Here is a 72,089-nt window from a genome sequence, read left to right as displayed (position 1 = left end):
TATGATGAACCATTCACAACATCTTACATTTCCATCATAGAATAGAGGAGAAAAAAGAGAGTAAGTCCATAAGCGTATCATTTAACCTTGTTCCCAAGGTAACATTTCCTTTGCATATGGGTCAGCTCCACAGAAATCAAAACACAAACTGTATTTTGAGGGATTAGCTGAGTTGCATGGAGTGGAGTCCTGGGGACAGTGGAGAGACAGGTTGATGGAAATATTTATGGCCTGCCTCTCAGAGTGTTTCATGGTGACACATAATCAGTGCTTTCTATAAAATGCAGTAAACAGCAGCGATCTACAACCTGACTGGCACCTGGTACATGATGAGGTACAGCACCTGTGATTAGAGAGCTGTGGAGAGAGGACCAGAAGGGACGGGGTGCCCCTTCAAGGTGCAGCATTCCTGCTAACTGCAAGGAAGGTAATGAACATGTCCTCTCTCAACCCCAGAGGGTTCTCTTCGGGAACTTGTGATTTTACTCATTGCCAGGTTTAGTGAAATAGGACTTCAGGCAGTGAAATGCTTTCAACTGCAAGTAGCAAAATCTAGCTAAAGTGGGAGCATCGATGATTTTCACTGAGTGCAAGTCATTGAAATGTCTTAGCATCATAAACTACTCTTGACTGCTTTTTTTTTTTTCCCACCTCACAAATGAGCCGCTGCCAAGTAAAGGACAGACAGCATCAGGGAAACCCATCTCAGCTGCTTTCCTCTTCAATTTGCAGTTACATCTCCTACCATTTTCTCCCTTAAAAGCTGATCTAGCTCTTCACAAAACTATTTATTGTCATTGCTATGTGGGTTGTTTATCCATGTGATGAAGGACAGACCTGGCAGCTTCTCCTCGCAGTCCTTCCAGGCCCCATCTCTCCCTGCATCCCCCCATGCCTTTTCCCCCAGCTTGGCTCGGCCTTGTTCAGTGAAGCAACACTCCCTCCTAGGCCAATCTCTCCTTCACAGCCCATGCCTTCTCAACCACCTCTTCTCCAAGGAAGTGGAACCATACTTTGTGACTCTTGAATTTTTCTGTCACATTATGGGCATTCACTGCAAAAGTAACAAAGCTCAAGCACAAATGAAGCTGCAGCATCTGTGCTGGAGGCCTTAGAGTAAAAAAGTGTTTCACAAGTCACAGCCCCCAGAGCTGCCAGGTCTGTTTCACTTCAGCTATGGAGCATGAGCGGGACTTGGGAAACATGGAAACTAAGAGTGGATAGTCTCATCCAGGTGTGAAGAAAAGCAGTTGACTGCAGTATCTTGAAAACCCGCTGACGGGTAGAGAGGGGCAAGCGAGACCTTCTGCAAGAGAATTGCACAGGGAGGGTGCCACTCTGATAGAGATTAAGCCAAAAGCAGACCAGTGCATTTTGGATATAGGACAGAAGTCAGTGCCAACATCAACACCTCCAATTAACAGCACTCAGAATACTTGCACAGACCCACTCACACTGTTCTCCATGACAACACAGGTTGGTGCAGCAGAAAGTGGGACAAGGCAGATGGACAAGTAGCAGCTAGACTGCTTTGTAGGACTGACAGTTACAGCTGTTCCAGCTTCAGCAGTAGTGTAACACATGAAGGGCCCTTACAGGAATTTTCCTGAAGGAGCCAAGCAGATCTTATATTCCCATTTGCTTTGCAGTCACTGGAAGTCTCAGCCAATCGCCCAGATGCAGAGGATGTTTGGTGCCTCTAACAGGTTTAGTGTCCAACCATGGCACAATAGGGGGCAGCAGTAATCATAGCTCAGGCACAAGCACAGCAGGAGGCAGAGGCCAAATCAAGGAGAGGGAAGCCACACAAACATCTCAAGAAAGGTATTTGCAACTAGAGTTGCAACCACTGTACTTCCTCAGGCCCAGAGCTGATGTGCAGTTGGTATTCCTCCCACTGTCCCAGCCCTGACTGTCAGAAACCTAAGCTAAGAAGTTATATTCAACTATGTAATACTGTGATGCAATGAAAAGGGCAGCAATGACAGCATAGTAGAAAAGCTCTAGGCTGCAACAAATGGGAATATGCTCAAACGCAGCAGCCATAGACACAGAAACAAAGGAAAGAATCTGCTCACCCATGCAAGGGCTCAGATATGCAGAAATATACAGCAAGATACCCTTGCCTCCACTGCCAATCTTTAAATGAGGTCTGGGATGGGGTGGATCCTGGCTCCACCTCTCTGGTCACTGAGGTGCACTGCATGCACCTGAGCTCCCCTGGGTTGGCCCTGGCTTCCCACCAGGTGCTCAATCACTGGTTCAGGCCATGACTTAGCATTTCTGCTACAGTGTGCATTCACAGCCAAGCACTACAGAATACATTCACTCCTCATGACTGTCACCATCAGTCCTCTTTGCACTTACCATTTGGTAATCATCATTCACATGCTTCCAAGAATTAAGCCTTCCCCTCAAAATACACATAATGCCTCAACAATGAATTTCAAATCATTTGAGGGTATGTTTTACAAAACGCACAACCTATCAGAGATCACATGTGGCAGAGCATTGGACTTATAGTGCAGGAATCTAAAGGACAGAATATAACTCAGAAAAAAAGACCAAAGTCTATATGTAATTCCAATCCATTGAGTGTGGCAGAAAGAATTGAGGACCCCCAGTCTTCCATACTATGTAGAAAGTAGAGAAAACATTTCCATCTTTACAACCAGTCTGTTTTATTTTTCATTTTCAACCTTTTCTTTCTTTTTCTTTTTCTCTTTCTTCTTCTTTCTCCTCCTTTCTCTCTCCTTCCTCTATTTTTTGATCTTTTTTTTGTGCTTATCCTTTTCAGCATGTCCCAGCACACCTGCCCCTTCCAAACCTTCTGATAAAACACTCAGCAATAAAACAAGTAGCACTGACATTGAGTGAAGCCAAGGAGTGTGAAGTTGGCACTTCACTGAGATGAATGGGGTGGAAAGGTTCATGCTATTCTGTTAAGGCTGTCTGCAGGCTCAGACAGACAACATTACATTAATTAGACTGTGAGAAGGTTTTCTTGGCAAACAAAATGGTTAGAAATGCACTTGTTTTAACAGAAGCTTAGATTTGGTGCTCCATGACTCTGTCACAACAGCCTTGTTAACACATCAGATAGCCTGATACCTGGACACGAGGAAGTTATTTTACATTCAGTTACAGAGAAGAACTGCAGCCTCTCTCTAAGTAAAGGAACTTTTCTGGACAGATCTGATCCATGCTCTTGTTTTTACAGTTTAGTACTCTTTTAGAGTAGTTCTAGTCTGAGAATTATCAAGGTAAGACAGCAGTTTTTAAGACATTAATTTAGCTTCCCGCTGTACCTCTTGTGGGAAGTCACTCAAAGTAGTGGTTGCTAAGCTATGAGAGAAAAGGTAAAACTCAGATAACTATGTCCTAACAGTCCAGCTTCATTTCACCCCCTCCAGTTACTGACACACAGAGTCACAGCTCTTGGGAAAGATGGAAGTGCCCAGCAGTGGCTGGGATGTCCCCCGCCCAAGTGAGAGGTGCTGGTCTCTCTTTCTTCAGGCAGAAGACCACAGTCATCATATGGTTTTGATCAGTTCTGCTCCCAACTGGTATTTTGAGGAAGGGGGAGATGGCTTTCCCTGCCTGAACTTTGAATGGAAAAGATCACGCACACCTTATTTTGTGAAAATAGTCCTCCTGATTCCAATTTGATTTTCACTTTCAGAGGACTTGATCAGAGAAATGTTAGACTTGGGCAGACACCTAGCCCCAACGAAGGCACTTGTGGGTGTTTCCTGAGATTTAGGCATCAGTGAATGCCACAGTCAGAACTGACTATCGTTCTAATACCTCTAGAGTGTAAGCAGGAAAGGAGCTGGCAATTTCCAGGCTTTTCAACTTAGCTTTCTCCACTTAGTCTATATTTTAGAACCTGTTTTTTGGAACTTACACCTAAATTCAGGGAAAGACCTGTTGAATCCATGATATTATCCTACCAATTGGCTACTGCTTTAATTAACTCTTACAAGGACAGAAAACTGACAGCCTGACATCATCTCTGATGTTGATGCAGGTGACAATAACATCACCGCTCCACCCCATAGTGAGACTGATATTCTGATTCAGTGCCTAGTAAATGTCAGAGAAGAGACAAGAATATGAGGGTGGAAAATCAAAATGTTATTGGGAGAAGCAATCACGGAGTATTATAAACAACTTTTGGATACAAGGAGCATCACTTTAGTTTGCAACCAGAAGGTCTAGTTAGGTGCCCAGCCCACACCTGATGCAATAGCTGGCATGGGGTCTTTCAACTCTAGCTGGTCAGGAGCTTTCAGAATTGCTGTCCATTCCATTTATTACTTCCTGATTGTTCTGTTTATAATGCCTTCTACCCAGGGAGCCCATTGGATCACCCCAGAGAGCAGAATCACCAAATGCAGCTGTTGTACTGTGGAAGCTCCTACTGAAAGTACGTGCCCTGGCCACTCAAGGATCTCAAGGCAAGCTATTAGTTTTCACCTGTAATTATCAAAATGGTTTGGAGTCTGTCAAAGAGACACTTCTCTCCTCAAGTGATCAGATCGTCATGGTGGCACTCAGCAAATGCGCTCATGCTGTCACCTGGCCAATTTAAGAAAGACCTGCCTGCAGTGGTTTTGTTAAAGAGGGCTCCTAGCTTTGAGATACGTTTTTTAGCTTTAACAGGAAAATAAAATCCCTTGAACTTCTTAACTTTTGCAAGTACCACATAAAATCCAATAAAAATTTTGTAGTGATGATGGCTGTGGTAAAGAGGGGGGGTACAATCAGTATCTGTGAGTCAGATCATTATTTGTCATTTTGCTTCCCAATACTTACTTTGTAAATTAAAAGTTTGCTATAGGAGTATGCATCCAAATAGGGAAAAAGGAGGGAATGTATCTTTCTGGAGAACTTTAAGGAGAGTGGGGGATGAAGGGAATATCAGTTTTTGGCAGAAATGAATAGCAACAAAGACTTGCACTGGCAAAGCAATTTCACATTTCAGAGTGGGACAAGGGAGAGCTCCATGTTTTCACTAATAAAAGAATCCCTGACCTACTATTTTCAAAATATCCACTACAGTGCAGAACTATCAACCCTGTGACAACAACAAAAAAGCCTGAACTTAATTTGTTTCATTTTTCCTTTGGAAAACATGACACACCACCTTAGCTCAAGATTCCTTTTTCCTACAACTCTCTACCTGATTTACATTCACATGCCAATATACCTGCTATCAAATTTGCTCACACCATCTCCTTATAGACCCCAAGAGCTAGCAAAGCAAGTTAATGTTGGTTGTTTAATGCCATGAGAGGAAGAATTAAAAGCTGTTCTCCTGGCATCAAATTAACCTCTAGCTTGTTTGAATATAAAGTATGTAGCAAGGGATGCATCCCTTGATCCTTATCAGCAGAGTGAAATGTGCTCACGTGTACACAGATTGAGATAAGCATGAATTTACATACAAAATTGTGAAAAATACAATCCTGTGTGGAAGAACAGTCTGTATAGGGAATAAAAGCACATATACTATCCACAGGCAATTACTTGTTCTGTAGGAATGGTCACGTTTGTTCTATATGATGGATGAACATCAGATTAACTGACTGTGTTTCAACAATAATTTCAGAACAGATCCTTGAAAACAAGTCAAGTCTAAGACAGTGAGATCAAAGAAACAGAAGATATGACCTTACTGATAACAATTTTCTCCATTTTTACCCCATCCACTAAGCCACATCTTTGGTGCATATTCTACTTCAGAAGTTCAAGATAACAAGGTACCATGTGTGACTCTCCAGAAGCAATCACACAGAATCACAGAATCACAGAATGGGCAGGGTTGGAAGGGACCTCAAGGACCATGCATCTCCAACCCCCCTGCCACATGTAGGGCCAATCCTAACCCAAGAGACTTCCATCACCCTCATAGCAGGGCAAAGTGCCCTAGTCTTTGAACTTTGGACTTTGACACCTAAAACACAAAGAAAATTCTTCTGATCTTTGTCCACAGTGGAAGGATTTTCACAGGACTTCTTCGCTGAGTAGTAGGAGCTGTCAGACTCTGGCTTTGAAGTTGCAGAGATGGAGTGTGTACCTCACTATGAGATCTGATAGAAATAAACTTACAAACTACACAGTCCTCAAACTGCTGGCTTCTTTTGCAAAACTGCATTCCTCCAAACTGCATAAGGAGGACAAAACGTATTTTTTTCTGTTTTGCTTCACACCATTTGTGGGAGATCAGAAAAGATCCCACTCTGTCAGGAACAGAGCTTACTGACTAATGATCAGTGATAGATATCTTAAGTAAAAGCATGGAAAATGCTTCAAAGAAGAAAACAGTAGACACAGTGCTGTGGATCCTAACTCAAAAATCAGATGAAATTTACATTATGTTACATTGGTTTAGAAAGAGATGGTGAAGCTTCTCGTGGCACCATTATAAGAATGTATGAGCATGCCCCAGTCTTGGTGTCACCAAATGGCTGAGACTGGAGATTGCCCAATCCCAGCCCACAACAGCACCTACTCAACGGGGATCAGTGAGTGCCAGGAGGTTCACAAGGGAAGACAGGGAAGGGAAGAGCTTGTGTCACCCTGCACTTCTGCACCTTCCGCACTCCCTCCGCAATTCCGCACTCCTTCCCCCCTGCCTCAGCAGAGCAGGAACTAGCATCACTCCTTTGCTCAGGTATGGCTGAGTTTGACAGTTCATGACTTTTTTGTGATACCAAATTACAGCACTGCCTCCTCACACTCCTGCACACCCTTCAGTCTGAAGTCTCATTTGGGCAAATGTTTTCCCAGCCTTGCCCCTGGAACTCTCTCCAGGTTACCCCTCTGTGGAGATGGGAACACAAATGGCTCGTCGTTGCTAGGTTCCCTGGGTTAACAACCCCCTTTTTATATAATAGCTTTAATTTTTTTCAGGATTATAAAAACAATGCCTGTCTCCTTATCTACTGAAGTTCCAATCCAGCCCCTCATCACCATATTTTCTGTGCTGTAATTATAACATTATTAATGGCTATCCGTCCGCTGTGAAGTAAAGCGATCTTGACTACACCAGTTAATCAATACTTGGACAAATGAACTGAGCTTTTCCCTGGGCTAGGACAAGTAATTGTAATTATGAGATGTGATCAGCTGGTGAACTACAGTTACTAATACCTCCATCTGGCAGAGAAGTGAAGTTTTAAATATCTATCAAAGAGTGTTGTTTCACAGAGACAGTATTTCTTCAAGTCTAGTTAAGCACTTGTCTGAAACCATTAGCTTTAGCTAATCAGTTGTCGTCCATCTAAAGAATGACAAGAAAGAGTCTAATGGGCTGAACACTGCAGCCTCTTGCTGGCACCGCTGCCCATCTGTCCACAAAGCACTGAGCAGAAGGCTCTGCATCCACAACAAGGTCACAGTGCATCAGAGGGAAAATGTCAGAAGTCGGGGTGGATGCAGACCTAAGAAAACAGAAATTTCCTACAAGTCTTGGACACTTTGAGGCATCTGGTAGGCAATATGGGTTAGTTATGTAATGTTTGCTCTGCTTTCTGCGCGAGAACCACATGTGCAGCTTCGCAGAACCCTGGGCAGCAGTCACAATGTAGGAGAACATGGAGAAAACTGCCCTGAAAATAATCTCCTGTTAATTTACATGTACGTACGTACACACACTGAAAAATAAAAGTTCAGTTCTATCGTCTGAGGAGCCAGACAGAGGATTAATTAGGGGAAATGGCTATTTAAACACAGAAGGGAAGAAGGACAATAGAATAAATATCAGTTTGATTGTTTGCTTTAATCTTCTAAAAAAAATAGATGTTAGGGCTTGGGGCATTACAGATCCCTGTGCTGGGAAATGTCCAACAGTGAAGGATGTGTGCAAGCTGCTTGCGCTTTGGCAAACGTGTGAAAGTAGGTGTACTGTCTGTCATCTCATCACAAAACATTTTTCAGAAATCTGCAAGCAATAAAGATCCTTTCTGCAGTAACAAAGATGAAGTCATATTCTGAAAGAGAAACATGAGTCACCTTTCACCATGCCATTGTGCCCCAGGCAACTGAAAATAAGACTGCTAGAAGGCACCACAAGGAATGAAAGCTGTCTGAGACAACTTCTGGGACTGAGAATCCAGGGAGGCTGAATGAGGAGCAGTTATAGAATCACAGCACCATAGAATGGCTTGGGTTGGAAGGGAACTCCAAGATCATCTAGTTCCAACTCCTTGCCATAGGCAGTATTGCCAACCACTAGATCAGACTGCCCAGGAACCCAACAAGCCTGGCCTTGAATGCCTCCAGGGATGGGGCATCCACAGCTTCTCTGGGCAGCCTGTGCCAGTGCCTCACCATTCTCCGAGTGAAGAATTTCTTCCTAACATCTAACCTAAACCTCCTCTCAATCACTCTCCCAAACTTGGTGGTGCTGGAAACAAGAGGCTTTTCTTAGCACCACTTGCCTACCAATAGAGGGATTTTTTTTTTTTCCCCCCCCATCTCCAGTTTGTGGTTTCTTTTCCTTTTTCTATGCCCAGGAATGAAAGGTAAACCAGAGAAATCTACTGTAAGCTCCCCAGTGGCAGAAATGGCTTTGTGTAAATTCAGCCCACGCTGACTTTAAGGCTGCCATGGCTCCATCATTATCTCTTCTTCTTAGCTCAAAAAGTTACCTAACTGGCTGCAAAGGGTCATCACAGCACAGAAGCTCTTTGGGAAATTCTTCCTTCTTTTCAAGACATATGATTTATTCCAGCGCTTAATAAAATGGCAGGACTCAGTTTCAAGCCAATGCCCAGATCTGCCTGGAATCTGCTGCAGTCAGAAGGATGTGGTGTGAGATTCATCAGATCGAATGGAGTCACCTAACAATGCAGGTTGCTACATACACACTAACTACCCAAGGTTAACTTTAGCAAGGAAAGCTCTCACAGATTATATTCCAAGAGTTCCCCCTCGGGTCAGCAGGAACAATGTGCAGATCGGCTGCGATGAAATTCAAGCTGTGGTTGTGATGGGTGCCATCCCCAGATAGATGGGCACCTCTGATGCCCACCACAGAGAGAATCCCCTATTTCAGCACCTACACTGATTGCTGCCACCAATTTAAACGTCTCTCAGGCTAGAAGCATTTTTGAGCAACAACTTCATCCTCAGTGTTTATGGTGGGCACTAGGGGTAAACTCAGATACTCCCACAAACTATCAGTCTCATCCCTACGGGGCTGCAACAGGTAATTGCCACCACTCACTTCTACCTTTTGCGTATTTTATCTATGTAATTCGAAATAAGACTCCTAAACCCTCAGCTATGCAGACCATTGCCCTTATTAATAGCTTTCATCGCTATCTTTATAGCCATCTCCTTCTTCTATTCAACCCACTGAATTTTAAAATCTCTACTGAATTTATACAGTATATGCTTGGGGAAAGGCACTTTACAATATATTTTTCCAGAATCTCTTGGGAAATAGTCCTGATGAGCTCTAATGCATCATAAATTGTCAATATTAACAAGTGACTAATTACATTCTTCTGGGAAGATGCTCCAAGATTTTCCTTCATTCAAACACTGATCACACCAGCAAGAGATATATGCAGCCAGGGCAGGCTCGCAAACATTTCTAGATTTAAAACTGGAACTCCTTATAGAGTAAGTGATTTCTGTTCAAAATAAAACTGGGGTTAAAGGCAGAAAAATGTCATCCCGTCTTGTAAAGCAGTTTAGCACATTCACCAAATGCCTCTGGGAGAGACATCCCGTTTTTACCAGAGCTTTATGTGGCCAATTCAGCTGTAACAGTTCTGGCCACTTTACTATTGACAATTTGATGAGGAAACTCAAACAGGAAATGTTTTGTGATTTCCTTTCACAAACCTGAATGGAGAAAACATTAAATAGAAATTGAAAACTGAGTTCCATTGGCAGTTTTTCCTTTGCACCTATTTTCCCAGGAAATTTAACTTCATTTCTAGACAAGAGTTCCAATAAACCATTGGAAAGATAACACTTGCTTCATTTCCCCTCCCTCCAGCCTTAAACAGACAGGATTTATACCATTATTTTTATTCCTTCCAGATACTGCAGCCTTGCCTGCTTGTAAGATGCAAGAGGTAGACAGATAATTGTACTATTTCACTAGTAAACAGGGAACTGAATATGAAACCGAGCTCAGAATTGGAAACGCTGTCAGAGTGTTGGTGAATCACCGTATGAAACAAATTGTTCACTTTCTGTTCAGTCCATTAGCTACAAGGATGGAAAGAATTGCTCTCACAACGCACAATGCTGCAATTTCCTACATTCACTTAGCACTTCCCCTTTCCCTTCTGCAAATCAGAAGCATTACATTGGAGGCTTAATTCCCTCCCTCTGACCAGGTTTTCATTCCCAACTCAGGCAAACCAAGCTATTGCTCCGTGAACAGCTTTTACATCGCCTTCATGAACACAGTCCTCTTCCTCCCCTTTGGAAATAAGGTAATGGCAAGAAAACACAGAGAATTACACAGGACTCTGTGCCTATTCAGCTGCGAAGAGTCCTAGTTTTGCTCCTCTGGAGCTATTTGAGAAACAGTGTATCAAAACTGAATTCATAGGAATGCCATGTCCTCAGTATGCCTGACTGTGTGCTCAGATTGTGGTGAGAAAATCAATACTTGCTGACAGTTACTACATGCTTGCTCATGCCCTTTCCTCATGTTTTTAAGTCTGTGGGATCTGTTGATGTTTTTAATAGTCCCCAAGTATTAGGCTTGCTAAGCAAGGAATTTAAAGGCATGCTGGCTCTGAAACAGGCAGTATTGCTAAGCTGAGAGCCCTGTGTATGCTGCAGGGCTGTACTCCAGCAGTGGGAAGAACTGTATCCTACTGCACCACATACATCCTGAGACCTTCAATAGGCTCCCATCCCTGCATGTCAGTGTGCTATGGGGAAATTGCCCCAGGTGAGTCCACAAGCAAACGTGCACATCAGGTCAGCTGCACTTTAGCTGTTACTGAGCTCAGAAAGGAGGGGGCTGTGCTGGATGGCTCAGAATGGCCGAGTGCATGCAGTGGCCTGCAGCAGGAGGGGTCTGCAAAGGCTGACTGCATCATCTCTGTCTGGTCCACAAAGGAATGGCACTGGTGGGCCTCCATCATGCCTTTTCTCAAGCCAAAGCCAGATACTGGAAAAATATAAAATGAGAGCTATGAATTTTTTTTTAATGCTTTCCTACCTCTATTACCTTTCCTGCACATATGTCAGTGTATATTAATTCATCCCACCACACAAACACCCCCAGACAAATCCTGAGGAGGTGCTCTGTAAAAGCAAGTCACAGAAGGCAGATGAACGTTGGGGTGTTTTTTTGAGGCCATGGAGCAGACAGGAGTAGGAGCTCCTTTCAGGGGCTCAGATGGCTTCTTAACTCCTGCCCCCAGCAATGAGCATGGACCTGAGGAGTTCTCCCTTGGCTGCACTCACTGTGCTGCCTGGCACTGGCAGGCAGCAATGAGAGCTCAGAAAAGATCAGGCCCTGATGCCTCTGCATCTTCTATGCGCTGCATTCCTACTCTGGAGATAACATTGCAAATGAGGCTTTTAAAAAATACCTGCAAATGAAATAAGAAAAAGGCCTTGCATGCCTGACTGGCAGCTCTAGCTCCTGCGCTTGCAGACACAGATATATCTCTGAAAACAGATGCTGGGCTGAGACCTGGGAGTAAAATGTAGCCTTTTAATCCAGCAACTATGAAATCTATTTTGAGCTAGGTCTAATTAAACTGACGGGCACTGGCAGCACGATGCCTCTTGGAACATGTGCTGTTTTTGCAGCAGTGGAGATTTTTGACTCCCTGGTCCCCATCTGATGTGAGATGCCTGCTTTTTCATAACTTTACTCATGATCATCTATCAAGGGCAATCAGCAAAAGGGAATTCAACCAAACTGAGCCTTCCAACAAATTCTTCTAGAGTAGCAAGTCCACTGTGTGCATAGCCTCAAACTCATTTACTGTTAACTGGTCTTGTCAGCATCTCTGACGTCAGCAATCCCAACAGGGAGGGATAGTGAAGAAGGGTAGTATTTAGGTGTACCCATCAGTTGTCAACTCCTGAGAAACCACAGCATCACGTCTTCAAGATTACTTCCTTGAAGAATGGCAAGAGCCAGTAAAGAGTTTGGTTGCATCAAAGAAAAGGCAGGAGGTGCTGGCCACATCAGCCATTCCATAATTTTTATATCTCTTTAGAATCCTCATAGAAAAATAAAATGGTAACACAATTCAGAAAGTGTTTTGTAAAAGAAACAGAAAACAGAATTGATTTCATAGGAAATAAAAGTGATTTGATTTGTGCCATGCTGGTCTCAAATCACCCACTTTGTCTCCTATAGGGAAGCCAGGCTGTTTGGCTCTGTAGTGCTTCATTGTTGCTCTGTTATTTTGTTATCAGAATTGTATTCACACTGGATGTCACGTAAAAGCTGGCAAGGCAGGTGTCATGCAGTTCATATTCCAAGCCATGTGGCAGTTTAACAAGGACTGAAGTCTACCTCCTGCTGCTTTGCAAACTCTTTTCCTCCAAAGGTAGAGTACAACAACAGCAGCTTCTTCTCTATTATCTTTCTGGACATTTGAAATTTATGACTTCTTTAAAAAGTTCATCTAAATACTCATCACCCACTTGCATTTTAAAGCATGTGACTACATAACCCATTTCACATTTACTCCACCTGAACAGTCTACCCTGAGCCAAATCTCATTAAGTTTCCAGCACCTATTCTTTAGTTCATGCTAACATCTCAACTGTTGGCATAAAAACATGAATTCCTATTGTAAGGTGTTAAAGGAGCTTTTAAAACTAAACTTCTCTGTTGCCAAAATGCTCTGAACGGACATCACACTGTCTGTGAAAAATCTCCAGAGATTAAGTGGCATTGATACAGAAAAATCCTGCCATTATACAGCAATACTGGAATCATTCTTTTTCCAAATTATTAGGAAATATGACAATGGCTCTTAATGAGATAGAAGGGAACCTGCCATATTTCTAAAAAAGCATAGACCATCCTGCTGAAACAAGAGTGTAAGTTAGCAGGTTGGGGCAGAATGCTGATTTCCTTAATTAAAGAGCACTGCACCCACCCTTACCCACTCCTTAAAATGCCCCTGGGTGAGCAGCAGCGGGTCCCAACTTCCCCAGTCAGCTACATCAGGGGATTGAACCAAAGCTTCCTGATGGACACAGGCACAGCTAGGGTGAAATAGGCATTTCTTTTTTTGCTTATAAAATTGAGCAGCTTTAAACCTTGCTTACAAAAAGGACAAATTGTGGTTGCTGACAATCTGTCTTCTGCCTCTAGGTAGCCATAAGAAGCAGGCAACTTACTCACAAGGCTCTCTCAAGTGGCCTATGAACTAAAATTCAGCAGCACAGTCACCACTGGAGACTTCACTCAGATTATGGATCTTATTTGTTCCCTGAAGGAAGATGGAAAGACGAAGAACCACTTGAGAGTTGGCCTAAGATGGAAGGAACATACAGGGGTCCAAATGCTGCTGAGAGGCTCCACAGTGATGGTTTACGACCATTACTGTTGTTGAGAGTCATGTGAAGCCTTTCAATGAGCAGCCTGAACCCTCTTCCAGGCAACTGCTGTAAGGGACTCCAAGACGCCATGCAACTTGTTCCCTGATCTCAAAGCAGGACCAGCTGTGCCAATAGCAGTCCTGAGAGAAAGCTGTCTAAACTGTTCTCTTTAAAAAATGACAGGTTTCCTGCTGTCTCCCTAGGCAATCTGTCCTCCAGGTTCCACTGTCCTCACCGTTAAAGAACTTAATGCTCCTGTCCTGCAATTTAAGTCCATTAGTTCTACAGGCTAAAGAAGTTTTTCCCTTTTATTCTTGCAGCTACTTCTATGCGTTTGAAAAAGGTGATCATGTCTCCCCTCAGTCTACTCAAAACGAAACTATCTTAGCTTCCAAGCTCATCACGCAGGCGCCAGGCTGCCGCTGGTGGTGATAGCTCTCAGTAGCTGCTGACTGGGCTGGATTTGTACCAGCAACCCGTAGGTGAAAGCCTTTACCAGCTTTGGCTCACAGAGCCAGGCTATCCTCTCAAAGATGTGAAATCTTCTATAATCCATTACAGAATGACATTAAATACACATTTCAGTACAGTATGTTTCTGGAGTTTTCTCCATGACTTTAGGAAATCATTACAAGAAGAAAGGAGGACATTCTATGTCATGAAAGTGTACTGAAGGCCTAAACTTAAAGCAGGCTTCTAAGCAGATCTTGAAGTATAGAGAGAAAAACACAACAGAAAACACAATATATTGTGTTAACACCTCTCCCACTCCATTCCCTCCACCAAATAAATGAAATGAAACGCATGAACCATGTCTTGGCTTGCAAATGAAACTTGGTATTTGTATTTGCTGCAATGTCTCAGAGTGCTGTTTTTCATTTTAGACTTTGCATGGTAGTAAACACTGCAATGCTTTACATTCATTAAGCTCAGGCCCATTTACTCTATGCAGGCAAAGCAAGAACATATATCTTGGACCCATAAAGCATTAGTTCAGAATTACACAGGAAATAAATGAGCCTAAGCAAGAAGTCCAATTTCCAGAGTCCAGCTCACTAAAGTTAAACAAGCACCTTAGATAAATATGGTCTATTTTAAATGAAACGTTAGTGTAATTTGATAACTGTCAATAATTCCCTCATTATGCCTAAATGAGCTTGTCATCCAAGGAGATTGCTGCATGGCTGATCTTAATTTGCTAATAAAAACTGCAGAGAAGGATGTCAGCTAAGCTGGAACTATTTGATTCATAAAAGTGCAATAGTGCACTTTTTAAAGCCTTCTTTCCAATTCACGACTGCTGACTGGCTGAAGCCCAAAGCAAGTCTGCCCTGTAGCCTGTAAGAACACAGCTTTTCCATGTAAGAACAATGAGCAATTGTCTCTCTAAATCACTATTATTCCTCAGCTCATTATATTTAATTTATTTTTAATCATGTTGTATAATAGAAATAAAATCATTGGATTAAGCATATATCTAGCAGCAGGAGCCCATTATCCTTTGACAATGTTCTGTTTCATTGACATTATATCTTCATTGTAGACAGTTTCCTTGCCATCATTAGTCCTAAAATGACTATTGGATTTCAAGGGTTTCTCCCTAATCTATAATAAGATTTACTTGTTAACAGTACAAAACAAAACAAAGATACGCTTCTGTTGTTTTACTTCTGTGCAATCCTTATTTTAGGCAGTTCATACAAGTCAAGAATAAATCCAGATATTTTAAGTATTTAAAGCTTTCCTGTATAATTTTGATTCAAAGGAAAAACTCAATAATTTTACAAACTCTTTATCTCTTAACTCATTGTGCCTTTATTTCACTTAAGCAAGCAACAATACTTTGTCAGGTCTTGAACTAAGAACTATTATTCCTTATGCAATGATTTTCCAGATCATTTAAAGTAAATATCAGTTCGGTCCATTTTCTCCAGAAAGGGCTACAAGGGGTTCATCAGATTCTATCCAAAGAAAGAGGAAGAAACTTCTATGCCAAGCCTGCTGGTGACTCCTCTACGGTAAGTGCTAGTTAATGGAGTCAGCACTAATGTCAGGAAGTTAAAAAACTCCTCCAGCATGCTGATCCCCATGGGATAATTCAACAGCTCTTCATTTGTACCAGTGGCAGTCACGGTTAGATCTAAAACTAGATTTTTCCACACCCTATTAACAGCAGCATTAGAATGCAGCGGGGACCATCCAGAGAATAGAGCGCTTTCTGTTATCTTGTAGTTATCTTTGAGGAGGTGGCAGATTTCCCTATGAAAATTATCCTTATAGATTGCCTCTTATTTAAGGATGTGCTGATACTATCAAGTGGTGCTCTCTTCATGCTGAAATTGCTAGCGACACTTAAAGAGTATCTGCATGAGTCTCTCAGATGAGAGAGCAGGTTCAATAGATATCTATTTTCCACATAAGTAGACAAGCCATGAACTTTCACCTGTACTGACATGATCTGCATAAGCCACGCAGTTTCCATTACAAGGGGTCCATACAATATGGTCAACTCTCCATTATTCTGGCTAATGGGAGAACAGAATAATTCAGATAAAGGAAAGACATGCATAATTATTGCTTCCAGATAAGAGCCGGCTCAAATTTTTCCACACTGCTCCCCAGACACAGCTTGTACTTCTGTCAGAACTTGCTAACATAGAGTTCATTAACTCAGGCATTACCTGCATCCATCTGGTACAAGCTAGGCAGCTTAGGTGTCTGTATGATTTAAGCACCCCACAAGTAATCTAACTGATAATTGTTCTGGCTATAATTAAATAACAACTTCCATATTCACCTTTTCATATTTACTGATACTGATACGATGTAGATGCAGTCGTGCATGCCCATGTCAAGGTTGAACGTGGCATAATGAGGAAAGGCAAATTATGCATGAAATGCAAGAGGACTATGTTCAAAGAATGACGGAATGCAGAAGGCACAGAGTGATGTAGAATGGCTTTATATTCACATCTAACAACCTGGAATTAACAAAGGTGCTTCCACTCTTGTTTCCAGATAATCCCTGCAGTGGAAGTATGCTCAGGATTGTCACAGACAATACATGTGTGGAACTATCACTACCTCTATGCATGAATTGTCAGAGGTTTTATTTTTATTATTATTACTCTTGTTGTTTTGCAATTACTTAGCCACATTGAACATTTGGCAGTAGTGTTTTTTCATAATCCTCACAGACCTTTTAGTACCGAGACGCAATCTTCCTGATCTCTGCATTGGTGTATACGTAAACTGTATCGTTCAGTCACAAGAGACATTCAGTTCTGTTACAAATATGTGGGCAAAACACTGTCATCACCACCAAATACAGATTCTCTTACAAGGAAAATGGAAAATTTGCAAATATTTTTTTCTGGATTCTGACAGTTGGAAAAGGATTACATAGAAATAATTTCAGACTTAAAGAAATCAGGAACACCATTCTTAACACCAATCTTAAAGAAACAAACTCATTGCTAGGCAAGCTTTTACTGGTATACTTGTACATGACATTGTGTTGAGGAATTGCTGGTTATATGCTGCCACACTCCATAGAGAACTTACGAATTAGCATTGCCCTGTTTTGTCTGCACTTAACAATTAGACAAAGCTACACAATGACACAAGCCACAGGCCAAGCTCAGAAGAGCAAACTGATGAGTTTTAAAAGTTAGCCATGTCATGTGATGTCACTAGAATAGCTACAGAATAAGCAGCTGACAACAAATCACAGTGGGACATATATCAAATCCCTAAATATCTGTTCATTTTGCTTAATGCATCACACACAGTGTTTAGATCACTGCGGAGGTCCTGGACGACATTTTCTATGCTCCTGGTATCCTTCAGAATCTCAATGCTTTGCGTATATGGATTGAAATACACAGAGAAGGGACGATTGATCGATTTAGCAAAGTCCCTGAAAGAAAAAAGAAAATTAACACCTCTTTTTTGTCTACCACTGAAGAAGAGAAATTAGATTTTAGAGTCAAGGGAAATAGTTTACCTCATCTTTTCTTTGGCTTCTTCAAAACTTTCTGAAACAAAGTAAGCTTCCTGAAAAGTGGTGATAAGGCATTCTTGCAAACAGGTTGTCTTCGGATCGAATGTTTTCACCTTGGCCTTGTCAGAAAGAGCATGCTGCAAAATAAACCACTGGCTCTGTTAAACTGTATTTTGATACTGCTTTGTATTTATACAACAGTTTACATATTCAACTTTTGTATCACTGTGCTGTATTTCTTCAGTCTTTTGGTAGCCTCTCTTGTTTTACATAGCGTAATCTCCCAGTGTGAACAGAATAAATAATTTGTTACTTAGAAAATACTTTTTTTATGAGTCATTTTTTCACCTAACTAATAAAATACTAAAGAGCAGATTAGAAATCTACCTGCTGTGAAGGCATAAATCTTCAGATGGAAATGAGAAAGTCATAAAAAAACCATTGCTGGAAAATTATCTACAGCTATAAACATGTATGTCCACAAATGTCAATTAATAGGCAGAACTGATCATCAGCTTGGTAGGTGAACTGTGTCTGACCAAATCACTCACATAACCTTTGCATTACATTTTCAGACCAAATTCACATATTACTTTCCTGACAGTGAGTTTAAGAGTGAAACTATATATCTGAAAACCCATTAAATATTGCTTGTGTACTGTGTGCTGATGAAATGCATTGCCCTTCCACCACATACACGAGTTATGATCATCATTTTAATACTGTAAGGGAAAAAGAGCCAAAAATACAGGCAGAGATAGGTACAGAGCAGACAGTAGACAGATGAGACATCAAATTATGCTGCTCAAAGAAGAGATTACAGATTAGCCTCTCTCTTTACACTACTGGCAAAAGTCACTGGAAAGATTTCAAAAACAGAGGTTCAAAAGAGGTTTAAAAACTGAAAATCTGGTACTGAGACATTTTACAACAAAATTTATTTCTACCTCTTCTTTTGCCTTGGATACTTGTGGTTCGTTTTTGGACCTACTTTAACTCTTAGAGCACATGTATTTTCATCCTCAGTGCCCTGTACAGAAATACAAGGTGAGGAAGGAAAGCATATGTAGGTCAACTTTCTTTAGTCCCCTAGTATCTATCCACAGGGAAAACACGCACGAAAAGCACTGAGAAATGACATGGAGAGAGCAGATCCCTGAAGCATGAAGGAGTCTCTTATTTCTTTATTATATTTCTGCATAGACATTCCTTACAGCAGAATAAGGTATTAACCATACTGTTTACTTGAGTTCTTCTTGCTTATGCACATTCCTAAATCCCTGTGAAAGGCTCTGAAAATAACACACTACTTAGTTCTCAATCTGCTGCTGCCAAATAACAGGACATAAAATTGGAACAAGAACCTCTTCCTCCTACCTTCTCTCTCTCCAAAAATAAATACATGAAAAATTAATGCATGGTATCTTAAAATGTCTGGGAATTAAATTTCTTTAGAACATGTATCATTTCCTTCTCACAAAGTTTGCTGTTTCTAGCCAGTCATCGGTTACACAGGTATGAAAACAAAAATCTAAAATGGACTATCTTGACCAGCACCTTCTTCTAAACAGATTGCAGGAACAGCTTCACCTTATTAGCCCCAGTAGGGATTTAATCCCTACTGTCTGTCTTCAGGCAGAGCCATGCTGTAGTTGAGTGCCTCTAAGTTTAGGCATCTAGCTCCTTCCTTTGAATGGAATCGTCTTGACTGGGAATTATAATGGCCTTCCTGAGTTCAACCTTGACAAAAATATCTCCTTTCAAGGTGCCTCTTTACCTTCAGGTGGGACCTGATGCCTCAAATATCTAAAAGACAAAGTTTCAAAACTCTGAATGGGTTGAGTGAAGCCCTGTGCAAGAAATTAAGAGCGCTACTGGCCAAGCTTTCTTAGGAACTGAACTAGTAGGTGACCACTTTTGGATGGATTCTTTCCTGTACCATGACAGCTTCAACAAAAAGGGTGACAGTGTTCTGGTTAGGTTGTGGTTGGACGTGATGGTCTTTAAGGTCTTTTCCAACCTGAGCTATTCTGTGATTCTATGACTATCTTCTCCTCACTAATGATATCTGCTGAGGCATATACACTCCTTGGACAGAAATAGAGGATCAAAGCTGTCAAAGGTGAGAAAAGATTCAGCAACATCACTGACAGCTGCTCCAGACACTGAACTCTTAATTACATAAAGGAGGAGAGTTTAAAGGGAAGTAAATGCTAATTCTTTGTCAGAGTGGATGTCTTCTAAGAAGAAACAGCCTGTCCGAGGTTATTCTCCTCATATCATCTATATGAAATAACTCCTACTTTGTGGATGCCAGTTTAGTGTGTGCATGAACAGATCAACTGCTTCATAAAGCAACTGGGATGTGCAGACACCAGGAAACATGCAACTGGGAAAGAGAGAGTAAATTCAGACATGCCTTCCAAGTTAGCTGACATCTGATTAATTATTCTTCATCGCTGTTTGTGAATGAAGTGTCTAGATTCTGCTAAATTCCCAACTGAGGTATCTTCTAAGATATGGCTTTCTGGTTCTTGGATCAGGTAGGCATTGTCATGATGACCAGAGCAATGGGAAATACCTCCAATATTCTGGACAGTGCTTTGAAACTCTGCAGCCTGGTGTCTGGAAAGTCTGCTATTGACTTGATGTGCTGACCACCAATGCTAACATTCACCAACTGAGCAGAGGCTGCAGACAAACCATCAAGCAGATCATAAAATGTCTAACATGAACTAGGATGGTCAGGACAATGCTGACTCCAAAGCTGAACTAGGCTTTTTTTGTTTTTTCTAAAACATCACAGTGCTCTGAAACATTGGTCCTTGGCACTGTCAATGTTGTGAAGTACAGAATCTCAACACTTAAGCTTGAATTTGAAAGCTTTTAAGCTCAAATCTGTAGTTTTTAACAATGCTGTTCACCTGTGTTTTGTTTGGACATTCAGTTCTTCAGTGAATTTAAACGCTGAGTATCTACTATGGATTTATCCTCAGAAATCTCTTACTTTATCCACTTCCTTGGATGTCAAAGATAATAATGAGATGGGAAATAGCTTTCAGCCAGGAAGCATCTCACCACCCTGTAGATTCATGACAACAGTCTCTAAAGGCCCACTCACACAAGTAGCAATGCTTACACTAATACAGTTGTTGGTGATTCTCCTTAGGCTTAAGCAACAGGAGTTTGGAGTGAAACTTGCAAACAGATTGCAACTATTTCCCAAGAAACACAGCAATATTAAACAACGGAACACCTCCAGAATTAGACAACTACTTATCCAGGGAATAAGCATAGCACTATAGAAAAGCCCCTAGTCCCACTGGACCAAAGACAAAAAAAATGATTCAGGTACATAACCACGGGCCTCTAGGGTCTAGAATGTTTGACATATCTGTACAGGAATGGAAACTATTGCATAGGACTTCGAGGTGGAGAGCTAGTTAAATATACTGGGGCATCTCAGATAGCACCAGGCATTTTCATGGAACAACCATCACTGACATGTGATAAGTGAGTTTTGTCTGTGCTTTCTCCTTTAAGTATTAAAAATGGACTATTAAAAATTTGGAGATTTTCAGTTTCACCAGAAAAAAAAAAAGAAAGAAAGGAAGAAAAGAAAAAAATAAAAAAGAAAGAAGAAAGAAAAGGAATAAAAGGAAAAAGAGGAAAAAAACAAAAAGGCTTCAACTATTGAGGGGTAAAGTTGAGTTGAGTTATAAATACTGCACTGTTTGAGGATTACAAGAGGGCAGAACAAGAACACTGGTGAGAAGTTGTCTGTGTGCCAGTACTGATTTTATCACCTTGTTATTCTGTGAGAGAATATAATTTTGGAAAACCTGCTTCTAAATACTATTCTGCATTATTCTACTTGTGCTTTTCTGCACAGGACACTTCCAGATTTATGATATGATTTCATCAGAGGTTTTTGTTGTTGTTATCAACAACAAAAGTATAATTTTATATAACGTTTAGACAAATTAGGAAGAGAGTCTTTATTTTTAAAAAACACTGTAATGGCCATCTGGGATGGAAATCTCCATCCTCTTAGTCCTCTTCAGTAAACAGAACCAAAGCTTGTATTTGAATCTTCCTGGTTATAAAAGCTGACATAGCCTTCTCTTAACATAAACTATCATTAAAAGAAAACATTACTGGATATTTTATTTGACTTAAAAATCTGTACAGAAAGATTTGGAGGCCATCTCTCTGGTAAATACAGAAGCATACAATAGGGATATATGACTTGATGTACAGCCAATTGAAGCTGGTAGGATCATTCTTTTAATCAAAGAGTTCACGAGACCATCATATAATGTAAGTGGATTAAAATTTCCAAAGACATTTTGGCTGCCTTTTAGAAATAGTTTCAATAAATGAAATGCATGTTATTTCTGCTTTATCTTTAAATCCCAAGCATATACTGTGTAAAAGCACTAGGTAGTGTTAACCTGACTATTAGGCAGAGTATTTATAACTACTTACTGATTATTCCTCCCCACCTAGGCTTCATTTTTAATCTTTTCTTTCACCTTATTTTGTTGTGCTTTTCAAAAGTTCTGCTTGATGCTTCTTCAGCGTGCATTTCATCATGTGGTGCCTTTTTCAATATCTGAAATTTGAAGTCTAAGTACTGAGTAGGGAAAAAAAAATTGAAGGAAATCCTATATTGACAGGATGATGCCCACATTTCTCTAGCTTTTTGTTCTTTTTTCCTAAAGCTATTGACCAGATTTGCAGAGTGGAACAGTGTAACATAGAAGTTGGGATGACCAAACAAATATTTCACTCATCTGAAAGTCCCAAATATGGTTAGCCATAGAAATTTCTAGATACCATTTGTAAAATTGTCTATCAATTTGTTTCCTGCAAACACTGCTGTATTGAAAAAATAACTATAGGGAGGGCAGCTAGAGAAGGTTTTTTCTTCTCGTTGACAGAAGCATGTTAATATCAAGTACCTGTAAAGTCAAGGGAGCAAAATTCAACTCCGTAACAAGATATACCATTCAAGTGACAAGGATAAATAAACATTTTAGCTTCTTCACAGAGGGGACTGTGGGTCCACAAGTACTGTTGACTGAAGAATGGCAGAAGTTATTTCTAAAAGGTCTTCTTCACTCTGACTTCTATGAAAAGTATGGGGGTCAGGCCTGGTGGCCAAGCAAACTGCAGTAGATTCATTCCCGCCAAGCATAGGAACAGCCTGTATTGTTCACATTATTTTCAGAGCAATTGCTGACATCCATTAGCATTTCAGTTGTAACTAGGATTTCAACTACAGACTGTTACATCAGCGTTATTTTCCAGATTCATCATTACTCAGAGGGCAATGAGGCACTGGCACAGGCTGCCCAGAGGAGCTGTGGTGCCCCATCCCTGGAGGCATTCAAGGCCAGGTTATAGATGGGGCCCTGGACAACCTGAGCTGCTGGGTGGCAACCAGCCCATAGCAGAGTGTTGGAGCTGGGTGGGCTGTAATGTCCCTTCCAACCTAAACCATTCTATGATCTTCAGATCAAGGAAGAAATTTTTCCTCCCAGTGGGTGCTCAAAGGTATGGGAAGTTGCCTTCTGGTGAAAAGTCAGACACCAGCAATGGCTTGATGCGAAGCTCTGCAACAGAGCTATGAGGTGCCCAGAAATTCTTTTTTCTAAGTGCCTGGCTGATAAACCTCATCAACAAGAAGCATATTCAGCACCAGGTTTCTGTTCTAGAAAGAGCTCCTCCCTTTGTCAGATTAGCAGAAAACTTATTTTGCCTTGTTTTTTCCCTTCCCCTCTTCCTTTCACTGCTGCCCTAGAGCACAGTTTCACAAAAATTGGACGTTTTTCACCTTATCAGTCCCTTTACGGACGCTATGGGCATTTGTGGTACAGTGGTGTTCTGTGCCTGCAGCACACAAGTGCTCAGTCTCTCAATAACTGAAATGTTTCAGTCTAACTGAGGTCCCTGTGTGCACTGCGTTCAAGATATGGATGAAACTTAACAACTTATGATACACAAGAGGTCAAACCAGATGATCTAATAGTCCCTTCTGGCTTAAGATCTATGAAATATAAATGTAATGTAATAGAAAATTGTATAGTATTTTTGATATATGGCAAAATTATTATGATATATGGCCTAACCTTTGAAGCCAATCAGTATACTCCATTAACATACACCTTATTTAATTTTTACTGTTGCTTTTCAAAAGGATTATCCTTTGCATTTATACTCTGAGGTTATTGCTGAGTGAGGAACAGAGAACTGGGATCACAGTTAAGATTTCTGTGTGGTAACAGAATATGCACACTCCATAAGAATAATGTGTTTGTTTATGACATTGATGGTACAAGATTTATTATGTTCTTGACTATTTATTTCTCTGCTTTTATGCCTTTAGATTTTGTAAATGATGTGACAGGTATTTTCAGGGTCATCACTTAAAGGCTGTAACTGTTAGTTTAAGTAAAAGCCCTGATTCTCTGCAGAAACCTGCACAGTTTGGAGATCACACTGAATGTTGTTGGGCAGGGAGAAAACAAGTGGGATATTTTCATCTCTTTGTGTTTAATCATCTTTTGCACTGTGGAGATACAACAGTTCCATGCTGATACTGAATGCTTCTGTGGCTGAAGAATCCATTGAACTGAGAACAACTATAATGAAATCAAATTAAAAATATATATGTACTGGAGAAAAATCATTTTCTTTGACCTTTTTTCTATGTCTTTCTTTAATCCCCTTATACAGGCTTATTAATAAAAGAACAGCAATCTGACTACTGAGCTCCACCGTTAATATTCTCAATTACAGGTAAAACAGCAAAAAAAGACTGAGATAATTCTATAAAAATGCCAGGAACTTCACTGAAAATGGGTGGAAAGATGCTCAAATGCAAATAAACAGCAGATATATTGCAAAACAGTGTGTAAACACTATTCTTCATATGCTTTTTGAAACCAAATTTTTAAGCAAAAGCCATCAGGAGTTCACTTGGATCCCAGAATAAACATGGCATTCCCTCCTCTTCTTCCTCTTCCCTTCCTTTGTACTGACAGTGAGGTGTATTACATCTCAAAATATTAAACTTGTGACAAAATTCCTTTTGCTTGTTCTCTATGCCTAAAATTAGGTAATAACTGATCTACTGCAGTTACTCACCATGAAAAGTCAAAGACTTTTGTCTTTATAAGTCTTTGTGTATTGCAACACAAGCATACAGTACAAGTCTAGTATGAGCATACATGCATTCCTTAATTTTAAAAACAATCTACTGAATCAAGACCTTAACAAATGTTCTTTTAATATCAATCACAAATCCACTGGAATATTTTGCATTACTTCTAACAGAACTGTGTCTGATTTCAAAACAGTTTTTTCACCTACAAAAAACATACGCTTCTCTTCTAAGTAAAGCTTTCAGAACCAACCCAGTAAACCCTTAACTGAGCCTCCATTTACCCAAAATACAAGCATCTCACAGGCTAGTTATTTCTTAAATTTCAAACAGAAGTAAGTTTTGTAGCTTACTGTTACTTTGGTACTTCAGTCCTTACAAATCCATTTCATGCTTCAGGTGCCAGCTGATATGTCAAATGAATTTTTCAGCTCAGTATCACATTTAAAAAGAAGCTTTTCATCTTGATAATTTTAACTGTTATTTTCAAGTCAAAATATTTGCATCCAATTATAATTGTATTATGATTAAAAGAAACTTGATTCTGCTTTAAGAGCATATCAATCAACGTACCTTTAGTTCTCCAATAGAAGACAGAAGTCCTGCCCCATAAGCACGTAGCTGTCCTTCTTGCTTGCAAACACCAAATTCAATCGTAAAAAAATAGCACTGTAAAATATACAGATATACAGATATAAACAGGGTGGATTTAAAAAAAAAAAAAAATCATTTCAGCCATGACAATTGGCGCCATATTCACTTAATTGCCCCACTTTTTCAGAATTTCTTTAATATAAATTCAGATAAAGTAATTTAAATGTCATTTTCTGCAGTAACAGAGTTTTGCATAAAAATATGATTGTTTTTTTTCTGGGCACTCAAGACAGTTCACAGGAATGGCCAGTTAGGAACAGACAGGTAAGAGCAACCAGGTTGGATGGGGCCCTGGGCAGCCTGGTCTACTATTAGGTATGGAGCTTGGTGGGCCTGCCTGCAGCACGGGGGTTGGAGCTTCATGATCTCTGAGGTCCCTTCCAACCCAAGCCATTCTATGATTCCATGATCCTATGATGATTTAGCTATCAAAGGCAGAGACAAATTTGCAGAGACTTCTGACACTTTCTGAAATAAGAGAACCGCTTTAAAAGAAAATCCTCCAAGGTACTTGGTCTGCCTGTCTAAGAACCTCTGAAAATCTCCAAGATCTAGTTCAGAGCACTCAAGTTTGGCATGTATCTAAGTGCTGTCCTGTGTTAGAATGAACTTCTTGAGACTATGTCATACTTCTCACTAAATTTTACTGCATTATAAACAAAGAACTAATATGCCTCTTGGCATCTTAAATGACAGAAAGAAAATTACAGTCAGTACAGCAAATTTAGTTGGCTCATCCATTACAATTGTTCTCTAGGTCTACTTTCAACCTATGTCACCAGAAGGCAGCTGACATATCTGAACTGATGAGAATTGTGAAAGACATTGGTTAAATCAACATTAACAGTAATGCATCTAACTTTGCTGTATTCACCTAACAAAGTGAAACATTAGGTAGACTGTAAAAAGTACAGATAGTTCAGTATCCAATAAAATCAGAAGACAACAATCACACCTGGTCCTATGATACTGAGCTTTCGTTTGGTGTTGTTATAATGCAGCAAGATTGTATTTGATGCCAGATCAAACAGATGAGATTGTTAGTAACTATTCCTACATATAAGGGTTTTAGGAAATTGTAAAACAATTTCTACAAAAATTCTGCATGCATATATATATACATACATACCATTTGTGTGCACATGTGAAAATATCTATTGCATTATCTGACAATTTCAGTATCTGTGCATAGGAATACAGCTCCACTGAAACCAACAGCTTTACACAGTTTTGCATGAAATATGAATTTACTCTGAAGTTTCAATTAACTATGTAACAGGCGAAGCTTATATTTATTTTTAGGATAAGCTTCAACTCAGCATTTGATACTAAATCTTAACATTTTCTGCATATCTTAAAGACAAATCCTAAGCAGATGATTTTTTTTTTGTCACTTCCTACTTTTCTCACAAACCCCCCTCTTCTAGACTGTCTCCATCCTAAATGCAAAAGAGCAGTAATTAGCAGCTCTTTTAAATTCAATAAATGTTTAGAAATGGTGATATGATTCATTTCTCTGCGTCTTATAAAAGTTCCTGTAGAGCCAGCATAGCACTGCGGAGAAAAACATGATAAAAAAGAATAAAAACATGAGCCCTGTGTCTGGTCTAAACCTGCAAAGTCATCTATGAAGAAGGAAAGGTTGTAGTGACTTAAGATGCCTTAGGTTAGGTTCCAGTACAGCAGTCAAAGCACAGATATTCACAAGAGGAGGTGAAAGCACAACACTGTCAAACAAGAAACCACAGTTCCACTTCTGACTTTGCTATTGACTTGTATAAGCCAAGCTGGCATCTAATTGTTCATTAAGTACAATTAGCTGATGCCAAAACAAATGGTTTTCAAAAAAGACATCTCAGGAACAAACAACCAGATGCACAAAACAACATAGGCATCACTGAGTGAAACTGAGACACTGCCACAGTGAAGAATATTAACTGAGTTTTTGCCAGAAAAAACTTCTGGGGGGCTGCAGTCCTGGTTCTGTACATGGTGTCACTGACAGCAATGAACTGCTCAGCTTCATACTTAAATCCCACGAGCATCTTTGAATTAGCCCCCTCAGCTCTCCTAAAAGAACCAGTGTGGTGAACACAAACGTCGTGACAGATATACAGCAGGACTGGGCTGCTCATAAAGCACAGTGATCACAGTCATCTTCAGTCTGAAAGCAAACAACAGCTAAAAAGGGGGAGTCTGGTGTTTGTCTATTACAGATCTGTCAGAGTGGCTATAACTTTGTCCTCACTTGGGAGGACTGATGATAAAACACCTACCTTGTACTAACTTGTGGTATTAAGCTGTAATATTTAAAGAAAGTCCTTTAAATGAAAAGCTCATTTTTTAATAAGTTTGCCATACACAACAGCTACAATTACTGTATTTTAAGAGAGCTCTACTTAGCTAAGAAAATGAGATAGCACACCCAATGCTGCCATCTTCAGCTTATTGCTCAGTAATACACAATTCCCTCACCCTCCCACTCACACACACCCCTAAAGAAGGTTTGGTGCATTACAAGGCTCAGCAGGCTTTAGAAAGCCTTGCTCACAAGCCTAAAAACACAGAGGCATATTGAGGAGATTAAATATTAACTATATATGGGTACCTTTTATAGACCAGATGCACAAACACTTAGCACATGCCTCTCTTTGTGTGGTAAACTACAGTAACTGTAGTTACTATTATATCCGTATATAACATATAGAAGATAACTGCTACTGCAGTTGAAGTGACTTAATGAAGAAACGGCTGTTTAGATTAATAAAATTTTAAAAGCTTTCCCTGAAGGTAAATAGATGATAATTTAATCATCATTATGTGTAGGCTGGTGAACGTTAAGCACTAATTGGGGCACGCAGGCTTTCACATTCAGATTTAAATCTTTGGCCTCTCTCTGGCATAGTCAAAATATTGAAATTACAGATTTCTGCCCACCCTGCAGCCCCAGACACTTGGCTCCACTATAAGCAACAGCAACATCCTATCTTTTCCCATTACTTCCACTTCACCTTTGGACCTAATTATGGCTTTACTACATCTTACAGGTAGGCTCCTGGAGTTCTCTTGGGGCCAGAACCAAGACATCTCAATTGTCCTCGTGATCCCTTCAGACACCTCCTTCCTCTTCGTATCTTCTCCACCCAATCCTTCCAAAACTGCAAGTCCCCCAAAAGATCCCTGTGCCCACAACTCCCTGCCCTAAATTTTCATTCCTCTCATACCCCATCACCGTAAGATTCTTGCTCCTGTTTACCGCCTCACATTAGACAATGTAAAGAAATACATCAGATGGCCATTAAGATGCTTCCAAATTATGCTAAATGTGACAGATGATGTCAGCTTTTTTCCACTGTAGTTTCTTTCAAGTCTCACCTTCATTAGAAAAAGATTGTTCTCTTTTATAGGAGAACAAAAACTTTCTGCTTCCATTCATGAGTCTTACTGTATACATTTATAGCAGCAGTGAGTACAGTACTGCTCAGTGCTCCACAGCAGCTCTCTGCTAGCACAGAAACAGGTCTTCCTAAGCAGTGATATGACCTAGTTCACGCTGAGATCAACAGAAGCAATATTACTTGTGTCCACGGAAAGTGAATCAAATTGGAAAAAGGGATCAAGGAAGAAGGAAGTTTAACTTTTAAAGCAAGAAGACAGCAGCTTCCTGACAAAATCATCATCCCATGCAGCAAGCTTCAAGACGACACAAAGCAGAAGATAAGACGTCTTATAAATTCTGGAGTCCTAGAAAAGCTTTCACTAAAATACCTTTCTGTTAGTCAAATGAGCAAAACAAGATGAAGAATCAAGGTGCCAAATGAAGGAGCAAAAATGTCTTAAACCAAGACACATCAACATAATAATCTAGACTGCGCCAGAAACACAAAGTAGCGTGGGATATTATTTCAATTTTTTTCTCTTATTCAACTGGAATATATGAATGATTACTACAGTCATGTTCATGAAACAGTATCTACATGGGTTCAAAAATGAGTAAATAGTTTCATGGAAGAAAAAGTGCTTTTAAGTGCTATAATACAGTAGATATCTTCCTTCAGAATCCCTGAATCAGTGGTCACTGTCAACTAAAGCACTATACCAAAAAATATCACCACTGTATGGCTTTAGACCTACACTGTTCTCCAGACATCTACAGTTGATTGGAAAGATATAGAATAGATCAAGGCTTGGCAAACTCCAGACTTGTTCTCTGGGGTAAACACAGTGTCTATTCTTCACACACCAGCCTGCATTAAAAAACAGACTACCAAAAAGAAAAAAAGTTCAATGACAGCCATACAGTTAATTAAAAAAAAAAAAGTTATTCAATTGTATTTCAAAATTTTCACAGTCAGGAAAGAAGTCTTCTGGTTTTGAAGACTTTGAAAATCACTCCTCATATCATTTTGCATTTGAGAATTTCTCTCCTAGAACCTGTGCTAAGAGTTGTGTGAGGTGTTGGGTGCTGATGTCAAAGACTCAGTACCTCAAAATCTGCCTCTTCCAGAAAAACACCACTCAAGCCATTCAATTTCATATAGCCTTCTGACGGTATTGCTGAGAGACTGATATTTGCATTCACTGGGCAATTTTCAGTAAGAAGAATAATGAGATTTTGTCTGTTCCCTAAAACAGCTCTAAAAAGATGTTCTCAGAATGAGTCTTGAGAAGACTGACTGTCAAGAGCTGATTAACTTGTCACAAGGAACAAAAAGGAGGGACGGAGTAACTGCATGACTGCAACCACACTGCATGGACAGCAGTACTCACCACTTCAAGAACTCCTCATGGGATGAGGATACAGTCCCAAACAATGTACCAGTTGCAAAAGAGGCAATGCAATTACTATTGCATGTAAATACTTGCAAGATCAGTGCTAAATACCCTTGAGGAAACATATTTGCATTCTTTCAGTTGGGCTTATGAATTCAAAGGATACTTAAATGGACTACACTAAATTTCAATGTATGTAGTATGGTCAATAATTTGCAAGGATTCTTCCTTCTTCAGAATATCTTTCATATTTTAGCTTTAAAATTACACATCTAGAAATTAAATCTCTCATATAGTTGTAATTACCTTGTACGAAGAAAGTTATATACAACTAAAAGACTTTCAAAAATCCCTGTTAGAAATTAATTTTGAGAATTAATGAAATACAGTTGTTTTCTCCTCCCCACACCCTTCCCATAAAAGTTGCTCAAATAGCACATAAGTGGTAATTCAAAGAGTATGACTCTCATTTGTGCTTGCTTTCTTCATTCAGAGATGGTGCAAATAAATCTGTGAATAGTTGCTTATTTTTCAATCTCAAATATATCAATAGTCACCAAAAACACAGCTAGCATTTCACATTTGATTAAATTATTCAGAACTCACAATCTGTTGATTAGTATCAGGAATATCCCAGGACAAGAAACAGATATATGTAACACAGGTAACCCAGGCAACTAGCCAGTAGAGTCCAATGCTGGCATCCAAACAGCAAGCAGTACCAGCTATTTGACAGCTATTCATGTGAGAACATTATTGCATAAAAAAGCAGGGAGATTTTTGAACAACAAATAAATCTCATGATGAGCTTGTGAATAGATCAAAAGCAGAAAAGAAGACAAATTCAGTGGATAAGTCTTTCTTTATAGATGATTCACCCACCTCCAACGAAGGGAATGACCTTATTCACAGCCTACAGCATTTCTAAATAAGAAAATAGAGTTTAATTTTTCAGAGTTGCCTTCTTGAAGTTTTTTGTTTAGTCTGCCACTTTGAAATGTACTTAGGCTCACCAAAATGAGGTTTTCTTTGGAGATTTCCAAGTTTATATATTTTTAACAATACCCTCCTTTTTCCCCTCATCTGACTACTTTGCATTCAGACCTTTCAGTAAGGGCGAATGTTTGGAATAATCTTTTTCTAAACTGAAGTTTGAGTAGATGTGATGCTGCTCATTAGAGCACTCTGTATTAGAAGCACACCAGCCTTCGCATTTCTGTTGACAGCCATCGCATACAGCATCACTTCATGCAAATTCCTCTAACACAGTGGCTTGAAACGTTCAGAGAAAGCACGTGCTATAGGCAGCAATGAAGGTGTTTACCCTTTGTGAGTACTTTGAAACAACATGTTTCTTTTTACAGAAATTTCTGGAGAAAAATCTCATAATGGTAACCAAAATAAAATAATCATCCCAAGTTTCTTAAAAAGCAGAAACTGTCGCTCAACGAAGACAACACTACAATGGCATCAGTAAGGAGGGAACTATGTAAGGTACAACACTGGAGAGCTCATCTAAGACAAGAAAATGTATGACTGCAAATGCAATCCATCTTCTACAATAAAATCTGCAGGATTTTCCTACTAATACCCTTGTGTCTCTTGAGAGAATGTGTCCTGCTGTCCATTCTCACATGGAGGGGTCCTTCTTCCTGCTCTGAAAGGTGGGCAGAGGGTGAAACACTTCTGGAATCTTTCTGCTGCTGCTACTCCAGAAGTTAGCTCCCACAGAACTGGAGCCATTGGATATCTCATTCCATGCATGAATTGCTCTGAAAAAATCTGCACTTAGGCATGCTCTGCACTTCGATTTTTGTCCACTTCTCTCACATTATCTCAGTTGAAAACCTTATAGTGGACACAGAGATGGGAGAAAAGTCATTCTCACAAAAGCACACTTACTTCAACTTGCTCAATACTGTCAGAAGAATTCCTATTTTATTTCAGTGTATTAACCAATAGTGCTGGAGCTTAATATGCAGCTAAGGAGATGAAACCACTGAAACTATGAACTGTTGCTGAGATCATTGGTTAAACATAAAGCATTGAAGCCCTAATGCTTTACCCTTCCCATTCCCCATTTCCTTTCATTTAACTCTTATCTTGAAGAACTTCTAAAACCTGGAGTTTTAAGGTTTGTTAATCTCATATGGAGTTATTAAGAACAAATGATGTGCAATAATGAACCATTTCCTTTCCAATTTATTTTACAATGTGTAACATGAATTCATGTTCAGTGCTCCCTACACTAACTGAAGTGTGTATTTTCTCATTTCTTTTCAAGCTCTAGCTCCAAATTTCAGCTTCCTAGCCCTTTCACACAGTTAGCTCAAGAGGCACGGTCAGGTCATTTGAATTGTTTGCTGGGACTCCAGAGATAAGGTCCTCTGAATGTCAAATTACAAAGAAAAGGGTGGAAAAAAAAGCTTAGGTAAACATATGTCACAGCTGTCCACCCAGATCTTCAAACTGTGCTGTTTCATGTGACCCAACCTAATCCTCCATGATCTCTCAGGATTCACAGTCTGCAAACAGAGCCTGTCGTTACATTCTGACGTTCCTGTTCTCCAGACCTACTCTTTCAAATGAAGACTTTGCATTAACAAAACCTACTAAAGTAAGAATATCACTTGCACGTGCAATACAGCAAGAGCTGGCAGAAGGGAAGTGCTTCCTCAGCATTCTGGCTTATACTGCACCTTGTACTGTACCACTCCTTTAGCAAAAGAGCCAGGAACTCAAAAAGTGACAAGTTGGCATGACCCAAGTAAAAGCACTATTTGAACAAATACACATACAAGAGGTCACTAAGTTGTCTTTCATCTACTAATATCATCATTTCATGAAGAGTTACCAACCCTAGGACTGTTGCCACAATTCTGAGCTACATTGCTTAGAAAAACATCCAGAGGAGAGACGAGAACACCTTCAGACACACTTCCTCATCTGACAGTCAGAGCAAATATCTCCATAAAAGCCTAGCCCAGCCCCTAAGACCTGTTTTTCACAACTACCTTGTGAACCTTAGCACTGGTCCGGCACTGTTCCAGTCTCTCCAACAATAAAATATTACACTCCCTACCTGCTGAGAAGCAGACTCAGCAAAAAAGGCCTAGAGTTGTGATGCTGCTTAAAGAAAGCCTCGCCAGACATTTTAACTGAGGAGGGGTGTGAGGTCAGCAGCTAAAGTCCTGAAGCATCTACTAACGAAGAGAAATCACATCTCCAGAGGGATCTCAGAATTTGTGCAAGCTCTGAAATTGTAAGTGCAGAAAGGCACAGAAGAGGCAGTGACAATTGGCAATGCTCTTAACCATATTTTCATTTCAAGGAAAAAATGCACTATTTCTTGGCAGTCGTATCCCCTTAAATGTTTGTTTTTAAGGAGAAAAAAAAAAAAAGGTCTTCATTCCAAAAATAACAGCGCCCACACTAATTTTCTATGCTTAAAATAAATATTTAAACTCTTGCATCTATTTCTGAAAACCGATTTAATAACCAGATAGCTAAGACTTGTTTTCAAACATCACAGTTTCTAACAGCAACACTGCATTTAAACTCAATGTTCTTTTCATCACATAAATGCAAGGGGACTCCCAAAAGCTTTTTTGGCTCTTAATGCATTTGCTTAACCTGCCTTGCAATAAGGAAAAAAAAAAAAAAAAAAAAAAAGATACTAGGCATCAGCACAAAAGTGATGCAAGTTCTGTTCATGTCAAGCTGACAGACAGATCAAAGAAGAGAAATAACTCAGGGAATTTTAAGTATCTATTAATTTTGCCACTAAAAATATATCCAAACTGAAGATGGCTTTCACAACCTCAAACAAAATCTTTGTCAAGTACAGCTGAGCATCTCCTTGTCTCTCAGTGATTTTTTGGCAGCGAGGGCATGTAGAAAGAATTTGTCATAACTACAGATTAGTCAAGTGAGTCAACACCAGGTTACCTGCCAGAAGTCTGTAAACACACAGCAAATTATATGAATATGTATTCAGTAAAGTGGAAAAATGGTATATTAAGCAAGCATTTGTGAGCATAGATCGCAGCTTTTCCCTGTACAAACAAAAAAGTCCACGCAATTTACAGTGGCTCTGGTCTAGAAGAGACTTAACAGATGCAAAACTCATTCTAGAAATGATCAGAATGGCCGGGATCTCACCGATAGGCAAGATTTCTGCTCTCACGTAGGTCCCAAATTCACTACAGATATATTACATGGATCTGCTAATAAGTTAATATGTTTCTTGAGAGTGGAAAAAGTAATTCTATAAAGCTTTTTTACATTCTAGAAATGGAAAGTGTGCTGTTAAACTATAAATTTCCTATATGAAAACTGATAGAATTTATATATTTGTAACAATTATGGCCTAATTATTCAAGGGAAGGAAGAAAAGCCTTTAGATAAAGAGTAGTATGTTTTATGGGGGGAAAAAGAAGATAATCTTGGAGCACCCACTCTTTTCCATATTTCTTTAAAAAGCTCTGCGATCAAACTGTTTTATCCAGCACTGTTAGCAGATATCATATTCTATAAATGCCATAATCTGCAGAAAGTTCTCTATAATGCACAAAAAATACAGAGCTTACGGATGTAAACTGAAGCAAAGTTATCTTGTCAAAAACTAATCTTTGTCAACAGAAAAGGAAAATTTGAAGACACGGTTGAACCTAAGAAACAGACATATTGGAGCAGGGGGTGTTCAGACTGTGCCTGCAAGCACTGTCACACTGCTGCTCTGCTCACTATGCCTATGACACTGTCAGCCACAGCTGGAATCAAACCAACCAAAATGACCAAATTTATCAGATACCAGGCCCTTCTCTGCAGGCTTTTTTTTTTTTTTTTTTTTTTTTTTTTTTTTTTTTTTGCATCAACAATACTCTGAGATTTGGAGTATTTGCTTTAATTTTCAAAAATCAGCAACAAATAATAATAATAAAAAAATCCCTTTACACAATAGCATCCCAAGGCCCTCTGGCCCCCCAGCCCTAAAAAGCAGCTAAGGGAAATTGTGGCATGCAGTACTACATGCATTTGATTTTGACACAGAAATGCATGACTGCAAAATCAAAGGCTCTCTGGAATAGAATCTTTCCCTGCAGAAAACAATAGTCCTAAATAACAGTTTTTGCCAAGTAAAATACTATCACAGTTTAACACCAACAAATCCTGACTTTGTTCACACGAATGTACCCATGCTGAATTTTAGGAGCATGTACACATGGAAGTGAAGGTAGCCCACAGACCTAAATGTTTGAAAGTAATGGCAAATGTACCCTTAGCTTTCTGTGGTGTCAGGACTGGCCCTATAAATATATAATTCAGCTATACTTACAGAAACATTATGGCAGATCTCCCAAAAATATCTCAATGAAAGATTTATGAAACCATATTCTATGCAGCACTCTGATGGCATTTGATAGAAAGATGACGACAGACATAAGAACCACTTCAAAAGCTGTAGCACTAAGTAATTGAGCCCTAGGCAGACTTAGCTCTTTATGGATACCAGACGTATTTTATCTTACTTTCATACTTTTATCTGAGCATACAAAGAAAATACTCAGGAAAATGCTGGATGAGAGAACTAGACCTAATACATGTAGTATGCTCAGTCCTTGAGCCTGTATTTAAAACAATTCAGATTAGCACAGTTGTGAATATTAAAGCGGGATCTTTTCAGCTCTGCATGAGCAAAAATTTTTAGACTTTCCATAAGATGATGATATTTGGGTTATACATAGTAGATAATAAGCATAATTTTCCTCCTGGAAACAAAATCATTTACTGAAATATTCCAGACAAGCAGAAGATGAGTATGGTTTGAGGACACTGCTCCTTACACGTAATCAGTCTGATTTCTGCCTGAAAGCAGAACCTGCTGGCTTTCTTCTCCAGGTGTTCCCACCAACCCACAAGAGGAGGGCTGGGTGTGCAGGGCTGCAGCGATGGCTGCACTCTGCAGTGCAGCAGGGCGCTACAATGCTTGAGCTAAGGAAACCTGGAGCTGCCTCATCACAACAGTGTTAAATATCACAGCCAGATAATCAGGTAGCTGCCCTCACAGGACTGTTCCCAGTACAACTCAGCAGGGCATTCCCCACGTGCAGACACCTAGATGTTTTTTCCGTGCACTCTCCAGCTGCTTGAACTCCACGGAAATTGAGGGACTAACACCCCTGCCTGTGCACTTGCAGCAGACATTCCCTCAGCCATACGTGACACCTAGACACAGGCAAAATGAGTTGCCACGAGCTGGGCTCCTTCACTTCTCCACAAACCTGTGTGCCAGCTGGAGGATCTCTAGAGCAGACGACTCACATGCCAACCACTGCTACAAAACCTTACTGTTTTAAGTATGGAAACAAATGCAATAGAAAAAGCAAGAAGCATTACAAAATTTACTTCGTTAATTTGCTTTGACAGCTATATACACCTCTGGGAATACTTCCTGATGTATTATGGGAAGAAGTGTGGTATACAAATAAAGCCTTACTAACATGAAACCTTCACAGCTCTGAACAGTACAGAAATACATTTTTACAAACGAGTTTCCCATGTTTATGTGCTATAAGCAAAGAAAAATCAGCGTAGCAATCTCAGTATGAATGACATCTACACAGACTCCAGGTTTATCTCTTTCCTTCAAAATACAGGTGAAAGCACAGGGAGAGCCCAAAAGAGCAGCAACATACTCTGAACCTTTCCTTTAATGTTTGTTGTTTCTTGCCCATTTTCTTTAAATATTTATTCCCATAAGTTATGTGCTTTGTTAGTAGTTATTACCCAAAACACTTGTGCAACTGTTGCTCACTGGAAGGAACAATTTGTCCCGGTTACATATGGTCTATAAAAGACACTTTATACCCTTTTGTTAATATATTTCCAACTCGAGGTCAAGAGAAAAATATGCAAAAAACCTTATCAAAATTCATAGATTGCTTCCACCTATTCCTCAACCTATTTCAAGTGGATGCAACCACTGAGATGGTAAATGTTTGCTATTTGTGTGCATTCCTAAATTCTACAAATTCTGCCTGAGCTGTTTAGTCGAGGATCACTTTCATTACTGTTGTAGCAGAGCACACATTCTCTGTGAGCTGCTGAACTACCAGCAAAGATTACTATTGCAGAATCTGCATTTTCTTAATGAAAATGAAGTTGCTTCTGAAAATAAACAAATGTAATTAGCAAGCCACTGCTGTGTGAAATTTGCACCATTCTCTTGTTAACCTATATGTCAAAACATATTACTTGTGTGCATGTAAATTTGTATTTGCAGTTCAGTAACCTCACAGATCATGATCTAACCACTTTGGAAACATAATCTTACAAGAAATAAAAACAAATCCAGTGTCTTGCTGTAGTTTGTTATTTTATTAGAGGCTTTCTCTTCAGCACTTTTAAGTGCTTAGGGCTCGATGTTCATAAACTGCATTCTGTCTACAAGGAGTCATATTATTTCCACAACAATTTTTAATTGCTTCCCGGCTCCCAGTTAAGTCAAATTGGTCCTCTCTTCCATCTAGCTTCCTCATTACAGGGTTGGGCCCAAGTACACAAACATACTAACTTATTATTAAACAACATCATTTTCAGTTACTTGTGGGTGAAAAATTTGGTCTGGTAGGGCAACCTGAGACCCTCACACAAAGAGCTCACCGACCCAAGCAACTGCTAGAATGCATCCTGTATCACCTCCTAACAGCAGATGAACTCTCCTGGCTGTTCTTAATTTCAAGTGGCTCCATATGAAGCATAAAATGTTTCATTTCCAGATGTAACTCATCCTGTGATTACCTACTTTGCCTAGAAACTAGATAAAAATAGGAACTTTGTGTATTAAGTGTTTTGCGAGCCAATATTTTATATCACCCTTCACAAATTAAAAACAAACAAACAAAAGAAAGTCCAGCTTACTGCCTTTGCAGCTCTGGCTGGCAATATGATTTTACCACCACCTAAATTACTTCTCCCACTCCCTCACAGAATGTGTAACACCAGAATCACCTTTTTGTATCTTCTGCTGATCAGAAACTGCAGGAACTCACACACTTGAACAGTGATGCTGGTTGATAAAGATAGATCTATTGAATCCTGCTCCCCTCCTGCATGTGGATACAGCTCATTTGTCCCCTCCTCAAGCTGTAGGCCATGCCAGCTATACAGCATCAGGTCCACTTTTCCTGACATACAGGAAGTCTCTGAAATATACAGACTCCCACTTTTGCAGGGAGCACATTCAAAACTAGCTCAACTCTGCAGTGCTACTCTTAACTAAAAGTCACATTAGAGTTGGAACTGCTCATTTACCCTGTTCCCCAGTCTGACAGTATAGATATCCTCTCTCTTTTTCTTTTCCAGTTCCAGCTGGAAAGTGAAAAAGGTTCAGGGAAGAAATGCATGCACATTACAGAGCATCTTCCTAATGATGAGTAACTACATAAACTAGTGCTTTTCAATCCAAAAAAGGAGACAAAGAATGATGCAATTCTGTGAAGTCATGGGGGCACAGAGGAGTTTAGCTATGACTGATTATTCTCTCTTCAAATAAAGAACCACATGAGAACAACAACAGCAACAACAACAAAAAAAAAGCATCAGGATAGAAACAACCAAATGAGACAGTTCATCACACAGTGAAGAGGTGAGACACAGAGCCCTCTGCAAAAGGTACAATGGGTACTAAAAATTTACATGTCTTCAGGCACTGAAGGCTGTCAATGAACAGATATCTGCTCCAGATAATTAAATACATTACATCCACATTTGGCTTAAGAGTCTCTTGAGTTTCTGAGTGGTCAAAAACCAGGAAACTTTTGGAAAGAATCAGGCATGCTCATCTTGCTCTTACCCTCTTCCAGAGCAGCTGTTCAGAGTTGCCCTTGGGGTCAGCGTACCAGCCACGTGGGCTAATCAGTACAGCAGTTCTTACAGATCCAAAACTGGCAACAGGCTGTCCAAACCCAGAACAGGGACTTCCACAAACACAATTCCCTCAGAAGACATCAAGTGTCTGCTCCCATTTCATCAACAGAACTCTTCACATTCTCCCTGTAGTAACTTCTCTGAAGCGCTGGCTTATTTTTATGTAGTACAGTCTTTTGTTTTTGAGATACAAAGCTAGTTAGGCATTGCTGCTGAGATTTTGTTCTCGTGCCATGAATCTCCTGTGTGATGACAATGAAAATGCACTGCAAGGGAACAGTGCAGTATTCTAAAATATTAAATATTGATCCTTGAAATCTACAGTTTTTTCTCTCCTTTAATATGGTTCAGTGATATATGTACTGTACTATCTTTTTCGCTCACCTTTGTGCTCACCTATACAGCTAACATGCTGGAGGACAGACTTGACATCAGCACTGCAACTATTTTATCAAGAATTGTTGAAACAGGTCCTTAAAATCTGGGGACCATTATCTGTTATTAATACCTTCAGAATATTATACAGATAAAAACCAGAGATTAGAGCACGCTTTAGAGCTGCAGTCTGTGTGCTAGGCAGCACCTCACCTATCAAAGAAGAGCAATCCAATTCTCCTGATTCAAACAGATTTGTATGGCTTTGCAACTGAGAAGACCACAACATTCCACCATCCTTGTTCTCTGGTTCTTGTATCACTTCAGATTTTGTTTCCAGGCAATTTCCAACATATACATATGGGTATCTTTGCCTGGCGAAACTCAGGAGCAGATACAGCCATAGGCACATGCTTTTAATCCCAAATGATGAACAGTATGGATGTCAGTATTTCCAGTCTCATGCTGTCTGGCAGGACAATGTCTGGCTCCTTCATATATACTTTATATACAGTCCTACCTTTTACACTGGGAACTGGTTCATCTTCTCTAAGTAACATGCACCCCAGTCAAGAGTCGTTTTATGACTCTCTTAAGTCTGTCAAAATTTATTCAAGCAGCTTTTACATCACATTCCCTCTCAGTAATTCATGCTGCAGCTCTTTTATTAATAAACTACAGGCTCAGACAGAAGCATCTCCTTTACAAGAAACTCCATTATGTCACCACTGGACTTAGGTTACATGCTCTGCTCACTCCTGGCATTTGTCACACAATACAGCATACCATTTGAGATACAGAAAAATGTTTGAATGTTGAACTTCAAAATGTTCAGTGAATGCCATAGCTCTTCAGCTATGATGGTATGTTTTAGGTAGCCGGTACAAAATTATTTTTATACGGCAGAATGGCTTCAGCAGGGGAGCTGACTGCAGACTTAGAGCAGTGGTAGACTGTTTATCATTTTGCTATATAAATGAGGAATATTCAAGAAACCTTAATTTTTCAGATGCATATTAGGAATGTTCAAAATCTCAAGCATTTTTGTAGTTTTCTTCTCTGCTCCATTTGTTTCTTTATGGAGGAAGACAGTTACCAGCTCACAAGCTGTACTTATGGCCTAGCACTATTGATAGTACCTCGGGGAAATATTCTCTGTTGTTTTGAAGATGAGATCACAACAATTTGTCCTCTCCTATAAGATATCTACTCAGAGTTACCACATGCGACCCACCCTTTGTCCGCAATGCTCCTGTTTCTTCTATTCTGGTTATGACCTCAGTAAACAATGTGTAATTGTCCTGAATCGTATGCCAGTTGTTCAAAGTAGGAAAAGAAGTAGAATGAAGACAAGACAGCTGGACAGTGTAGACCTCTGAGGAAAGCAGGCAAATGAGTTCACACAAATTACCATCAATTTCTCCCAGATAGGCAGTTCTGAGCACTTTTTTTTTTTTATCCTAGCATATGTATGTAATATATTTGGTATGTGATGCATACACAGACAAATAAAAGTCATCTGTAGAAATATACAATTGGCCTCAGTCATTATCCAGGCAACATAAAACATTTAGATTTATAATAAGCCTCAAACACATTTTCAAGACGTCATCACACAAATCCTCACAGTTCCTTCAGATTATGATTCAATTCACTATTGTGGGTTTTTTTGGTTTTTGGGTTTTTTTTTTTTTTTGCATAAAGGCAGACAAAACAATAGCCTCATGCTATTAAAACACCAGGAAAAACACTGTCAAGAAAAATGAAAAGGTGCCAATCTTTTTTCAGTTCTGCAGAACTGAAGGTTTAAGTGCATCTTCCAGCAAGAAATTTTTGGAAAAAACTTGCTGGGACTAATTAATCCCTAATTATCAAATTCTTGGATGGAAAGATTTGGTGATTAAGTGCATACAAACCACAGACTGTGCTAACCCATTCTTTTCTGAGTGGAGCAAACTGACTGGTGGTGATTGAATTTTACATACACATCCTCTCCTTGCTGCCTTGCAAAAGGCAGCTTGAGCTGTGCTGAAAGAACCCAACAGGAGTGGGAGTCATTCCTGCCATCAGTAAGAAAGAAAGAATCCCGCTTATCAACTTGCAGCTTCACAAAGACAGCTGCTCTCCAGCTCCCAAGTCCACAAATTACAAGGTTATATCAGAATATAAACTGAGGTATATTTTTCGTACAATTTTCCCGACAAAACCTTATGTTATGTGCTGTTAAATGTGTTGTAAATTATATATAATATAAATTAATTGAAACACCTCATGTCAAGTCCCCCCTTCAGCTTACAGTTTGGGAGCTAAGTAGAAAAGACAGACTGTTTTCACACAGTACTAAAATAAACAGAAAGACCAGGCACACTTGAAAAATCAACTCAAAACCATTTTTTAGAACGTCACACAGAGTAGCACTAGACATTAGTTATGATGATTGTAATTAGCACCCAGACATACACAGTCAATACTACATTTCCTCAGCTAGTAACTGCATTGTACCACAGGACAAGTGAAAAAAAGTGGATTGTGGAAATATTTTGCCTTGTTTCAGTAATCTGTCTCTCAATCACTCGTTTTTTTTTTTTTACTCCCCTAAAACACCGCAAGTGGAACAGCATCTCTCAGAAACTATTGCAAATGCAATCTTTAGGATCTTTCACTACTCCATTTTTCAAGGCAAGAGAGCTTAAGTTTGAAAAGGAGCAGCAGCCATTCCACCCCTCTTGCTCCAATCTAACCAACAGACTGAAACAAGAGGATTGGGTACCCTCAAATCCCTCTTCCCCTGCAGGTGTCCTCCCTCCAGCTGACCAGCACCTCTGCAATGCTCTCCCATTTAATCCCTGCCCTCAGAGGCACTGCACAGAAGTGACTAATTGCCATTTACCAAATTATCCTGGCCTGCCCAGGGACAAGGCTCCTGCTTGCTCTCCACGAACCATGTCAGATCTACGGAGACAAAGCCACCCACACGTTTCCTTTGTAGCTCAAGACTGATCATACACAAAGAGCAGATCTATCAAGGCAGATACACAGTGGCTTTTGAGAGCAGAATGGAGCGGAAGATTAGGAAATCACCTGTAATAATTCTTCCCTTTCTAGTCTGAATTCCTAAGAGGCATTTTCTTCACTTCCAGAGCCATTGTCCTCCCTGTAAGGGCTCAGCTGTTAATGTCACTATCTTTTGAAACAGGTCATGATAATGGCAAGCCTGCTTTGGGCATATTGCTTCAAGCTCATTAATATGCATGTTCTCTCTCCATTCATTTCTGTATTTACTTTGAAGTTGCCTAGCTGGAACCTGCATTGCTTTTCTGCATTAAGAGTCTTGGCTGGCATTTTTCACCTTGCTGCATCTGGTTTTTGTTGATTCTGTGTTGGGGTTGTTTTCTGTTTTTTTTTTTAATCTAGGTTGGAAATGGAACAGAATATTGCAAAAGTCAGTTAATAGCACATCAAGCGACATTTGGTGCCCAACTGAATGCATTTCTTGGCCTCCTCACCCTCTCCACTGAGAGATGTTCTTTCTACTTGCTCTCAAACTGACTTTGTTTACATTGCAAATTTTAGGGCAAGTTACATCTCTGTATTTGTCAAGCACCTGCCTCAGGGGAGAATAGCTCTTCATTGTGCATCCGCAAAAAAATAACAACACCTGGGTTACCATAAGGCTCTTTTCTAAATGTCTCTTCCACCTGAAAGAGCTACTTCCAGCATGGGAGGAGAAATCAACTTTGACTCAGATATCAAATTCTCAGTATGATAAGGAAAAGTGATTCAACTGTCTTCTTTTATTTTTGGCTTTGTGATTTGGGAGCAGTTCATTGTTCAGATGACATAGTCAGTCATAACTGAATTTCTGTGAGGGGGAAGAGTAAAAGCATTTATATAATATTCAGAGGTCATTTTATATTAATATCTCTCCCAAACAGATTAATCTCAACCTTGTATGCTGCAACAGGCCCATGCCCATGTCATCTAAGGTTATTACGGGGTGAAAGACTTGGACATACCATTTTTCTCAGAATACCCACAGAAATAGCCAGTTAGCTAGTTTTTCTTGAGGCTGCAAGTCATGACAAGGTAGCTCTGCTTCCTACCAAGTCCATTCCTAGCAGATTTGCAAATAGACACACAACTTTCTTTAGTCCTTCCTACAAACAACAGTTTCTTCTCTGCAGGTAGCCATTAGAAAAGCAAAGAACATATCCTGAAGCGTGTGAGAGGAAGAGGCCAGGAGCAAAACATCAAGCCTGTCTAAGCAGAGAGTGGAGCTGTCTGATTATATAAATTTGCTGGCCTCTTCTGGAAGGCTACAGGAGAAAAAGAAAAAAAAAAAAAAAAACCAGGTACAAACTCCTTTTTCAGCAGACTCTAAGATACTGCTAAGCCAGTGTATCAAAGCTATGATAGTTTAATAGAGAGTTTATTGAATCTGCTTTTAATAGTGTCTGGTTAAATTGATGAAATACAAAATTCAGCTCACAGCCACCAGCTGAGGCAGTTGACCACAGTGTAGATCTACTGCTGCTTATTCTTGACTTAGTAACAACATATTCTCCAACAGGAGCAGTAGTAAGAATGTAAAATCATTTTAAAATCCATCACACACTACAATGCAGTGAGCATCTGCAAGACTGATAAGTGAATGCAGGAACAGCAGTGCTAAGAGCCAAAGTGGCCACCTGTGGAGGAACTAACAAAACAAAGCTGAGAGCATGCACCAAAACATTTTCTTCTTCTATTTTTTTCCCCCCAAAATTATCTTTCTTACTTTCAGTACCTTAAAGCAAACAAAATCCATCTCAGTGAACCCTTGAAACTGGATTGTAATTCCAGATAAATAAAAAAACTCTGTGACTGTCACAGCACAGTCATTCATAATTTGAACCAGCTCTGGTAAAAGAATGCATGTCAGCCAAAAAGGATGACAGATAAGAGAGAGCATGCTACAGAACAATTTAACTCACGGTGGCTAATTTCTGAACATCTTCATCAGATGCTCCCAATGAAGCGAGTCCTATCTCTTGTGAAAACTGGGCAAACTTAGGATCAGCAAGTAGAGGCACATGTCCCAAAAGTTCATGGCATGTATCCCTAGAGGAATGGAAATGAGAAGAGAGCCATTACAGGAATAAATGCCACAGTAATTCCATAATCAATTTAACATAAACCATTTAATATGGGTCAGACCTCTATTCAAAATGTCTTACCACAAAACATGTTTCTTACGTTAATGGTTCATCCCTGTGCACAGTTCTACAGAAAGACATGGGTTTATTAAATGGATTAACACCACTTTTTCCATGATTTCCCCATCGTTTACAGACTAACTGGGAAAGCACAATCAGTTGTCTTCCAGGCTTAGTTCCATGAAAAGCAAATTGCTTGTCTTATGAGTACAGTTTACAGCAATTCTATCCACACGAATCAAGTTCAAAATCCAACACAAACTCTTCCTCTTCTCCATTCACCTTTCACATTCCGGTACAGCTCCACAACCAAACATTTTGTAGCTTACCTGTAGAAATTTAGCATAGTAATCACAAAGGTATCTGGTGTGTCTAATTTCACATTTTGCCCTCATTTCCTACTGTAATCAGTGGTTACTTTCATTGTGAAGTCCAGTTCTCACCCAGCAGGTTTCAGAAAAAAGCAGATAACCTGTTTTGTTTCAGAAAGAACTACTGTCTATACCTGTAAGTGCATTATTAGTCACAACATAGTGCAAATATAAGTCTACAAAAAACTGCTAACCAAACAAACAAAAGTGCACATGCATCATCTACAAAAGCTCTCAAACAATTCTGAAAGTTTTGGTGCATTTGTTCACAGAAAATAATGGACTTGGTAGTAAAGTTCACTTTAAAAATCAGATCTGACATTTCCTTTGCTTTCGTCTCTTCAAAGACATTTCTCTTGTTTTTTTCTTTTAAGCTGTAAACAAATGTTTTAAAGGCAGGGAGAAAACATCAAGTTATCTGCTTTCTATCCAAAATCATCCAATTTGTCTTTTATAAACTATTTTTGTTCTAAAAGACACAGAACCTGACACTTCAGATAAATCATAAGAACAATGCTATATACAATTTAGAGTTTCCTATTCTTATTCACTATTCCTTACCATAAAGCCTGCGCCAACTGTGCCTAGATAGACACTATCTTCTGAATGTGTGCAAACGAGCATTACCATAGCACTTCTGGCATCCCTAGTTTGCCTCAGCAGCAGCCTATCAGAAATGCAGTTTGGGTATTGTAGGCCATCTTCTCAGCTCAGATGGTCTCACTCACATATTGCTTACCAACATTTACTCATGTTACATTCACGCTTTTTGGTGAGATGCATACAGCTCTGAAGCTGTGCGTGAAAAGTTGGAACTAAGTTCACATTTGAGTAATTCATTCAATCATCTAGAATAATTACCAAATCTCATTTCTCTTCTTTCCCAGCCATAAGCATTTCCAAAAGATGTGGGGGATGTAAGTAGATGCTCATGACACATGTTCCACAGATGCTGACTAGAGATTCAGTTGCAGTAATACTGACTGAGTGCACTGCCTGAAAAAGAGGCTGAGGGGAGGACTCGTGGTGGCCTACAGCTCCTCTTGAGGGGAGCAGAAGGGCAGCGCTGAGCTCTGCTCTCTGGTAACAGCAACAGGAACAGAGGGAACAGCATGGAGCTTTGTCAGGCGAGAATCAGGCTGGGGATTAGGAGAATGATCTTCACTAGAGGGTGGTCAGGGCCTGGAACAGGCAGCCCAGGGCAGTGGTCACAGCACCACGCCAACAAAGTGCAAGAAGCATTTAGACAACACTACTGACGTAGGATTTGATTTTCAGGTGATCCTGTGTGCAGCCAGGAGTTGCTTTCAATGATCCTTATCGGTGCCCTCCAACTCAGGATCTTCTATGATTGTATGCTTACCTTTACTGTGTTCTTATCTCTCCATTCAACAGCTAAGAAACATGTATGATATGTACAGCTGGCCAGGAACAGTACCAGACTTAGTTACTTAGCTAAAGAAAATTGTTTGCTTTTTTGTTCTCCTCTCTCATTCTCTGAGAAAGTTTTTCTTTCTGAAAGTAAGATCTTTTCTCCCTTTTTTCTACATCACAGCACGTCCTTCTAGAATACAAGAGATTCCCATTTTCTGTTTTTCTTCAAAAACAGCTGACAAGAAGGCTTTTCTTTTCTTGCCTATATACCTTTCGCTTGGTAGTGCTCTGAGATGTGAAAGATGATCAAAGTTTCCTACCACAAGACTTGTAGCTTAGATAGTATTCCTTTCCTCATTAGAGTTCAGACTTGAAAAATTGGCTTGCTCTGCATGGTATCTCTTTGTTCAGGAGATGGTTTGCATCACTTGAGTGGATAATCAAAGGGTAATGACCCTTTTTTATTAATTTAGTTCCAGTCACAACAATTTCTTGTCATCTCCTGCAAGATTTAGCTCACTAATAACACAAAGAACTGCAGAAAAAGGGAGTTGGCTATATGATGGATACACTGAGAGAATTACCAGTGCCAAACAAGTCACTGGAGGAGTCTAATTTCTCTAGCCATTACCTTCAGTGCAGAAAGGGACCACAAACACATTCCTTGGAAGTCCAGAGCTTGTAACTCTACTTCCCATCCGCACTGAAGAAATCAACACAGATAGCTGAACACTTCACCAGATCTATTTAAGATAACTTCATACTAGTAGTTCAAATAAGGAGAACAAAGAAAAATAAGCGGGACTAGCTTCAAGTTCTTGGCTCCAGGAAGGATTCTGCAATGCTTGTGGTACCTGAGTGAGTGTCTACATCTCTATTTTCCTGTGCAGAAGTTGCAGCTCCCAGAAACAAACGAGGAAAGGCGTGTTTTTCCTAGTTCTGCACTGGGGCATAGGCTCTTTCTGTCACTTCCACCCTCACACAAAAAAATGAGAACAGACAAAGGCTAGCCTGGCCCTATAAACTTGTTTTTCTCCTGGTAAGAGGAGGAGAATGCAGAGGCAGAAAATACTTCTCTTCTGCCTTCAGCTTGTAGATTTTTCCATTAAAAGTATTGTTTTAACCGAGTAGTTTTAAAGAAGGAAGCTTGAAACCAAAGAGCATGGGGAAAAAAAAAACAAAACAATAACAGAAAAACACCAAAAAGACCCTACACCCTCCAGGAAGAACCATGAACCAGCATTTGAGATCGTCATTGGAGTCCATTAGATTTCCCTGCCAGTCTGGTCCTTTATAGATAGCTTAAACAACATAATTCTTTGCTTAACTACCAAGGCTTGATTCTTTTGTTTTGTTTTATTCAGAAAATAATTAAGTTCCTTTAATTTATTCCCACACATTGCTCAGAGAAAATAAGATTTTTGTAATGCACTTTTCACAGCAAAAGATTTTTCTTGAAGTAAATTAGTTAGCAGAGCAGAGGAGATCTATATAACTCTGTGAATGTAGTAAGAACATAATGAAACTCAGGAAGAAATGTTTTAAAATGCATATAGTAGTGATACAGATCAAACCAAATGAACTCTCTAATTTGTATCTAGCTCTATAGCCTGGGTGTTAAATCTGATGGAAAGCCCACTGAAGTCAAAAGGAGTCTTTTTAGCAGGTTTATATCATTGAAATGCAACATTCAGCAAGCCATGGACCTGCAGCAAATCTCATTATGGTCCCATATATCAACTAGCACATCTCAGGGCATTGCAGCTGCAGCAGAAGATGAAGAGCTGTCCTTCCTCAAGTCAGTTTAGTTTTGTCATTGATTTCAACAAAGCCAAAATTTCACTCTACATTTCCAATAACAATTACTATGTGCTCCATTTTATGAAAAGAAATCACACACAATTTGAAAGGGATTTTCAAAATTTTCCTGTGGAGCTCCTCCTAGTCAGTGCACATTTTAAATAGTTTCAGAACAAGCAGGTCTGCAGAAAGAAAGCAACATAATTAGGGCATGACAACTTCCTTCCTCTATTAGTCATATTTAGAACTGTTAAGACCAAAACCTGAATTTTTAAGCTCAACCCAAACAGGGAACAAAAATATTAATTCTATTTTAACAAGTATTACCAAACAGTGACTTTCCAGATGCCACAACCAGAAATGTTACAGAAAGTAGTTGTAATTACTAAGGTTTTAGTATGATACACGGTAATTCTGAAAGTAAGCAGAAAACTATACAGGTCACAAATATATAAATCAATGAACGTGAGGACATTAGCAAAAATACAGGCACACCTGCTTGTTTCCTGGCTGATGTTCCACTTAGAGTTATATACCTAAATCCTCTATCAATAGATGAAAGCACACTCCTAATTTTATATTAGGTTAATAAAAATCTGAGTATTGCTGAGTATTGGCAGGTGTTGCAAACACTAAAGAAGATATTTAGTGCAATACTTAGTATTTCCTAAGTGAAATTTCTTTTTTTGTAATATCTACGGATGTTCTCAGACAGACCAGAGAAGGTCCAGCACCATACATACAAGCCACTCTTTCTGGGTTTTACATTGTAGTAATTACCCTAAAACTTGCAAAAATTGAAGTCCTATTTACAGAGATTACAGAAGTGAGTGCATTAATTCAGAGATCAGCACCTCTTACCCAATACAAACATGCACACAAAACTAGCCTCACGGTACCTCAGCAGATACTCTGCTCTGTTCACACGCTGAAAAGATGATGGGATATGCGTGGTACAGCACCACCTGCTGACTCTGTCCAGAATAATGCTAGAGCATTTTTAGATACAGCTTAATATGCAGTTCCATTAATCCTTTTACATCAAAAAAAATACTATTCCATGGTTTCAGCACTCTATTCAGGAAATCAAAGTTAGGCATGGGTCCAAATGTTTACATGACTGAAGCTGAATACGTTCATATGAACCCTTTATTTTTGCCGAATTTTACAGAAAGTAGCATAAGCTCAATAATCAATGCTGCAATTTCATGCTAGCTTTCTGGTAAGTGATTCACTACATAAATACCATTCCTGTGGTTTGCAAGATTAGCGGATGCTTTTGGTGAAACTGCCTCCATACTAGCTGGCACGTTAGCACTGCACAGAGCACAACATGTATAACACAACAATTGAAATCACTTTAATCTTTTTTCCTTCCAAATTTTCATCAAGAGATCAACAGCTACAATATTTTGTCTAAACACACAATATTCTGTTTCAAAAAAGCTGCAATGTTGTTCCATGAAAGTCATAATCATTCCTCCTCTTCCTAATATGTTCTCTGTAACAAACTTCATACGTAACACCCTCTCTGGGTGAGAAAACTGTGCCTCATGATTTGCTTTTGCTGTTTCATAGGCACAATACGAAGTTCAGCTGCAGAGTCTGGCCCCAAAAAGATAAATGGAGATACAAGAAACCAAACTACAATTCCAAAAGCAAATTTTTTCACGAGATTCAGGGCTTCCCTTTCAAGCTTCTTTCCTTAGTTATCATCGGAAAAAGTTAAACTGTAGTCACTTTTTCAAAATACGTATTTGAAAGCTCTATCTTCCACTGCAAAATAATACAGGTAGATTTTTTGATCCACTAGATAAATAACAGCTATTTAAGACCTCTGTAAAAAGTCCATGAGAAAACTCCTAATCAAATTCAGATTCTTCAGCATGAAGGGTTATATCACTGACAGGGTAACTACATTTGTGACACTGTTCTGCTTTTCAACCTTGCCTAGTTCACTCGGGTCTTTTAAGAATCCTACAAGCACATTTTTTCACCACTAAAGCAAATGAAGCAACTTACGGTTCTGGGGTGTAGAGAGGATCCGAGCCATGTCGTACATACTGAGTACAGTGAAAAACTCTGTATGCTAAGCCAGCTAAGAAGTCTCGGGGAGAGAGATATCCAGCAACTGGTCTCACTGTGAAGCCAGACCTTTCTGAAATGAAGGAGATAATAAAACACCATATTATAAATTACTATATCAATTTCTAAGGATAAGTAACGGTCTGCAGTTAATTACCAGAAACATGGCATGGAAAGTCTTGGCTGAAGGTTACCATACATAATCTTCATCTATTAAGTACAAGAATTGTTTTGCATTGCTAGCATATTTTTAATGAAAACACCTCAAAGTACTTCAAAGTTTGTTTAAATAACTTTGTATAGAAAGGAAGGTAAAGTGCCATAAGGGATGTTCTCAAATCACAAAGCGTCTGATTTTCCCATCTGGCAGCAAAGCAGGAGAAAGTTATCCAAAACAGAGGATGACTTCTGCAAAATGTATTGAAAACAAACAGAACAAAATAGGATTAAACCAAACCTGCCCTTATTTTTATAGATAAATACTGCTTTGTGACAGTAAAATACTGAATTTCAAATCTAAAGTCCTCATTTAAATGCTTAACAAAGTGTTCAGTTGACAGATTAGTCCCAGTGGAGAATGATTTCAGATTGAGTAACTTTGAAAAGGACATTTCTCTCCTAAACTCATTCTTAATTCCTTGCAAGTATTTACAAGAGATTGTTCCAAGCATTTCTTCAACAGATATTACTCTGTTCTATTCAGTCTAAAAACATATTTGTGAAAAATATGCTAATTTTTGAGTTTTTAGTTAAGGAAAAAGAACCTAATTCCTTAGGGATTATAGTGCAGTCTATGAGAATCCCAGGACACATCAAAATTGAAAGATCAATGAGTCACTTATCAGTAAATGCAATTATTGACAAACAAGAGCTAAGGATGAAGCAGGGACTGGGGAAAGTAAGCCTCTCATTATCAATGTTGTATTTCTTTTAGTTAAAAATTTACTTTACATGCTTGGGAGAACACACTTAGCTTTTTTCTTTTTTTCCTCTACATAACACTTAACAGCCCATAACATTATTTTCTAAACACATGTCTGTACAGTATTTTAATTCCTGAGCATCTGAGGAAGAAGATTAAGGCATAAGTATGCGTGTCTGAAGGAAGCCCTGGGAAAAGAGAAAATCTTAAGTGAACGCTTTGGCAGCTCTAGAGTTAAAAACCAACAGGTTCTTCTCATCTGTCGCTTCTCCTTCCACATGGGATACATTTCCATCACAGATGAGAAAGCAGAGTATTTTCAAACTTAAATGCGTAATATCCTGATCATTTAAAAATACCAGAGAAGTTGCAGATTATCTATGGAACCCCACTGAATTTTCTTCATACATTTATGTGAGCTTCATGGGGTTTTAAGCATTCAGGAGAGCCTCATATTTTCCTTTTTCCTTAAATGCCTAGATACAATGGGAACACACACTGTGGTTACCAGGACACTCACCCTCCGTTATCAGAACAGCAGAGCTAACTCAGCTCTTTTTCATCATATAGAAGGACTTTTCTCCCTGTGTAGGACAACACCAGTGCAGCATGTGATTATTTATTTAACTCATCTCAGCATCATATCATCTTCCATGAAAAGTATAAACCACAGCTGGCTGATAGTACTGGGAGCCTTTCTATTCAATATGCTTTGCATTACATTCTAACAGAAAGGAGTGTTTCAAAAAGCATTACTTACTGATAAATCAAACATTATTCTTACCTTTAAGAAAAATAGAGACATCTTCCAGCTGAGGCACATTATCCTCTCTATATCCACAGTACTTAGTCAGCAGAGGAAAGTTCTTTAAATATTCACGACAAGCATGGGTGGGATAGAGTTTACTGAGTTCCCTGAACACCACCCCCCATGTTTTAATTTCTTCAGCTGTGTACTCCACTCTGGGAATGGGTTGACCACTGTTGGGGTAAAAAAAAAAAAAAAAAGGGATAGAGAGTATATTGTATATTTGAAAACAATCAGATTGTATATTGACTCTGGATGGCAGAATTTCTGTGCTACTTAAATAACTGTAACTACATAGAGCCTGCTAAAAAATGAACTACTTTAAAGTGATAACTAGATGCTTTTTCCTTAGAATTTTTTCCTAATGCTATGTTTTACATATTACGTTTATTTCATAAGAACTGCACTTCTTAATAAGCAGTGAGATAATTTCCATAACATAACAGAAAGATGGATTTCTTATATGATGCATTTGTACACCAAAGTAATAGCTCTGCTTTCTGTCACTGTTGCTTTTGTAATGGTTAGCTGAAGCTCCAAATTCAGTTTAACTTGTACATTCAGTAAAACCATCAGTTGATTGCTCTATCTGTTCCATGTAACACACAATATTCACAGACTCTCATTTTAAAAATGAAGATTAGGCAATTATCTAGATGTTTAGAAACACGTAGAAACAACAGAACACGTATATTTATTATTTAGACCATTGTGCGTGTGTGTTTGGAACCCCACATTCATGCAGGACTACATGATGAGGAAGCCTGCCTCAGAGCCAACAGCCCAGAATAAGTGAAACTAAGACTTTAAATACATCTCTCAGTATTTTTCTTCTGCACAATTTCTCTGCCTCCTCCACCTTAAACAGATGCAGAGAAATTGCAGAGCAGGAGCCTCCCAGGAAGCTTGCTGATCTGTCTCTGACATCCAAGATTTGCCTCGAGGGTTACAGCTAATTCAAAACTGAATGACAGCACAGAGTGCGAGGGGCTCCTTCCAATTTGCACCGCCTTGCATTTAGCTTTAAGGAATTTCCCATGACATAATCTTCATCTATCATTATGACTTCCCTCTAGAAACTTTATAATCTTTCTCTGGATTTAACATTCACCATCTACTACAAGCAACTACAAAATCTGCCACCTCCTCACGTAACCTTCTCTTCTCTCAGACTGCCGATGAGCACAGATTAGGCAGAGGGATTCCAGGTTCCTACCTCCCACAGCCCAGCCACCACAGTGCTGGCACCATGGGTACTCCCAGCTCAGTGCTGCAGTGTCCTCTGTACAGACAGCAGCCCTGGCTGTCCCACCAACAGCGTGCACAGCATAGCCCTGCTGCTGCAGAACTGCAGTGCTGTGTATTTGCTAGAGCAGTTGAGTTTCCCTCCTGACTCTCATCTGGTTTATAATCCTGTCTTCACCATGCCAGGTAACAAGGAACAAGCCCTCCTGTCGCACTCAACTGCTGTTAAGCAGTCTCTCCATGCACAAAGAGAAGAGCCTCTGCCCTACGTTTGTTTGTGGTTGTCCCCTTATCTTTATTGAAAACTTAGTATTTAATCCCCTCACCTTTCACTATATCAAAGTATTCTGATCCATAGCAGTATCTGTCAGTCAAAGGATACTTTGTATGAGACACTCACACTTGTCAAAAACGCTCTGAACATCCAATACATTAAATTTGCTAGTTCCCCTTCAGCCACTCTTTTGCAGATGCGACAAGAATTGCAATGCATGTGGTGAAGCACTGCTCACCAGCAGAAGCTGCACTGGGTCCATGTCTGTTATGCTGTGGGAGTCAATCCTTCAGATCCAGTATCTGTCTTCACCTGCACAGTCCATCAATCTTAAGCTGCTGCCAGCTCATGGGAAGGATAACAGAGCTACTTTAAATCGTATCATACACACCAGGGACAAACAGACTGGTACTCCACCCACCTGGGGCTGCCAGAGCTGTGCAGGAGCCTCATCCCTTTTCCCTAGATGCAACATCTACTATGGATACTGCCATTACAGGTCAGCACTGACCCAGCAAAGCTGAAGAAATCTGAGTGCCAGTGGGAAAAAAAAAAATCAAGATTCTATTTAGCATATTACTAGAGAAGTATAAAGAAAATCAGGGTCCTGAAGCTTGTTCACTCTTCACTAGGAGGTTTATAATATAGTAATTGTTTCAATTAATTCATTAGCACTGAAATAAGGTTCACTGAACATTAATTCCTTATTAGAATTTATGCCTAGGAGCACTGATCTTATTTGAAGATGATGGTGATACTGCTTTCTTTATTAAGAGTGCATTCTTTATTGACAGGATGGAGGTAGCCAGACTCAAGGGAGGACTGCACAATTCTTTTCACTTTTCTCACCATCTTACAAGCATGACCCACCTTGCTTTCATCACCCAATAAATCATACCAAAAGACAGCCTAGTCAGCCACAAGCAAACTGGTTTTGCAAGGACATTAAAGGCTAACCTAACCTGAATTTTATTTCCCGTTATTAAAATGGTCTTTCCATTTTGCCACGGTCATGAGCTATCAACTCACATTATGAATTCCCTCTATAAGCTTTGCATTTTTCTTCCAGATTTAATTTTCTCAACACTTTTGCAATCTTTAATCAGTCTCAAAGGGCTAATTAGCAAGTTTAACACATTTTCACTATCTTTAGGATATAAGCTACGTGAAGGAGGGAGGAATATTTATTTTTTGGTCCACTTATTTCACAGAGTTGATCTTCATTGATGTGCTCTATTAGCATATCTTTCCCTTTAACACCTAGCACCAGCAAGGATCTGTTCCTTTAGGTTCACATCTTAGCGTTTTTCTCTCTGTCCCCAGCTGAGGCCTCTTTATGTTCTATCAAAGAAGAACATCTACTGCTACAGAACAGCAACTCATAAAGGAAATGTCAGTCACGGATTTTCAACAATTTTTGATAGAGCCATTTTCTTGAGCCAATTTTTTGTGGCCAAATCTCTTCTTTTTTTTTTTTTTAAGGAACCAGGTTTGTGGAATTTTTTAAACACTGGAGGATGAAAATTAGAAATGCATCAACCTCAGCTTTCAATGAGAAAGAAATACTGAGAGGTTAGCAACAATGCTCTAAATTTGCCTCTAAGAGAAGTCCTTATACCAAAATTGTATTTTACACTATCATGAAGCTCTCCCAACATTCCCTGGCATACCTATTCTTTTTGCATAAATAATAAGTAGTCTTCAGACCACAAAAGAAGGTGCAATGAGATAGCAAAGCAATGTCAAGACACCAAAACTAATTCTGAATGCACCAGCATGGGTAGCAGAAATAGTTCAGCTGTAGCAGCACAGGGTCCTCCTGAGCTGATTTTCTCCTCCCCGGGCTGTCTCTAAGAGCAGACGTATCCAGAGAAAGACCAACTGTACAGCCTCATGGATATGGTATGTCTGAGGGGTGAAAAAAGTCATGTTGGCAGATCTGAGGAGTATGAATGAGTTTTTGCCACATTTTAGGTAACTGTGCAGATCAGTGGCCTCTAAGCCATTTTTTGGTTAAAAACATTCAAAGAATCTCATTTTCCTGTTCCTGCTGCTACCATGAAGAATGTGAAATATCTTATAACATTTGAAAATATCACTGGGATGAGCGAGTATTTCTGAGTAGTTTTGCCCCCCAAATAACCTCAGTTTCAATTTTTTTGATTTTTGTAATCTGCAGAAGTGGCTACTGAGTCTTCAAAATCTAAAGAAGAAAAACATTTTCCTTCCTTTTATCTCTTTTTCTGGAAATGTGCAAGATTTTTCAGAAAAGATGTTTCTTGCCAGTTTCAGAGGAAAAAAATCCTTCTAGCAGAACACCAACCACTGCTCAGTGAGCCAGCAGGACCTTTCCAGCATTCAGACAGCTTAGAGGGGGAGAAAAGAGGAAGATATTGCCAACAGCTTAGCAGCTGTGAGATGCAGGGCACTGCCATTTTCCTTACTAATAAGTGGAGAACTGTCCTAGTGTACCAAGAGAGATCTAGAAGCACACAGTATGCCCTCATCCACAGGTATCTGCTTGACATTTCACACTGCAGCAAATGTTAGGAAAGAATAACTAACTCTGCAGCAAGCGTGAGACTGGGAAATAAAATCAATCAGCTGTAAACAAACAAAAAACTTTGTTTGCCTCGACTTTAATCTGAAAACTGGCTAAGCTTAGGACTTACACTGGCAAAGGGATCAAAACACAGAGCCCAGGAAGATTCTCCACTCACCACCCTGTTCCAGCATGCAGAAGCTCAGTGTTCTGTATGAGTGCCATGAGCACCCAGACAAACAAATGCCACCATGGCCTGAAGAAAGGAAAACCAAACACTGGTGCTTGGACACCTGTATTGGTAACAGCATAACAACAGGAATGGAACAAAACTAAAGGAAAAAGATAATTAGGATTATATGGTCACAAAGTAGACTTAGTTTTCCTGTCCCAACCTCCAGTCTTCTACAGCTCATGAATTAACTTTACAATAGGAACAAAGAAAGCAGAACCAAAAAAACTTCTAAAATGCTTTTCTGAATTGCTTCCTGATAGGATATGCCTTTCATGAAGGGAGAAAATAACTGCTGTGCTCTGCATTCTTTAAACAATATACTTTGAAATCTCAAAGGAGAAAAAGAAAAGCGAAAATCTGAAAATGGAAAGGAACATGAAATTAGTATGCTCCTTCCGCTGAGAGCGAGGGCAAACAAAACAGAGCCTAATTAGAATTAGCTGAATCCTTCCTTGAGAAGAAAATTGCAACACGGTAGGTATTTTTAGGTAGCACAGAAAGTTTCCTAACTTCCAGAGATGGCAGCAAATTGAAAATACTGACTTGACAAGGATAAAGATCAGAAGGCAGAACCACAAACAGCATACTTATACATACATAGCAGTTCCATAAACTACAGGGAAATCCACTAAGTGAATTCTGAGAAGTTTACAGCTGTGGTAGCAACATTCATAAAAGGCATTTTGCAGCATCCAGCATATTAAGTGCATGAAAAGAAAAGAATCATTTCCTATTATTGCCTTATTCAGTCAGCTACAGCTAACTGTAAGTTAACTGTTAAGTTACAGCTTTCTCAGATTTGGACCAAATCTTAGGATCCTCAGGACCTGACTCTTATCCTGTACCTGAAGGTAAAGATGTCATTCATTTTCATTTTTAGTCACAATTGTGACTAATTTTGAGAATTTATCCTGTTACAATGGTAGGAATCAAACTGTTATGACAAACATGGCCCTTGTGTGAAGCACAGTGCTCCACTTTCGTTTGGGTGCTATTCCAGGTACGTCTAACAGTTCTCACAAGAAGCACAACTTTCTTTGGTTCAAATAACTAATAATGATTTGGCATAGAGCAACCACATTGGGACACTAGCTACATACAACTCAGCAGTACATCAGTTTTTCATTAATAACAGTTCCTTAAGTTTAATCTGCTATTAATAAAATGCTGAAAAGGTAGAGCTTGCATTTCAAACGTGTTCCTTCCATGTCTGTATCTGTTCTGAAAATGTAACAGGATTTCAAACATCAGGTTTGCATAGGCTGCACCAGTGGTAGTTTAAAGGATGACTTTGTCTACTGCAAAACTTCCTGCTACAGAATTAAGTAGAGCATGAATTCTAACTAGTCAGCAGCCCAGGGAAGAGTTATACCAGTACTTACTATTTATAGCTCATGGCAACATCCACAAAGTATTTTCTTCTCTGTCGATAGACATTGTCTTTAAATCCCTTAAGCAAGGAAGAAGAAAGTAATATATAACAAAGACAGAAAATTAGCCGTGAGAATTATAAATCATTAAAGTGTTTATCTAGTACCAAATTATATTGTATTTTGATTAACACCACCTTATGGATTGTAAGAGAAATATATCTTTTGCCTTTTTTCCCCACCAAAGTCCCACAGGGGTGTTTTTAAGATAGGTTTGTGCATAGGTAGTCATTTTTCCAAGGCATTGAAAAAGCAAAACTGTTTTCCTGTCATTTCATCTCATGCAGGTTTTCCTTAATCTGTATGGAGATCCACAGGCAGGCATAAAGCAGAATAACTGACCTTTTCTTAATACATCTGTCATCACTAGAAGACAGAAGGTGCCAAGAGTTCACAAGTAACTCATTTTGAAGATGCTACTTCAGCAGTTGCCATCTTAACCAACACATTAGACTGAGCCAACAGCCTCCAACAGCAAATAACACAACTTGAGCTGCAGATCAAACTCCCTACATATTAGGCTACAGCAGGTTCTTACTTTTTGCATATTAAGTGCAAAAGAGCTGTATTACACATACTGACTAGTCAGTAACAGCCCTTCAAGCTATTCAAAATCAAAACATTCTCTTCTGTATCTACAAAAAATTTAGACGCTTTAGGTTTTAGACAACAAAACTTTCAAAGCAGGACTTGTAACCTCTTGAAGATGGAAAAGAATAGTTATCTAAGTGCCACAATTAGTAGTTCAGAAAGTGCATTTAAATTTCCTCAAGTGCCATGACTTAAATGGGCTGCTCCCATCACCTAGTCACAGCTGAAAAGTAAAACATTTTTTCCTTACTGTTCACATACACAGATCAGCAAAGGGAATGAAAACACAATGTATTTTGATTTGAAATGTTTATGAGTTTGCATGAGAAAACTCAAAAGGTATTTTATGGCCCCATAACCAAAGCTGTGCTGCTAGGGCTGAGCAAGGGAAAATGACAGAGGACTGTAGAGAGAATTCAAGCCTCCACTATCACACAGGACAGCAAATGCCTTACACAACACCCTTCAGGTACTGAGAAATCCAGTGTATACAAGCTGGGAGAACTCCTTGAGAGTAGCTCTGCTGAGAAGGACTTAGTAATTCTGACTGATGAAAAACTTAATGTGAGCCAGCAGTGTGTACTTGCAGCCCAGAAGGCCAATGGTATCCTGGGTTCCATCAGAAGAGGGGTGGACAGCAGGGTGAGAGAAGTGATTGTCCTCCTCTATTCTATCCTTGCGAGGCCCCAGCTGAAGTACTGTGTCCAGGTCTGGGGCCTCCAACACAGGAATTATGTGGAGCTGTCAGAGAGAGTCCAGAGAAGGCCACAAAGACAATTCAAGGGCTGGAGCACCTCTCCTATGAAGACAGGCTGAAGGAACTGGGCTTGTTCAGCCTGGAAAAGAAAAGTCTGGGGGGAGACTTCACATTACAGCTTTCCAATATTTAAAGACAGCTTATAAACATGAGGAAAATCAACTTTTTACATGGGTAGATAGCGATAGGACAAGGGGAAATCATTTTAAACTAAAAGAAGGGAGATTTAGATTAGATGGCAGGGGGAACTTCTTTACTGAAAGAATAGTGAGGTGCTGGAACAGACTGCCCAGGGAGGTCATGGACACCCCTAAAGGTGCATAAGGCCAGGCTGGATGGGAACCTGAGCAGCCGTATCCATTATCTGTGGCAGAGGGGTTAGAACTTGACAATCCTTGGGGTCTCTTCCAACCCAAGCCATTCTATGAGTATACGATTTTTTTTTTTTAAACATGTCATTCATTTGGTTATCAACTTGCTGGGCGTAACTATCATGAATTTCATGCACTCACACTACTGCCTGCCTCTCTAATCCTGCATTTTTGTGGCCTGCTTTCAACAGGGCATAGCACCCTCCTGTGAAATGCTACAGAAGAGTCAAGAATGATGCTATAATCAGCACTGCTCATATAGAGAAGCTTTTTGACAGGCAAAAACTTGTGACATTTTGGAGCATATGTCTGTCTGCTTAATACCCTTTACACTAGCATTGTTACTCAGCTGTAACATACAACAGACAAAATGGAATGGATGATAGCATAGGTGACTCAAATGTCCAGCACGTGCAGTGAAATCAAGACCAAAACCATTAGCCAATATGGAATGGGTTAGAACCTAAACTAGTGCTATGCTGATTCCGTAATGGAGTAATTCTCTTTGGTCTGGCATCAATACATTACTATGAAGGAACAGAGCAGGCATCAGAACTGGCATTTGAAAGGCCAATCACAGATTTTATAGTTTTCTCCCCCATCTCTAATATCTAGCGTGCTGCATGTGCTAACAAATGGTGTGTAAATTATGTTCATAATAGTTCCCTCAAGTGTAAAATATATATTCATATAATGCAAATGTCTTTTTTCATTGTCTGTAAAACTGAAGGCAGATTTTCAGTAGAGCACTCAACTATTTAATGAAGGCACCAGCTCAGAACATAAAACAGTATCAAATGGCTCATCACAATCATCAACTCAAGGCTAGAATGAGTTGCCATTAAGGCCTCTGTTTGAACCAAATTACTGTTAATGGTTGAAGGTAATCAACAGATTTTTCCATTCTGAGAAAAATAGTAGGTAAATCCTAGCTCGTCATTAAGAAGTATGTGGCAGAAATCAGGACCCAGGAACATGCTTCCAACTGCAGGCCCACAGTGCAGGAAAGGCTCATATTCAGGTACTTCAGTTCATTCCTTCCTTTCAGCTGGAAGCTTCCTATAATACCAGTTAAACTCAGCTTTCAGAGTAGGAATAATACAATAAGTTGCCATTGCTCAACCAAGGGGTCCAAAGGTGGAAACCTCGATTTGAAACAAGCAAAAATCCCTTAACACAAATGCTTGCAATCATCTGCTGTGTAAAGAATTAGATGTTAAGCATGTATGGACTTGAGCCAAATGGAATAAAACAAACCTATTTTTTTTTGTCTTTTACACTGAGCATTTGGCACCACTACAGGTATCACTTATGTGAAATGCAAGCTTGACTCCTGTCATTGAAGTCAGGAAACAATGTGAGACACCTTCCCATCTGTTGCATTCCTTTCTGCACAAAGAAACAGGAATGTGCTGCTGTTTTATTTTGCAATTATCTCCTGAGTGGCCAGGAAGTCTTCTTCCGCAATTCCTTTTTCTCTGACAACTAAGTTTATATCTATTCTTATTTAAGAGCCACTTGTGACAGAACTTAAGGTCACATTGATCTAAACTCTTCTCTTTGAAAACTTCTAACAACCAGCTAAATAAAAAGTAAATAAATGAAAATAGGAAAAAAAAAAAGAAAAAGGACAAAGTTATTCAAGAGAAAGTTTTATGGAGGACTTCCTTCTTTCATGTCCAGCTATAGAAAAGGGAAAGGCGACCGATGTCATTTACCTGGACTTGAGCAAGGCCTTTGACATGGTCCCCCACCACATCCTTCTCTCCAAACTGGAGGGATGTGGATTTGATGGGTGGACCACTCGATGGATAAGAAACTGGTTGGAAGGCCGCAGACAGAGGGTGATCATCAATGGCTCTATGTCCAGGTGGAGGCTGGTAACGAGCGGCGTCCCCCAGGGATCTGTCTTGGGACCGGTGCTCTTTAACATCTTTATCAATGACATTGATGACGGAATTGAGAGCACCCTCAGCAAGTTTGCTGACGACACCAAGCTGAGTGGTGTGGTTGACACAGTTGAAGGACGGGATGCCATTCAGAGGGACCTCGAGAGGCTAGAAAGGTGGGCCCGGGTGAACCTGATGAGGTTCAACACTGCAAAGTGCAGAGTTTTGCACTTGGGCCGGAGGAATCCCAGGCATCCCTACAGACTGGAAGGAGAGGTCCTTGAGAGCAGCCCTGTGGAGAAGGACCTGGGGGTCTTGGTAGACGAAAAACTTAACATGAGCCAGCAGTGTGCCCTTGCGGCTCGGAAGGCAAATGGGATCCTGGGCTCCATCAGAAGAGGGGTGGCCAGCAGGGACAGAGAGGTGATTGTTCCCCTCTACTCTGCTCTTGCGAGGCCCCATCTGGAATACTGCGTCCAGGTCTGGAGCCCCCAGTACAAGAAAGACAGGGAGCTGTTGGAGGGGGTCCAGAGGAGGGCCACAAAGATGATCAGGGGACTGGAGCACCTCCCCTATGAGGACAGGCTGAGGGAGCTGGGCTTGTTCAGCCTGGAGAAAAGAAGGCTGCGGGGTGACCTCATTGCAGCCTTTCAGTACATAAAGGGAGCCTACAAAGAGGAGGGGAATCAACTCTTTGAAAGGGTGAGTGACAGCAGGACAAGGGGAAATGGTTTTAAGCTGAGGGAAGGGAGATATAGGTTGGATGTCAGGGGGAAATTCTTTACGGAGAGAGTGGTGAGGTACTGGAACAGGCTGCCCAGGGAGGTTGTGGATGCCCCGTCCCTGGAGGTGTTCAAAGCCAGATTGGATGGGGCCCTGGGCAGTCTGGTCTAGCATTAGGTGGAATGGTGGTGGCCCTGCATGTGGCAGGGGGGTTGGAGATTCATGATCCTTGAGGTCCCTTCCAACCCTGGCAATTCTGTGATTCTGTGATTCTGTGATTCTGTGAAAAGGATAATTAATACACTGAAAACAGGGAACAGAACTAAATACCGACCATGCTCAGAAAAGCACTCAAAACCTGCAATCAGCAGGATTTTTATTTGACTGGCAAAGAATGTGAACAAATTATCTACAATACAATTGTATGTTACACTTACAGGGTGATCTGCATCCAGCTCAGATCCATACATCAATACTCTTTGTGAACATTTGTCTAATTCAGATATCTTCCGAGGAAACCAAGGGACACAATCAAGATCTGCAGAAGATAGAATGTGAGTTAAATATACTGAATATAAGATTATGGCTGTAACTGTGCAAAACATTTGTGAGTCTATGAAACAGTGATACAGAAATAGCCTTGCCTTCCTCATCAGTCCAGATGTTTTCTGGTGGATTCAGAGACACAATATTTGTTTGAAACTTGAGCAACTGGATTAGTTCATTAAATTCCTTCTTACTGCAGTCACAGTCCACAAAAATTTCTACCTCTGAGTTCCTTCTCTTTGATTTTCGTGATTCAATATGAACCATACTCACATGTTTCTCCTGCAGAAAGAAGAAACAATGGGTTAAATATAGACATATCAGTTAGGATTGCAATATTGATGGCATATTCCTCAAGAAAGCTTTTTCAGGTTTCAAATGAAGGTCTCCTCTGGTACAGGCAACCAGCAGTTTCTGATTTTCCACATGTGAATCCACGTAGTAGGAACTATTTCACTGGCACACCCCATAAAGTATGTAAACATTGCATCTCCTTAATTAATACATTCATGCAACAAATTTGCAGAAGGCAAAGACTCCATTTACTGAGGGCTTTGAATCTGCTGATTGTAGACCAGCAGATTACAAAAGCCAAGCAGAATCAATTTTACTCAGGAATACTCTTCCTGAGTAAACCAGGCCACAGGACTCCTTTTCAGCTGACACAGGGAAGATGGTTTCAGACATTCTCTTCTGAAGTAGAGAAAATGGCTTTGATTTACCCTAGGTTTAGAAGACAACATAATCCCACCCTTTCCATGCTCAAATTGCTCAGCAACTGTGTGAATGCAGTTGATCTCTCTGCAATGTCTTCCAAATACATTTTAGAAAGCAATTGTAAGCAAGTTGTTCTCAAGGAAGATCTGACATGTATATTCAGGATTTCAGGTCTGAACCCATTGAATAATTTAAACCAGAGCTGCAATTAACATTTAGGAGAGAAGATGCGTTGAAAACATGTCTCTCTTCCTGCAGTTCCTATTGGTTCACTCAGCCCTCTCCTGCTTCCATTGTGCAACCTGGTTTTAGGTAATCTCCCTCCTAGGGGCTCAGCTCACTCCACTTTCAACATCTGGACAGTCTAGATATCTGCATCAGCCTATGGAATCTGTTCCCAGAGCCAACTCCTGTCATTTAAGCTCAGTATGCTCCTACAATTATACCCCTCTGATGGTTTAGCATGAAGGGGTAGATTCCAAATCACCTCTTAACATTTTCTTCACTGCACAGACTGAGCAGTCTAAGGCTTTCATCATGGTGCTTTGCATGAATTGTCCTTAGAGATGCCTTCAAGTCCTCTTCAATGTATTAATAAGGTAAGCAGACTACACAGAGTACCAGCAGTCAGATTGAAAACCACCAATTGCATGGGGATCTATCCGGAAACCAATGCTTCACAATTTAAGTTCCAGTTAGACAGAAAGCTCTGACCCTGCAAGCACTTAAAGGTGCACTTAAATTTATGACCAAACATTGTTCTGCAACAAGGTTGTCATCGCCATCTGACTTTGAGCACATAATTCAGACTCTGAACATCTCTCTGAAACTGATTCCTTTCATCGTGGTCTGTACAGAGAACTTCAAACCTAATTTATGATGCTGAGAATCACACTTAAGAAATCTAAAGTGAATAGTGCGAATATCACCATCACAAATTAAACTTTGTTCCAGAAAATTCTCTGAGAGTCTTAAATGCTTCATTGAACGACCCATAAAGCCTGAAGTTACACTCTGCAGATTCACTAAAAGTTACTGCACTCCATAGTGCATTAATTTATACCAACAAAGAGTCTGACCTCAGTATTCCTCCTCATCTGATCAGCACAATGATATGTAAGCTTTACCTGAAAGAGCCGGAGAGCCTTCACCAATCCGCCAACTTCATTCTTCAAGGAAAACACCACAGCTGTCTTTCCACCTTCAGAAACTGACTCTCCTTTCCCATTTCCCTTACTGCCTTTTTTCTCCTCATTTTTCCCAGAGCTTGATCTGTTTATCTACAAATGGATAAAGAACAGCATCGATTCAGTTGCAAAAGGGTATTTCCCAAAACTAAGACATATTACACAAAAAGAATTTTTCATTAGAAAATAGCCAAGTTGAACCTATCCAAGCTTAATTTAGAAGTTAATTTATTTACCTGAAACCAGAATCACAGATATATATATACATAGGATACAAATATATTGATTTTTTAGGGCAACACTATCAAAAGTAATAAAGAAAGCGAATGGAGATGATGGTCTGAACTACCACAAAACCACTAATTGCAGTGATGCTATTCTATCTGTAAGTCAGTCCAAGATGATTTTTACTGGTCTGTACTTCTGTATCATCTATTGTCTAGAGTCCAATACTCTCTGACCAGCTGCTTTTAAACGTTCCACACGTGGGGTGCATAATGCTTAGTATGAAACGTACTTAATAGACAATGTGTGATGTTACACAGGAATTCTGATTTAGCAGAGTGATACTTAACACACTGAAAACAGACTACAAATGCAAGTGAAACTTAGCAAAAAGCTGCAATCTCAGTAAACAGTTCAATCACAACATCAAGGTTATTTGCATTACTGGTCTGTCTAGCTGTGAGATCACACTCGGAGACATTGGCCACCACTCACCATGTGTGGATGGAGATCAGTGACAAGTGGTGTCCCTTAGGGTCGGTACTGGGACCAAGGCTCTTTAACACCTTCATCAGTGACAATGACAGTGGTATCAAGTGCACCATCAGCAAGTTTGCCGACAACACCAAGCTGTGTGGTACTTCTGACATGCCCAAAGAACAGGATGCCATTCAAAGAGACCTAGATAGGCTCCAGCTATGGGCACAGGAGAACCTCACGATGTTCAACATATTCAAGTGCAATATCCTGCACATGGGTCATGGCAACTCCTGCTATCAGTACAAGCTAGGGGATGAAAGGATGGAACACAGCCCTAACAAAGAGGACTTGGAGATACTGGTGGATAAGAAGTTGAACACGAGCCTGCAATCTGCCCTTGCAGCCCAGAAAGCCAACCTTATCCTCGGCTGCATCAAAAGCAACATGGCCAACAGGTTGAGGGAGGTGATCCTGCCCCCTTGACTCTGCACTGGTGAGACCTCACCTGGAATACTGTGTCCAGATCTGGAGTCCTCAGTAAATGAGAGACATGGAACTGTTGGAGCGTGTCCAGAGAAGGGCCACAAAAACGGTCTAAAAGATGGAACACCTCCCTATAGGGACAGGATGAGAAAGCTGGGGCTGCTCAGCCTGGAGAAGAGAAGGCTCCAGGAGACCTGAGAGCAGCCTTTCAGTACCTAACAGGGGGGCTGTAAGAATGGACAGACTCTTTAGCAGGGTCTGTTGTGACAGGACAAGGGAAAATGGTTTCAAACGGAGAGATTCAGACTAGATGTAATTAAAAAAAGGTTTGTTTGTTTGTTTTACAGTAAGGGCAGTGAGGCAGTCAAACAGGTTGCGCAGAGAGGTGTGGATACCCAATCCCTGAAGACATTCAAGGTCAGGCTGGACCAGTGTCTGAGCAACCTGTTCTAGCTCTAGGTGTCCCTGTTCACTGCAGGAGAGTTGGACAAGATAGTCATTAAAGGTCCTTTCCAACTCAAACAACTTTATGATTCTCTGATCTTGTGCTCACTGCCACTATGCTGGGAGTACCCAGTCACCAGAAATGAATACATGGATTAAGGCCACTGATCTCCCTGCAGTTATCCTATTAGTGATGTAGTTTTCATACCCATTCTGGGCTGAGCCATGTATTCGCTTCCACCATACCGGTCAGCCTTAACTCAAGGAATCATTCACACTGTAAGAAGCTCTGGAGAGACATCTACATCAACAGTTAATCTATGTAACTGATGGCAGCCATGTATCTAAAGCAAAAGCCTCTCCCTGGTACCCACCAAGATAAGATTAGCTTTTTGCAGACGCTGTGGTCAGTCACATTCAGCCTTATTCATTGAGGTCTCCACAGGCACATCCTCCTGCCAATTGCTACTGAGCTTTCTCCCATTTCTGGGTTTATTGGTCAGCCATGCTCATTAAATTTAAAATATAAATTTTATGCTATCTGTTGTAGTACAGTTCATGTTGCTGCATAATGTCATTTCTCCTGAGAAATCTACTATCTTCTCTTAATCAAGAAGGTGAAAACTTTGCTTCAAACCAAACCTCATCCAGGAGTTTCCAAAAAATGTGGACTTTTTTCAGTTAACTTCAATTCTGTTGAGATGCAACAGAACAGCAAGTTGGGCTTTATAAGCTCTGTAGACAGTTCTGATAATACTGACCATAATTTTCAAAAACCAGCCTGCATTCTCCAAGCAGGTTGTGACTCAGAGAAATGCTGTCCCCAGTGAGATGCTCACCACTTTTTAAACAACAGTATCACCTTTAATATGGACACTAAAAGACATGAACCTAGAAACTAAGAGACATATACAACAATTCCACAACTACTAACAGTTTTTTGGTAAATTGTAGAAAATAACCAAAGAATGGGTGGAATTTTTGAACAGGTCTCAACACATGGTTAAAGCCAAGTTAAGTATCTGTTCCTGTTTTCTTAGAGCTGCCAAGGTGGGTTATCCCACCTGCATAATGTTTGTGGCTCTAAGGCAATGGGCTTTAACAAAGTCTCCCTGCGCTTTCCAAAAAAGATTACATTTCATAAGGAGCTTTTTGTCCCAGGAAAAAGAAATTAGTAAAGTTTAGTCTGATTCCTTTTCCAACCTGTATTAGTTAAGATAGTTTTCTTAGAAATAAATATTGCTGACAGAAATGAGGTATTTGCATCACATCCATCTCAACATAGCACATGTCAAACTGGTTTGCTTTTCTCCCTGATCCCAGTCCACCTTGAGATACCTCCCTCTGCTGTGTGAGACCACTGGATATTCAGCTCCCACTGGACATATATATGTATATGTATGTGTGTAAATGCCTCAGAATACATATATACGTACATTAAAAGCACAAGAATGCACTGAATTAAAAGAAGGGCTAGTTGAACTGCATCTTCAAGGCCAGATTGGATGGGGCCCTGGGCAGCCTGGGCAGTCTACATTAGGTGGGAAGGTTGGTGGCCCTGCGTGTGGCAGGGGGGTTGGAGATTCATGATCCTTGAGGTCCCTTCCAACCCTGGCAATTCTGTGATTCTGTGATTCTTACCAAAAGCAACAACTTAAAACAGCGCAGGTTAAACTACCCAGGCTAGTTTCAGCACATACCCAAAGGTCTCTGTGGTCTCTTCTCATATTTATCATTCTTAAAGCATTTGGAAAAAGTAATTCTGCTTGTGAAGTGAAGACACTCAAACACATTTGCTTTTTAGCAATTGAGCTTATATGGTTCTTCTTGCTGAGGGGTTTGTTTGGGGACAGACAGTCTAGTGGAAGGTCACTTCGGCTTTAACTTCAATAGTATCTGGGATTTGGCTGAGAAGTTTTCATCTGTATGAAGTGCACAGATGCTGTTTATATAGCATCCATGCTTCTTCACTGTAAGCTGTTTCCAGGAAGCTACACACAGAGGATCACAGTCATCCTGAGCACCTCAGTACCACTGATTCCTCAGGGAAACCAAGGGCACCTGGCACCCTCCCTGACTGCCCAAGGTTCAGCACCGCTTCAAAACGAGCGTTATCTGAAGTGATGACTGAAAGCCTCTCGAGTGTAAGAAGACCAGATTAGCTAATCATTACGAACCCAACTGAAGAGGCTATGATATTGCAAGAGCTCAAATCTTATCAGCCATACCTGTTATTTGATTATAAAGTGTTTTAATGGTAAGCAGATCAACCGTCCTAATGAAAATGAGTTGTCTGAGAGTACTCAGGAACAAAGGAGTGAACTACAGGATAACTCAAGGAAAGTAACTCAAACAAAACCTGTAAAACAGACGGATCCCATTGAATTCAACATTTTTGACAGAAACAAAGCACACACAAACAAGGATATTACACATTTTCCTGTAAGGCCAGTTCACAACTGCTACAAGCAAGCACATCCCGTGGGTTCTACTCAAATTCTCAAATCCCCCACACGCTGCAGAGTTGATATACAATTTTATGCGCTCTAAGTTTTGAAAACCCGAAACATTCACCCCATTCAGAGCGGATGAGACCATCGGCACCCGTTGCTAAGCCTATTCGGAGCCGCTCAGCCGCGAGGACACGCCGGCACCGCGCCGTTCTGACCGCCGCTTGCTGCCATCAAACACGTTTGAAGAGTCACGCCGCGAGGTCTGTAAGCGCTCTGACACAGCCTTGGCGCTCGGGCACAGCCGTGCTGGGCTCCCGCGCTCTGAGAGCGCTGCAGCAGCGCGGCTTACCCTCCGTGCGCGCCTTCCTAGCGAAACTTTCGCTGTTGTTTGAGGACACCCTCGCGGCAGCGCTGGGGAGCAGCACCCGCTGGACTCTCAGCAGCCGCCAGCGATACCTGCAGCCGCAAGGTGAAACCCGCGGGCGGGCAGCTCGCCGCCCTACCTCCGGATCCCCCCACCGCTTCGCTCCCTGCCCCGCCACTTACGGTGAGGCCGCCGGGGCGCTCCTCCGGCAGGGCCGAGTCCAGCGAGAAGCCCCTCCGCGCCCAGTACTTGCTGGAGAACATCATCATGGCGGGCTGCATGGGACCGGCCGGGCGGGGCAGCGCCACGCTCTGCTCCTCGTTCGCCGCGCCGCCTTTTATACGGCCCCGCGGGGGCTGACGGAAAGCCGCCGAGGGGGGACCCGACGGCGCTGACGGAGCCTCGCTTACCTCATCCGCCGCCGGGCAGCCTTCAGCCCTCGCGCCACAGCGGCCCCCGGAGCAGCGCGGCTGCGGGGCGACCTCGGGGCAGCGGCCGCAGCTCCTCACGTCTCAGCGCCCGCCGCGGTGGCCCGCCTTGAACCCAACCGCAGAGCCCCAAACCACCCCGCGTTAGGAGCTCCGGCCCCACCGGCTGGCTTTGGGCAGGTGGCCGTAGGGAGCACGTGTGGACGCGGGGACGGCGGGCCTCGGTGCACGCCGACGATAAATAAATGAGTGAAAAGTTGCACAGAGTTATTTCCACGTCGGCTTTGATGTGAGGAGTTCTTTGATGTAGGAACTCATCTTTTCTCTTTTTTTTTTATGAAGTTCTTCAGTGAAAAATGTGGGTAGGTTCAGAAAGGAAGCATTAAGGGGTAGGAGAACTGTCTTATAATGAAAGGCTTAACAAACCTGCTGTATTAAAGCGTGATTGATGACATGGAAAGAGTACTTCCATGAAAAAGGATGCTTAATTGGAGAAAGCTTTTTAGCCGAGGCAGAAACGGCTGTTTTCCATCTCGGTTATATAAGGGCCAGGCTGTGATCATAAAACTCTCTTCTAAGCACAACATCAACGAAGCAATTAATTATCTACGGAGGTGAAACAGTCCTGTATGGATCCTGCAGGTCTGTTTTTGTATTGGACAGCTTCACCTGTCTCTGAGTAAATTGCTTATGTCTCAAGGGTAAAGATTTTTTCTAAAGAATTTGCTTCCTACTTAATATCAGGCCTGTAGAGCCTCACAAATTGTAAATGAGCAGAAAGTAATTGCTAAGACAATAATTTGATACTTGACTACTTGTGAAATAGTTTTAGGATCTTTTATTTTTCTTATACCCCCATACTGAAAACTAATACTCAATTTGTCACTTACTGTTGTCACTTTTTCTTCCTATTTTTCCCCTCTCCACATCTCTCACTTTCCAAAACTTTTCCATTGGCTACTTTGAGCAAGTTATACAGTGTAGAACCGAACACTGGATTGGGGATGCTATGGCAGTAAGTTTGTTCAAATATGTGCTCACTTTTCTCTGTTCCGAAGCACCAGGTAAAATGGTCACTGCTTCCCCTTGGAAGTGTCCAGTTGTGCTTTCCCTGCAGCAGCCCTAATTGGCATCACATGGCATTCACATGCATAGAAAGATCACATGGATTAAGAATAAACAGTTAAAATCAGACTTTGAAGCTGAAAGACTGAGCAGAGAGCTACTCAAGGAAAGTAGCAGAAAGGCCTAGTTCTCATGGTGCTATGTTTCGTGCTACATCTAAGGCTCAGCTACAGCTTGCTCACTTTATGTAAAGTCAGTGTCTCTATCCTTGCTAGACTCAGTATCTTTTACCTGACATTTACATACCTGCGTCACTGAGGAATCCCTTTTGGTCATAAAAAGAGACATCATCTCAAAAGGACAACAGGAAGCTTTGTACTGTTTTGTATGATGAGATCTCACCATTTACCACAAACAAACCAGCAAAAGTTTCAAGTCTAAACCAGCCCTTGTCAGATGGATGAGCCTTTCAGAAAATGCCTGATGTTCAGGACTGAATTGGGATCACAGCTGCTCCATTTAATAATGGTTCTTCCTTTTGCTTGGCAACAAAATTGCACAATATTTGGTTCCCTTACTTGCTCCTGTAATGCAAATCAATCATTTTTGTCTTGCTAACCCACAAAGTTTTGTTTCATTTTTCCAGTTGAGGGAAGGATGGATGTCTGCAGGTGTTAATTCTGTCTCATACCTGAAGTTACCAAGAGATACTCTCTTTCACGTTTATTCATTATTTTTAATAATAGGAACACAAGTCAGGTCTTTGGATTTTGATATTCCTGTTGGCTGTGCCTGAGATACCCAGTCATCATTCCTGCTATTGAACAGTTTGTGGGAGAGAGATTGCTTAGCATTCTCCAAATGTTCCAGTGATGACAACAAGCTCTACTAAGCAGGCTTTTCTCCATCATGATGACAGAGCGCAGTTTTATCTGCTGCTAGATGCTAGTTCTGCAGCTCAACATCACACAGATCTGAGATGACCCTGCTACCCTCAACCTTGCTAATGATCACAGCTCTGTCTGGTGGCTGGATCCTGGCAAAGATTTTCTGTCTCTCATAAACTCTTCAGGATGACTTACGAATGCAAAACAAACAACAGTGTGTTGTGTTGGCATGAACTATGCAACAGGTAGGCACAAGACACGTGGTTCAACTGTTTTAGCCACACTGACTCCCTGTGACTGCCACAAAGAGATTGACAAGAAAGTATTATTTTGCAACTCATTCTGTAGGTGGACTTTTTCATACAGATGCTAGATTGAAGGACATACACTTATAGACTGAAAATGTTTATTCCTTTGTTCAAGTCACACTAAAATAAAGCTGATATATGGCTCTGGGAATAGTGCTAAGCTAGAGGTTTTGTTTAGATCAATCTATTTCTCTGTAGTTCACAGTTCCGTTTACATAAACCAAGTAAAAACTTAAAATTGCTGGTCAAAAAAAAAAAAAGTTGAAATTCACTGAAGTAGCTATTCAAAAATACCTATTCTATAACATATTTCAGAGTGCCACATGGCAATCTTACTTACTTTGAAAGATGCACTTAATGTTTATAGTAAGAAATAAAGGTACCTTTCTAGCACACAGGGATAAGCTCGCTTTCATTTCTAAAAGGCTT

General features: G+C 40.3%; 1 protein-coding gene across 3 annotated transcripts; it reads right to left on the bottom strand.

Moving 5' to 3' along the window:
* Positions 1–15,348: 15,348 nt before the first annotated feature.
* TPH2 (tryptophan hydroxylase 2) lies at positions 15,349–69,373 on the bottom strand. 3 transcript variants are annotated; one of them, XM_031589703.2, is made up of 11 exons: positions 69,155–69,373; positions 64,464–64,616; positions 62,718–62,901; positions 62,511–62,611; positions 57,695–57,762; positions 51,993–52,189; positions 50,224–50,359; positions 44,435–44,561; positions 25,302–25,397; positions 17,564–17,697; positions 15,349–17,476 (listed from the first exon to the last, which is right to left on the bottom strand). In XM_031589703.2, exons 1-11 carry the CDS (start codon positions 69,251–69,253, stop codon positions 17,302–17,304), a joined length of 1,470 nt encoding a protein of 489 aa, XP_031445563.2. In that variant the 5' UTR covers positions 69,254–69,373; the 3' UTR covers positions 15,349–17,301. The 3 variants fall into 3 exon arrangements, with proteins under 3 accessions (XP_031445563.2, XP_089994936.1, XP_089994944.1); XM_090138810.1 differs by lacking the exon at positions 69,155–69,373 and adding an exon at positions 68,730–69,147; XM_090138818.1 differs by lacking the exons at positions 15,349–17,476; positions 17,564–17,697 and adding an exon at positions 23,945–24,207.
* Positions 69,374–72,089: the final 2,716 nt, after the last annotated feature.

Source organism: Phasianus colchicus, chromosome 1, assembly GCF_987193195.1.
Source record: "Phasianus colchicus chromosome 1, bPhaCol1.hap1.1, whole genome shotgun sequence".
Classification (NCBI taxonomy): domain Eukaryota; kingdom Metazoa; phylum Chordata; class Aves; order Galliformes; family Phasianidae; genus Phasianus; species Phasianus colchicus.
This window is presented reverse-complemented; position numbering and strand designations above follow the sequence as displayed.

Excerpts from the sequence above, each read along its gene's own strand:
- TPH2 (XM_031589703.2), bottom strand. The coding sequence starts at position 69,253 with ATGCAGCCCGCCATGATGATGTTCTCCAGCAAGTACTGGGCGCGGAGG. Across the intron at positions 52,190-57,694 it reads GTTGCCATGAGCTATAAATA|TGGTCAACCCATTCCCAGAG; the intron begins GTAAGTACTGGT and ends TTACCCCAACAG. Across the intron at positions 17,477-17,563 it reads GAAGCCAAAGAAAAGATGAG|GGACTTTGCTAAATCGATCA; the intron begins GTAAACTATTTC and ends TTTTTCTTTCAG.